General features: G+C 48.2%; 1 protein-coding gene across 1 annotated transcript; it reads right to left on the bottom strand.

The window, feature by feature from the left end:
• Window positions 1–17,573: 17,573 nt before the first annotated feature.
• LOC125947311 (kunitz-type serine protease inhibitor PILP-3-like) lies at window positions 17,574–57,156 on the bottom strand. Its single transcript, XM_049671755.1, has 3 exons — window positions 57,054–57,156; window positions 19,180–19,410; window positions 17,574–17,673 (listed from the first exon to the last, which is right to left on the bottom strand). Exons 1-3 carry the CDS (start codon window positions 57,130–57,132, stop codon window positions 17,654–17,656), a joined length of 330 nt encoding a protein of 109 aa, XP_049527712.1. The 5' UTR covers window positions 57,133–57,156; the 3' UTR covers window positions 17,574–17,653.
• Window positions 57,157–66,523: the final 9,367 nt, after the last annotated feature.

Below are 66,523 nucleotides of genomic sequence, written 5' to 3'. Positions count from 1 at the left end.
CAAAGAAGTCTCCCGCAAAATCAAGTTAAATAAAACTGCCGACGACTTCATTGCTAGAACAAGTGCCCGAATGAACACATTTTCCCTCAAGGTGAAACCATCCCATCAGACAACGAAATGTTGTCTTTAATAGGAAAGAGAAAGTTGCCAACTCACAAGTTAAAGCTAACCATTTGGCTAAGAAAACAAAGCAAAAAGTTATTTCCAGGAACGAAAACGGGGTGCATGACAGGGCAAGTAGGCTGAGGCCTTTTGGGTACACAACGACGCTTCGTTGCGCTATTTCTAAAGCTTCCCTGTCTATGCTGTGTTTTTTCCTTATTAATACTTATTTGTCATATGCTGCATTAGCTGCTCAAAAACGCAATCCACGCTCTTACTACTTCCTCTCGTGCCCTTTCCCATTGTTGAGATATCGTTGTCTTATTTATTTTTTTGTTAATATGACTGTATTTCTGCGCCTGATAATTTATTACTCTAAAATCATTTATTCCGCCGCCGGAAAATAAATGAAACCAGTGGCATAAGGCATGCTTTGACAAGTTAATAAAGTATTGCGTCATGGAGTCACGTTATTTTATGCTAATAATTGTAGTCATAAGTTGTGTACAGAAATTGTTATATATTGTGTATGTTTTATATATGTTATGTCTTATCTTTTCAACTGACGTTTAGTCAGGAAAATATTTCTTGACTGTGTCTTTGTATATTGAAACTTGCACAAATCGTTACATGGCTGTTTTCATTTATGTGTAGTTGTGCCACTTATAGGCACAAAACAGACATATCTCCCAAACGTGAATAACGTAATCGGCTTTCCGCATGGCTCATCCGAGAGACGCGAATCTCTTTGTGGTACGAGGGGACTCAGGTTATGAAATTGAACTATATATATATATATATATATATATATATATATATATATATATGACCAACCCGACCAGCTTAGGCAAGCTGGTCGGGCCCCAGCCCCTCCCCCCCCCCCCTCGGGAAAATGAAAACTTTCCGCCTATGCCTCAAGGCATAGCTCGCTGTGCTTTCGGGAAAATGTTTTCTACTCTTTAGAGAGACTTATATACGCCTTCAGCTAAAGACGTATATTAACTTTGATCGGCAAAGAGAACCTTGCATAGGTGTCAGGCAACATATAGCATTGTCGTACGTTTGAGGCGCTGAAAAAGCGACGGATAATACCGTCGAAATTTGGCTGTGTGGATAACGTTATTGACTTAGGCAGCGCGAAATAGCATAAGCGGAGGGGAAGAAAACACAGACACAGCGCAGACTTGACGATTTCGTGAAAAAAAAACAGCTAACATGCTGACAGTGACCAGCGTTGATGCGAATTTGTCCTACGATCAGCCGTTGACGAGACGACAGACTACACGCTCCGGTGTCAGGAAATTGGCTAAGTCGGTTATGACGACACTCGATGCAAAGAACCCGGGCGACCATCTATCTACCTGTATCATGGTAATCATCTGTTAATTTGGCGAACGTGGGCGACTACCCAGTGGCGCAACAGTCGGAACTTAAAAACCGACAACGCTTCGAATACAAGCAGCGGTTCTGTACCACTGATCCAATGATGATTGGATCCAGTGATTATGACAATCGGAGCAGCTATGCCAACCAGCAGACGTCAATGAAACTTTTGAGCAAAGCATGTAATCCCACCATTTCGAATGGGATCTACGGGGATGGTCCATCATGCTAGAGAAAAATGTCACTGGCCTCAAATGCGCATGACAACGGAGACAATGTGGCCAGTGGCACTGAGTGTCAATATTACAAGCGAGCTACCATATATGCAACCAGTTGCCTAAAGCATGTGGCTACCCACCAGCTCGTCTTTCCAACGAGTCCGCATCGATGTAATGGGAACGTTTCAACGTCTATTTAAAGCAAACTGCTGGATCATCAAATGCGCTGACAGAACAAGGCCCTACACTCCGCATTAACAGCCCAGGTGCCTCAGCTCACAGTGCATTCAATTATACTTCGTGATGATTACTTTCGCGTGATAATTGGCTACAGTGGCCGTCAATGCACAGCTGATGTTGTACAAGAGCTTCTCAGCTTGTGCGCCTCAATCCTGCGACACTCAGCGCCTTACTCTTAGATCACAGGCCTGACTGAGCGCACGGACTAACTTATCAGTTATCAACATGGTTGTAATGTACACTAGCTCCGACTAGAAGAACTGAGGCTAAGTGTTGCCGTCCGTCCTTCCTTAGTGCATATAACATCGTGCAACATGACCCCACTGGTTACAGTCCGTTTTTATTGCGATGAACAACATCAGGATACTTCAGCCGCTTTCTCTTCGGCGTGTCGATCTCTGTGTAACCAAAAATATGGGCCGATCCTGAAGGTAGTTCAGCATAAAATATGGGAACGAATCAGAAGGTTGTGGTGTGCGAAAATGTGAGCCTCAGCTCTTACACGGTGCCCTTCAATGAAAAATAAAGTATTTAGAATTCTTGTGGTGCGAACTGTGAACCTGCGTAGCACGGGTTCCTCTCGAACAAAACAGCGTGACGCTCTACAGCGTGGCACTTCGAATGACCGCGGGGAGAGGCAGCACGTCACAAATCTTGGAGGCCACGCGCAGACTCAGTGGGCGAGCCCGTAGAGGGCGCAGCATGCACACACAGAAGCAGGAGAAAGGAGCGTGGGTAGCTTACGCGTCTTATACATGGCGTGTTTCGGCGGTGGCAATGCGGTGTGTCACGACAATGCTTTACTGCTAATCGCCTTAACTTCGAGATTTATTGTAAGACAAATTGTTGGAATTATTTGGAATTGCGGAATTGTTCCGTCTTTACGTTCAACGGCTGCGGTACACACAAGACACTAGCTTTTCGTTTTGTAATGGAGACTCATGACTACCATTCTATCGCGGAAACACTTAGCGGGCGGAGGAAACCAGGTGCCTTGCTTGCTAAAGTACACTAGCTTCTCAAAGCAGAAGCTCGCTATTATAATCGACGCCGACACGCCACTCCTGGCGATCTAGTTCAATTATGAACTCCTATGCACAAACCTGGACTGTATCAAAAGCTGCTAGCTGAATACGTCTCACTGCTCATTCGGATCATCCTGTCGAAGTGAATTACAGAATATGGGTACCAACTGCCAGTGACAGACGCTCATACAAGGCAGAGATAACACTTTAGCTCACCGTCATTTATCAGGTCGTGGCCGAACTGGCTCGTCACTCGGATAGATTCACCCGCGAGAGGAGCAACGTCGCAGCAGTGTCGCAGATTTGTTAAGGAACGTCAGCAACAGGAGAGATGACAGACCGAAGAAGAGGAGAACGATGTTTTTGCAGTTGATGTTAGCCTCTTAATCTCTTCACTACCGAAAAAAGTTTAGGCAAGAAAATGGTCAACTTTACCTAAAACTTTATTTTAAGCTATTTCGGGAGTTCACACAAATTAAATTATTTATTTATTTATTAATCTGCTTAGTATTCTTCGCATACTTTGGCTGTTTTGAGCCTATCTATCTATCTCTATATATTTCTATCTATCTATTTATCAATCACCAAGGCACCAAGGCAAACAGTAGGTAAACTCTCCCAAGTAGCGAAGGGCCTAATTAAAAAACGGCGAAACATGAAAGTGTCAAACTCGAGAGACCAGATAGAATTCGTTGAACTGTCGAAACTGATCAACAAGACAAAATTAGGGATATCCGAAATTTTAACGTGGAAAAGATTGAGGAAGCAGTAAAATATGGACGCAGCGTGAAATCAGTGAGAAGAAAACTTGGCGTAGGACAAGACAAAATGTATGCATTGAAAGATAAGCATGGTAATATCATCAGCAATTTCGATGACATAGTAAAAGCAGCAGAAGAATTCTATACTGACCTGTACAGTGCCAAGAGCAGTCAAGCTACTTTCATTCGAAGTAGTGATGAACAGGATTTAGAGGCTCCTTCTATAACTAGCGCTGAAGTTAGAAGGGCCTTGAAAGACATGACCAGGGGAAAAGCTGCTGGAAAAGATGGAATAGCACTCGATTTAATCAAAGATGGAGGAGATATCATGCTTGAAAAGGTTGCGGCCCTTTATGCAAAATGCCTTATGACTTCAAGTGCACCAGAAAGCTGGAAGGACGTGAACACTGGACTGATCCATAAGAAGCGAGACGCTAAGGAATTGAAGACCCATTAACTTGCTTTCAGTATTATATTAAATATTCACCAAGATAATTTCCAATAAAATCAGGGCAACACTTGACTTCAGCCAACCAAGGGAACAGCCTGGCTTCAGGAAGGGATATTCTAAGATGGATCATATCCGTGTCATCAATTAAGTAATAGAGAAATCTGCGGAGTACAATCAACCTCTCTATATGGTTTTCATAGATTATGAAAAAAGTATTTGATTCAGTAGAGATACCAGCAGTCATAGAGAGGCATTGCGTATTCAAGAAGTACAGGAGGCATGCGTGAATATCTTGGCAAATATCTACAAGGATTGCACAGCAACGTTGGCTCTCCACAAAAAAAGTAGAAATTTACCTATCAAGAAAGAGGTCAGGCAAGGAGACACAGTCTCTCCAGTGCTACTGATTGCATGCTTAGAAGAAGTATTCAAGCTCTTAGACTGGGAAGGCTTAGGAGTGGGGTTCAACGGCGAATATCTCAGCAAGCTTCGGTTTGCAGATGACATTGTCCTATGCAACAACAATGGGGACGAATTACAGCAAATGATTGAGGACCTTAGCCGAGAAAGTGCAAGAGTGGGGATGAAGATGAATATGCAGACGACAAACATAATGTTCAACAGCCTGGCAAGGGAACCAGAATTCAGGATCAGAAGTCAGACTCTAGAGTCTGTAAAGGAGTACGTTTAACTATGTCAATTACGCACAAGGGACCCTGATCATGAGAAAGAAATTTGCAGAAGAATGAAATTGGGTTGGAGTGCATACAGCAGGCATTACAATATCCTGACTGGGAGCTTACCGCTTTTGTTGAAAAAAGGGTACCATCATTGCATTCTTCCGGTGCTAACATATGGGGCAGAAGCTTGGAGGTTAACAAAGAAGCTCGAGAACAAGTTAAGGATCACACAAATACGATGGAACAAAAAAATGTTAGGCCTAACGTTAAGAGACAGGAAGAGAGCGATGTGGATCAGAGAGCAAACGGGGATAGCCCATATTCTAGCTGACGCTAAGAGGACAAAATGGAGCTGGGCAGGCCATGTAATGCGTAGGATAGATAACCGGTGAACCATTAGAGTTACAGAATGGATACCAAGTGAAGGGAAGCACAGTAGAGGACGGTAGAAAACTAGGAGGGGTGATGAAGTTAGGAAATCTGCAGGCGCAATTTGGAATCAGCTAGCGTAAGACAGGGGTAATTGGAGATCGCAGGGAGAAGCATTCGTCCTGCAGTGGACATAAATATAGGCTGATGATTATCTATCTATCTATCTATCTATCTATCTATCTATCTATCTATCTATCTATCTATCTTCTTACGCCGACCCAGTTACCTAGGTAGTCCTCCAGCTTGGACCACTAAGTATGTGCTCGTGACCGGGATGCCGTCGTGGGCGTTCCATCACCAGCTTCTTTATTCCAGCTTCGTGATCTGACTCTCTTTGTTCCGTCGTCGTCACGCCTTTTATCCCGACCCAGTAGCACTAGTTGTGAAACAGCTTGGGCCACAGTTATCTGCTGGTGGTTGGGATGTCGTCGTCATTGCAGATTCGTAATCTGACTCTCGTCGGGAGTTAGGTAAGGAGATGGGACTGAGTGGAGAGGCTTTGAAAGCATGGGTGAGCTCAGAGCAGAAGGACATGAGAGATAAGCGAGCAAAGGAACGAGAAGAAACAAAGATAGCGGCACAGGAAGAACATGTACGAGAGTTAGCCCGCATGGTGGCTAAATGAGTGCTCCTCGCGGAGCGACGGCTGAAAATAGAGGCAGAGCGTACACAGGTGAGTGTTGTAAGCGATGAAACTGGTGGTGGCGATGGTTTTTGCAGTCCTCATAAGATGATTCCGCCCTATAACGAGGGTAGGGATTAACTAGACGCCTACATTCAAAGGTTTGAGAGAGTGGCTGCTAGTCAAGGTTGGACACGAGAGAAGTGGGCCTTGTCGTTAAGTCTGTGTGTGACCGGTGAAGCGTTGACGGCAGCAGGTCGGATGTCCGCGGAAGACGCCACGAATTATGTGAAGTTAAAACAGACTCTTCTGCAACGGTTCCGCTACACGGAAGAAGGGTATCGCGTGAAGTTTTGGGACGCGAAGCCTGAACATGCTGAGACGGCAAGACAGTTTGCAGGACGTCTTCTCGGCTACTTTGACCACTGGCAAGAGTTAGCCAAGACACCGAAGACGTATGAAGCGCTGAGAGATAGCATCGTGTCGGAACAGTTTTTACGACGCTGCGAGGCAAAGTTGGCCATCTTTCTCAAGGAAAGACGGTGTCGTGACCTTGAGACACTCGCAAAGACAGCCGACCCGTACCTGGAAGCGCAAGATATTAGACATCTTGCTAGAGGCAAGGAAGAAAAGGAAGGCGAGGGGAAGCTTCTAGCCCACAATAAAGCAGTGGCTACAAATGAAAGCAAAGAGAAACCGCTCTGCTTTCTTTGTAACAAACAGGGTCACCAAGCTTCCGACTGCTGGACTGCATCCAGAGCTCCAAAGGCATCACTATGCTGGATATGTAAGAAGGCACGTCATAGGGCAGATGCTTGCCCTACTAGCTCTAATAGGCGTGGTGAAGCGTCATGTTCTCTCTTAAAAGCGGAGCAAGTCGAAAGTGAAGAGAAAACACAACAGGAACGTGCCCAACCAAGTGCGGAAGACAATCACGACGTTCTTTACGTTGCTCAGAGTGGTACAACGTGTGCAGGTGTGTCGAAAAAATGCCGACGGTAATGGGTCAGCTTGAAGGGAAAAGGGTGACCATCCTGCGAGATACCGGCTGCGATACAGTCGTAGTAAAACGGTCCCCGGTTCCGAACTCGCAACTGATGCGTAGTACCCGTATAATACGCCTATTAGACCGGTCCGCAAAGAAATTGCCAGAGGCGGAGGTGTGCATTGACTCACCGATTTTCAAGGAACACGTTCGCGCAGTTTGCATGGAGAATCCTTTGTACGACGTTGTACTAGGAAACGTTGAAGGTGTCCTCCCGATGGACGATACCAGGGCTGCGATCGTGCAAACAGCTCGCTTTCCGCACGTTCGGATTGACTGCTACATCACAATGTGGGAAATCTGCGGTACCGCCGGCCGCTGACGAAATCACAATTCTGATCAATCCAGCGAAGGAACAGAATAGCGAGCTGTTTGCGCGATCGCACCCCAGGTACACGCAATTTGATTCAGAATTATCAATCCGCAGTGCGAAAGATTCACGTGAAGAAGGAATGACGGCTGCTGCAGGGACAAAGAAAGAACAGCAACAACTACCCGCAGAATTATCAATCCGCAGTGCGAAAGATTCACGTGAAGAAGGAATGACGGCTGCTGCAGGGACAAAGAAAGAACAGCAACAACTACCCGCACCACAAGTCAACCCGTTGAACATCAGCCCGGAGGAAATGCGGAAGTTGCAAAGCACGGACCCCACGCTAGAAGCTTGTTTCACAGCATTGGACAAAAGAAGCACGCCCAAGAAGCAAGCTGTAACCGAGTTTGTGTTGGTTCGAGGCATCCTTTTCCGCCGCTACCAGAGTGCAGAACGAAGGGACTTGGAACAACTTGTGGTTCCGAAGAAGCTCCAGGGTACAGTAATGAAGATCGCGCATGAAGGGTTGCTTGCTGGACATCAGGGACAAAAGAGGACAATAGATCGCGTCCTTGATGAATTTTATTGGTCGGGAGTACAGGCCGATGTTACACGTTTCGTCAAATCGTGTGACATATGCCAAGGAACTGTACCAAAGCACCTTGTAGGTCGCGTGCCGTTAGGGAATTTGCCCATCATCGGGACACCGATGACTTTTCAACGAGTCGCAGTCGATATTATTGGTCCTTTGTCACCAACGTCCGATAAAGGGAATAAATATGTACTGACCATGATTGACTTTGCCACAAGCTACCCTGATGCGATAGCATTACCAAGTATTGAAACACAGCGGGTAGCCGAAGGCCTACTAGAAATGTTCTCCCGTGTTGGTGTTCCACGTGAGATAGTGAGTGACCGTGGCAAGTCTTTCACGGCCAGCCTAATGCAGGAACTGGGACGACTACTGTCGTTTAGACAACTGCCCACAACGCCGTACCATCCCATGGCGAATGGTCTCGTGGAAAGGTTTAATGGAACGCTAAAACAAATGATCCGATGCATGTGTCAAGAATGCCCTAAAAACGGGATAGATACTTGGCCCCATTGCTTTTCGCCTACCGAAAGGTCCCGCACGCAAGCCTGGGGTTTTCGCCATTTGACCTCCTGTATGGAAGATTTGTGCGGGGACCGATGTCCATCCTTAAGGAATTATGGACAGGCGAGAATCTCGACCCCGAGACCAAGACGACGTACGGATATGTCGTAGAGCTCTAGGGAAGGTTACAGGACACCTGCAAGATGGCTCATGAAGAGCTCCAGAAAGCAAAAGATTCCCAAAAGAAGTACTATGATAGAAATTCAAGAGTCAGACAGCTTGTTGCACGTGATAAAGTGTTTCTGCTCCTTCCATCAGAGAAGAACAAGCTAATCTTGACATGGAAGGGTCCCTTCACGGTGGTCGAAAACCGGAACGATTATGACTATCTTATCGACCTCCGTTCGCCAGTGAGCCTAGTCCACATCAATCTGCTTAAGAAATATGAGGAAAGGGAAACGGAACCACCCAACCAGCAGTGCGCCGCAATTACCATCGAGTCGGATATTGTAGAAGAACATGAAATTCCATCTGAAGCTCTACACCAGAGAGAGACCCATAAAAATGTCGCCGTAGCGAGGGATTTGAGTTGCCAACAGATGGAACAGATTATAAGCTTTTGGAACAGTATCAAAGTTCCTTACTGAATATGGTTTCGCGGTGGACTAGATCAGAGAGGCAGACAACATAGGTGCTGACTATCTTAGCCGTGTATGACATAATCTTGGACAAATGTGTACAGCAGCACGCAAATCATGTTTGTGTATGTTGTCTAATTGCGTGCAATGTGGACAAGTTGTTCCCCAAACAACTTTCTTAAGTGGGGGGCTAATTGTAGTGCAGGGACATTAGTAGTGTTGTTTATGTGCGTGGACTCTTTGTGAGAACTCTCGAGACTTGTGCATGAAGAAAGAAGAAGCAAAAGAAGGCGAGCCAGGGGCAGCTTGCGCGCTTGACAGTGTCAAGAAAAGAACCAAGAGAAAAAGGAAGAAGAAGAGAGGCGGGTGCCGAACGGGCAGAGGGGGCTCGTGACTTGGAAGACGCAGGGCCAGTGCGCTGTTCCGGGAGCTCCTGCCATGGTGCCTGAGGCGGCCCTGAGGTCAACGCACCTGCCTGTCGGTGCAGACGCGGAGTGGCGCCTGGTGTGACGCCGTTTGGAGCAGGCCTGGCTGTTGCCTGCTCGTAGCCGCCTGTTGGAGCAGCTTCAGGCTGTATCCGGGTCGAGGCCTAACCGAGGCCTTTGCTCGAGGCCTAACCAAGGCCTTTGCTCGAGGCCTAACCGAGGCCTTTGCTCGAGGCCTAACCGAGGCCTTTGCTTTGAGGGCGTCTCTTGCTCGAGGTGGCCCGTGACGTTGTGGCGGTTGAAGCCACCCGCCTGACACCCTTTCGAGTGCTCTGGCCACGGTAATGCAGCCGTGGGCCATCGCCTGCCTCATCTGTTGACCAGTGCCGTCATCCTACCTTGGCTCGCCTCCCATGAGGGTCATCGTGCCTTTGGCTTGCCTGCAACGCGAACCGTCACGACAGCTCAGCCGATCTACCGCCGATCGACGAGACCATCAGGACTGAAGCTGTGAGGACGTACTTGTTTTTTTTCCTCTTGAACGCTGCGCGTAGGACCTCGTGTAGACGTGTTTGTTGTAAGGACTTTTGCTCTGTATTCTGTGTTTAGTGCTTGTCTTGTCTCAGTCCTATCATGTTAGATAAATGTTCGTTTACATCCGTTCGTGCGTCTCTGACGTTCATTACCGCCTGACTGCACACAGACATACGTGCCGAACTATTCCATCACAGTCGTACACAGTTACGAGCGTGGTACTGCGCGTCATAGCACATGTCAGTCACCCTGTCGCCTTAGTTCGCAGGTACTTCCTGCTTGTTAGATTTTATTTGCGCCCACTGTGCTGGATCATGTTGCTTTACGATGTGCGATCTACGATCTGTGTGGGTTTCTAAACCTCTCCCATGTCGCGTTTTTATATTTTGTTTTTTAGGGAGAAGAGCAAACACCTGAAACCGTTGTAAAAGAAACAGGGCGTAGATGAGGCGCAATGCTTTAATAGCTGTCGGATCACTCAAAGGACAATCTTCGTACAGGATTGGTGATTGGTGTGCCGGCACACGACTCTCATAACCACTCGGTGGCGATAGGGCTGTAAATGTTTGGGGCACGGCACCGAAGGATAGAAAACGTGGCCCCGTTGCCACTACCAAGCATTCTGGAATCAACTAGTGGTGCTATGCACCATCGGCTCTGCCGATATATGGTGGCCTATGTGTTCCAGTTCCATGCTGAATTTCTATGTGAATATATTGTAACAAGTTGTAAATACAAGCTTCAAGCCTCATCTGTGTCTGCTCCCATACATCCGAAGTCTCCAGTGAGCTTATCGCCGCCATCCTTGGCGGCAGTACTCTTCATTCACTTGCGTAGACCGTGTCCGGCGGTGCGTGTCGGACGCCCAAGTGGGGAAGCAACACCTGTACCTTCGACAGAGAGGGAGAAGAACCTGGACTTTACTAAGGCACTTGCGCTTGCGGAGGGCCTAGAAGAATGAGGACATATGCTGCACTTCCGTACGTCGCTTGTGCATGATGGTGGGGCTTATCTAACGTTATCTACGGTCGTTTTTGCTTGTGTAACGTCAGCAACAGCTTGGCTGTACATTCACTTTCACGGTGTGGAATGAAGGCAGATTTTTTTCAGCAAGCCCGAGGGGTGACCGTTCAAGGTGCCTTTAAAGCTCTGAAAGATGCCAGCAGATCTGGCGCACCTGAGTATGTCGGGTCTACTTATAATTAGAACACCATCCGAGGAATTGAAGTGCAACGTGAACATTTCCTAACGCTGTCAGTGCTTCGCACTTAAGGCGAAACGGCTATTAAACGAAGGTAACCACAGAGTTACACGAACACTGTCACTACAGAATGTATACCTACCCAGGTGAACATCATTTGCAAAAAGAAGCCAAGGCCATTTTAAATGTAGAATCACGGAACTAGACTTTTATGATGATTGTGTTCAACTGTCTAGAAATAACATGCGCCGTGAGGTTAGAAACTAGGAAAGTAATTAATAAAATAAGCGTATGCTAAGAGGTTTATTAGCAACAGACGCAAGTGGACGGGCAGCAGTCACAAGCGTTCGGCCAAGGACAGCAACCACGAGCTCATGCCGGTGGCGATGCTCCTGAGGCGCAGCCTACTCTTCTTAATTACAATCGCCCTCCGCAGAAAAAGGCGCCATCCTGGCGGCTTAAGGCGAAGACACCACTATTGGGTCGTAGTACGGCCTAATGCGGCAGACGTGGACAAGTTCGCGGCCGCGATGGCGCAGATCTGTCGGTAGTGTGAGAGGCTCCACGAGGTAATTGACGGAGGACGTTTGCTGCAGAACGCGGTAGGGACCAAGGCATTTTCGATAAGTTTTTGCTCAATGGCCGGATGTCGTAGCGGGTACCCGAAGGTGAGACCAGAGAGCCAGGGGAAAATGTTGGTGGAGAACGGTCGGCAGGTTGAAGGGATTGCTCCTGTCACTGGTCCTCGGTGGAAAAAAAAGAGCGGGCAAGCTGGCGGCATTCTTCAGCATGTAGAGTTGCTTCAGACAGCGGAGTACTTTCGGATGCATCAAGCTTATATGAAAGAATTGCATAGAATGTATAAGATGGTTCTCGTCCATATAGGCAAAAGTACGTGGAAAATCCAGTAGTTGCTTGGGACGCAATATTTTACGCCTACGTCACTAAAGGGCGAACTTGGTGCCAATTGGAATGATCATAGGCGACGTACATTGACAGCATATCATCCAGAGAGCGGTTGAAATGCTCTGTCATGCCGTTAGTTTGCGGATGGTACGCTGTACTTGTGCGGTGAAGGATTCGGCATTCGTCGCTTAGTGGCTTCAAAGCATCGGAAAGAAAGTCTCAGCCTCTATCGCTCAGACGTTCGCGAGGGGCACTGTGGCGCAGAACGAAATGGCGTAACAGAAACGATGCAACGTCGCGGGCGGTGGCACTGGGCAGAGCGGCTGTTTCAGCATAATGGGTCAAGTGATCCACTGCAAAAATATTCCAGCGGTTCCCTGCTGGAGTGGATGGTAGCGGCCCGTATATGTCAATACCAACACGATCAAAGGGTCGACTAGGGCAGGGAAGGGATTGGGACGGGTACTGCGGTGGGTCGTTGTACGTTGTACACATTATTCTGTGTGTATGTGTGAGGTATCGATAAGCAGGTTGCGTTGTGACTTGGTAAAGTGCCTTAGAGAACTCGTCCAACACGCACCAACTCGCCCAGCTCTCAGTTTTAATGTCTTAGAGAAATGTACATGGTAATTGTGAGCATGTGTAATTAGGAATGAAGTAGTTATATTGAAGTAAAAGCGTGCGGTGGTTCATTGAACCTAAACGACTAGATGTATGTGTATATGTGATGCATCAATAAGAAGGTTGTGGTTCGAGTATCTCGTGTCGGTAATGAGTGTGTATGGTAAGTAATAGGTTAAATACAGGTGGTATGTGACTGTTTGGATCCTTCATTCAGTTTGAATTGATGTGATTGTGAATATAGGGAATCATGTCACATGATTCAGTAAACATGAGTGTAGCAGTGATTAGCAGTGATGATTGCTCCTCGATACCGATTGCTCATTCATTCATAGGGTAGGATGTCGAAGACAATGATGTACCAGAGCAAAAAAATTGTAAGAGTGAAAAAGTTCAATCAATGCATATAAAGTAAACAGTGACCCGACCAGAAGCAAATGGTGGTGTGAAGTAAACAATGTAATTGCGTTGAGAACAAAGTGATTGTCTAAAAAAAAAGAAATTATTGTGCCATAAAAAGCAGGTTGCTGTCTACTTGGAGCGCATGAGAAGCATGTCGTGGTGAGAAACATCATAAGCAGATGGTACCCTTTAATACTACCACGTTCTATTCTTAAAGGCGAAACCTAAGCGTTACCCATGTTTAGTTTTACAGCTAAGGTGTATATGGCTAGGTTCTGGCGGGTCGCGTCCGCGGACAAAACGACGCGTAGAACGACAATGTGGGACGATCCTGGTGATAGTTCAGAAAGGGTCCAAGCTCAATGGCGCATACCGCTGTTGGCTCGGGGACCTGTAACGGGCCGTTGAACTGCCCTTGTCACACGTGGGACCCAAAGAGACAGAAAACAATGCGCATCAAGGGTAGTTCTGTCCGGACCAGTTCGGCGCGCGTCGGCATCTCTTGTTGCACTGATTCGGGCAATGCTTAGCGTTAAGTAAATGCCAACTACAGTCGAGTCTGACTTTTTCTCTATTTTACCATTTTACTGGCGACGAATCAAAAGTAGCAGTATACAAATGTGCTCTCTAATGAACGTGCGCTATGCAGGCAGTATGAAAGCATTTGTTTACAATATTGGCGACCTGATGTGTCGAATGCCTGGCATCCTGGAACGAGCAATACGGCTTGCTAAATGCAGCATGTGCAGCATCGTCAAGCGCAGTTAACATGCTTTGCGCGTGTTGGCTGAGCGCGCGCGTCGGACTTGCCTATCGGGGCTTGGTGCACACTTGTGTCCTGATAGTGCTCGCTATATGCAATATAGCATGTCCAATATGCAATATATGCATGTCCAATATGTGCTCGCTAAATGCAGCATGTGCAGCATCGTCAAGCGCAGTTAACATGCTTTGCACGTATTGGCTGAGCGCGCGCGTCGGACTTGCCTATCGGGGCTTGGTGCACACTTGTGTCCTGATAGTGCTCGCTATATGCAATATAGCATGTCCAATATGCAATATATGCATGTCCAATATGTGCTCGCTAAATGCAGCATGTGCAGCATCGTCAAGCGCAGTTAACATGCTTTGCGCGTGTTGGCTGAGCGCGCGCGTCGGACTTGCCTATCGGGGCTTGGTGCACACTTGTGTCCTGATAGTGCTCGCTATATGCAATATAGCATGTCCAATATGCAATATATGCATGACCAATATGTGCTCGCTAAATGCAGCATGTGCAGCATCGTCAAGCGCAGTTAACATGCTTTGCGCGTGTTGGCTGAGCGCGCGCGTCGGACTTGCCTATCGGGGCTTGGTGCACACTTGTGTCCTGATAGATGGGACAGGAAAGGCGTGTTCTGACTTCCTCTGCGCAGCATCGTGTACTGCACAGCCATCACTCGTGCTCGAGTTACGTGTTTGAGCACCCAAATGCCACTTGACGTGTCAGCATTCTTGCGACAGCTCAAATCACGTGCGCAGTAACGAGAAAGCACGCCGCGAAAGACACCCATCGACCAATAGATATTGAGCGAGTGATGCGCCAGGGTGTCTAGCCGCAACTGAGAGATTAGCAGTCGTCTGTGGTTCTGGAACTTGCGCCATATCCGAATCACTACCACTCACCGCCAGGTGCTCGCGTCGGCTGCTTTGGTGCAATTTAGAGGCGGTTAATGAGAAAATTAGACAATTACCAGCTCTGCGGTTATGCCAAGATTAATTTGATAGTATATGCTATGCATTTATCGTGTATTTAGCCGAAGTAAAATTTCGTTGCAGCTACCGTTTAAGATCCAAGAACTTTGAGTCGGTTCAATCACCAGGATCCCCTTTCCCCCTTACCTGGTTAAGCCACGCACGGCTAAGTGTAGGGGGGTCCTACGGCCATGTCCTTGGTCTGCGGTGTCACAACGCAATGAACATCTGTAGAGCGTAGATGCCCCTATGGGAGTACGTGGGAGGGATTTCATTGGCTCAACAGTGGTGCCAAGTGGGCATCTGGGCGCGGTAGTCCCGCACGCTGCGTTGTCGGAGAGATGTGATCAGTGTCCCGGTGTCTTCCGGCCGCTCAAGAGTGGATTTGTGCCTGGTGAGCCTACTTAAAAAAAAACCCTTCAGACCACACTGTTTGAACAAGAGCAAAGGCGCAGGATTGAAATCGAAAGTTGAAAATTAGCTGTCTGTGAAGTGTTATCCTTGTGTAATTATTTTAGCAATAAGTTATATCAATTTCATAGGGTCTAGCCCAGAGCGGGAGCCATTGACTAATTTCAGATCAAATATCTATCTCCTGCCTTGAAACGAATCGACGATGTCAATCGAGACGGTCTATTACGCGCAATTTAGCGAGAACGGTGTCTGCCTTCGAAGGAGAAGGCGACACATTGTGTTCTTAGGTGTTTTCTAATGAAAATATTTAAAGAGATGCAGGTGGACACAAACGTGTTCTTGAGTGCCATTACCTGGGACCAATGTGACCGCCTTTATTTTCTCTAACAAAGTGTTATCTGCCAATACATTTTTACATAGGCCATTATCAGTCACATGCTTGTTTAGAGACAAAGGGCGAATATAGACAACCAGTATCCTTAAGTCAATACCCACAATTGAGATTTCGTGAAAACCTGTTCGATTTCCTTGTTCGACAGCTGTAAGGTATAGGGGGGGGATTTATAGCCTAAGCTATCTGGAAATATGTAGCAATTATTCCAACCACTATTCATAAGCGCATGTAGGAATTACACGTAGTAGCAAAACAGCGACGTAGATATACCTACTAGAATCATTCCACAGCGCATATGTGAATGATAAGAGCGCAAAAATTGAAAATCTATGAACCTATCCAAAAAAGCAATCGTTGCAGCATGCTGAAAATTATAAACAATGTGAATGGTTATGAGATGTAGGAAGCGCTACAAGCGTTTGGAACGATTAGGTACATCAAAGGAAATTATCGCAGTTCTTTATTGGGAGACTAAAAAACCTAAAGTTGTATCTGGTTATAATGATCCTTATAAAAGATAAAAATACATGCTGTTATAATAAAGATGCTGGAAAGACGCGCGAATGAATAATGCCTTCATTTTTATTCGGTACTAAATGACGTTGTTTTATATACGGACCACAAAAATCAGCCCTAAATCGTTGGAGAATGGTAAAGTGCTGTCAAAATTCTCATGTACTTAGCAGAAAAGGCTTGATTAACAACGGAAAGAAAAAAACAACAAATTTATCGTTTCTAATTTCTATCCGAAACCTTCGCACAGATGCGCCAATGTGACATCACAAATCTCGAACTATTTTTTTTTTGGCTTTGAGCCATCTGTAATCCGAAAAAAGTAATCAAAACGTGCTTGGTTCAGTCCTCGGTCATTAGAGGTTGGAACATTGTCATCCCTGACTGATAAGCAGTGAACTCTCCCTGAATGAACAATTTCAGAATCGATGACGTCACTGCAAGCCGGTGCGGAAACTTCAGGCCGGCATCGCCCCCCACCTTTAGGTTTTGCGTTGTCTCCTTTTTTAGCCTCTTCTCTCGGTAGCGGGAACGTTCTGCTATTGCAGAAGCGTGTTTTATTATTACCAATGTGCTATTTATTTTTTAGTGTTCCTTTAAAGAGCATTGCCTAGTTTACTTCTTCTTTCTGGGGTTTTACGTGCCAAAACCAGTTCTGATTATGATGCACGCTGTGGTGGAGGGCTCCGGATTAATTTTAACCGCCTGGGGTTCCTTAACGTGCACTACAATGCAAGCACATGGACGTTTTGCATTTTGCCTCCTAGTTTAGTTACCTAGGTTATTCTTTGGTGTACCTAAGTACCCGAAACATGATCAGGTGTAAGGATGCATTTTTGACAAGTAGGTTCTTGTTTTGAAGTAAAGAAGTAAAAAAAAGGAGAAAAAAAAAAGAGAAATCTATAGTTTACTGCTCCCTCCTCTAGATTTTCTATTTTTTGTTGTCCGAGTTAATTCCACTGCATGCGCTTACAGATCATTAGGAGCAAGAGGAAGGCACTGTATCCCATCCATCGGTTTTAATAAACAGATTTTATCTCTTTCTCTCTCTCCTTGGTAGAGATGCGCTTCTACATCCGAGATCATTGAGCTCCCAAGCGGTCGCTATGTCGAGCATTTGGAACGACCTCCTGGTAGCGCGACCGCCTCTAAGCTAGATGTTATGCCTTCGCGATATCACTTCGATAACAAGTTTTGCTCTTAATGATTCGGGTATGACACTGTCGTAGGGGTGAATGGTATGTTAATGATATTGGACATTCTTAAAGGTTAGTCATCCGTATGTACAACACACGGATGGTTTTTTTTCCTTCTAAAAACTATGTGGAGGTTCCAATACTACAAAACGTTGTACTGTTCTGTCTTGATATACTGTAACAGACAGCTTTTATGGCAAAACTGTTCAATCAGTGAACTAAATGTAAGATGGCAAAACTTTTATTTCCATATCTCTAAGCTATGAAGAAATAAAGAAAGAAAGCAGCATTTCTTGGAGGTTTCCCCTCAAGAGGTTGATTTCACTTCTGCAAATAAAAAGTATGCGTAAGTAAAGTCCGCAGAGCACTTCGTAAGCACACACAAAGCACTAGCTGATCGACGTGACAGTCTAGGGTTAGCAAAAGCAGGTACTCTTGCGTTGTGCCAAGCTAAGCACTGCGTCGGGTCATTGGTATTTCACCGACCGCCACATTCTTTTGTTGTATATGTTTGGGAAGAGGCATCCGAGCATGTCTGGTTAACAAAACAAGCATGTATTAAGGCCGGTGTTTATGCAGTCTTCTAGGCACTGTATCTCTTTACCTCAATGTATTAGCGTTTGAAACTTTAGATTCACAACATTTTTCTTGTCTGTGAATACAGGTGGCACAGGCGAGTCTTTTCTTTTACATTCTTTTGATGCCTCACCATAATTTTTTTTGTCTATGAACTTGAAATTTCAAATGAAACAAAGTAAAACTAGTGGAGGAGGGAGAGTTCTAAAAAAATAACCAATTACAGCATCACTTTTTATTTGTGTGCGAAAAAATTACCCAAGCCTTTGTTTAGGCCAGATATGCCTAAATCAAGATCACTTTTCTAAAGAAACGCTTAATTTAAATGCATGAGCAAAAAGTTTCGTGCATATTACAAAGTTCAATTGCGGGCATATTTGTCGACCATGCAAAAAGGCACTTGAATTGCGAAAAACTTGCAAAAATAGCAGAACCTTTTTTAAAAGAAAACTTCACACATTGCTTTAAGCGCATTAGCGTATTTCTCACAGCCCTAGATAGAACAAGCTTCATTAAAACTTGATGGTTCCGGCGTTGATTGACTCATTCAGACCTTCAATATCTAGGGAAGATCACTTATTGACCTTGCTGTTGTGTTCATTTTTATTTTACATAGTTTTTATGAGTTTAACGCGAGCCGAAAGAAAACCTTGTTACTCTTCCAAGAGTTATTTGTTGCTTCTTTGTTATTATCTTGTGGAGCATGGCAGGCGCCGCGCTATATTCATTGTAAACACTGCTGAGATTTTCATTTTCTCACCTATCCTGCACAAATAATGGTTCTAAGAAAATGTATAACTCATGCAAACAATACATGTTGCTTCCAAATTAACTCTTCGCAAGGAAAGATATCTCTTCTGTCCTCCACAAAACAACCCACAAATGCATGAGGTATTATGTATGATGAAGCAATTATTGCTGGCCTCACAGAACCACCTGAATGTATTTTACGATCGATAAAATAAAAAAAAAAAATAAACAGACAATTTTGTGCGCTAACTTAAAGTGTACTATTTGTGGAAATAACAGTTTTTTTGCACGTTGTGTGATTAGATGTCACCATACATTTTTTCAAGAAACATAATTCCAAATTATTTAGAGTGCTTAAGTCGCCATGAATTCCATTGCTAGATAGTACACATTTTCTGGGTGAACGTGTATGATTTTCTTTTTGATCGATTATGTTATTGCTAGAAGAAGTTGTTCTATGTGTGTGATATACGATGCAACATGTTGTAAGGGTGAATATTGCCTTACCTTGAGGCTTGCATTTTTTCTCACAATCCTGCTTGGATCCAAAATTGTTGGTATTTCCGCTGCACCCAGCATACGAAAAGTGAAGACATTCACCAGTACGATTGTCGTAGTACCATTGATCACGACACTGGGGATTATGATCGGTCGGGCACGACATCCCTGGTCTAACTGGCTGCTCACACTGTGGTAGCTTCAGATCACCCGCTGGTGGTTTGCAATCATTGTTCACCACTGCCAAAAAAGGATGGTTACGTTAACAACTGAGTTAGTGTTATCATCATCGCAATCGATCATCATCACGCATCACAGTCATCTCCGCGAATCTCGGGTAGATTGGATCGCAAGCCACGAGCATTAGAACAAATTCTGGTTACCGGCCTGGCCACCTCGGCCACCGTGACGTTTTCCCACATTTTGTGGCACAAGCTATAATTCTTTAGTTACGTAATAGTTGGATAAAGGAAAATGTTTCTAGCGGATCTATGAAAAGAATAGTGAATTGGATTTTGATGGCGCAAGAAGGATTGGCTATGTTGCTCCAGATACAGGGCATTAATACTATAAAAAAATGAAAAGGTGTGCGTACATCAGAATATGAATTTAAAGTTCGCGCAGATAGCCAGTCATTGTAAACAATTCAATGGATTCTTATAAGAAACAAGTACATATGCTCCGAGATCAACGCCGAATGAAACGGCATACTATTGTTTTCTGGATATTACACAACATATGTAACTGACTACACTTTTTTAATGCAGGACTTGTAACTACGTGAAATGTGGTTCACCGCCGTAAATGGTTCTTCGGATCGATTGCATGAGGGTTGCTCTTCATATTAGGCGTTGAGTTTATGTCATTGTATTGTGTGTGTGTACGGTGTTACTGTCGGACTAGGGTGTGTGAAGCCACAAGAACTTGAAGCTACTCTTTGAGTAACTTCTATAAAATCCGCAATGCTTCGACAGGCACAGCCAATCTTAGGTATTTTTGTTCAAACCGAATAACGAGTGGTGTAATGGCGTGCTCCAGTCTTCGTCTTACACCGGACAATGATATTTTTACAGAACGTGAAAAATTGAAGTTGCTGACCAAGTTAAAGTTATAATTTGACATTTCTAAACCTTATACGAGTTCCTTGTTCACAATGCAGCAGGCATAGTGTCGTACTCTGCGTTGCGAGCAAGGAATCCGTATGGGTTCTGAAACGCCAGATAATAAATTTCGCCTGATTAGCTCGGCTTGAACTTTTTACTTGCGGTTTTATTGGCTCGACGAGCTTTCGTCCAATTCTTGACAATAATGTTGTCGCACATGTGCGTTGTTCTCGCTCGAATTCCTAGAACGATCATCACTTGGCCATTCTACGCGAACTTAACAGTATAAACTGTGGAGAGCGAATCTACCGTTATATATGCAGCTTCCTGACGAAGCGCACTGCAACGCTCCAATTAGGCAGCGAACAATCAGGTCAGATACGTTTAGGGAGCACTGGTACGCCCCAAGGGGCAGTACTCTCCCCCCTCCTCTTCAATTTGGCTATGCGACCTTTAGCTTTCGCTCTAAAGAAGATTCCCGACCTCCGATTCTCACTGTACGCGGACGATATTACGCTGTGGATGGCCGGAGGTTCGGACGGGCACATCCAAGACACCCTCCAAGCAGCCATTGACAAGATCGAACAAGTAGGTCACGACTTGAACCTTAGGTGCTCCCCCACCAAATCAGAGCTTCTCCTTCTGCCCCCCACGAGACGCTTCAGGACATCGCCCCCGAATATCGACCTCACAGTTGAAGGGCACTCCATACCCCAGGTAGACAGGATAAGGGTGCTAGGTCTTCACCTTGAAAGCAACCGAGCAAATCAGCGTACCTTGCAAGCACTACAAACAACAGTAGATAACACGCTACGCCTCATAGGAAGGATCTCCAATAAACACGGAGGGCTTCGAGAGAAGGAACTGATTCAGCTCATCCAAGCTTTTGTCCTAAGCAAAATCACCTTCGCACTACCATATCTCTCACTCTCTAGGAAGGAAGCGGACACTGTAAACTGCTTGAACCGCAAGATACACAAAGTCGCTCTTGGTGTTCCGATTAGAGCATCCACACAGAGGGCGATGGCCAGAGCCACAATCAATACCTTTGAAGAATTAACCGAAGCACATCTATCATCGCAATATCACAGACTCTCCACCACTGCAGCTGGGCGTGAGATCCTGAGACAACTTCACTACGCCCCACCACTCAACGAGAACAAGCGACATCAACTTCCTCCGAACATACACGGCCAATACCACATCCAACCCCTACCCAGAAACATGCATCCCGAATTTCACGTCGAACGCCGGAAACTTCGAGCCAAGGCGCTACAACGCAGCTATGGACAGGCGGAAGGAGTTTACTACGTGGACGCCGCAGCCTATAAAAATAAACATCGTTATGCTTTAGCGGTCGTAGACAAGCAGGGGAACACTGTTCGTTCAGCATCAGTCAGAACCACCTCAGCGGGCGACGCAGAAGAGGCCGCCATTGCACTCGCATCGGGGCTACCTGATTGCGATGTCATCATCAGTGACTCGAAGACTGCTATCCGGAACTTCAGTAGCGGCTACATTACAAACCTCGCGCACTCTCTACTAGTCGCTCACCCGCCAAAAATCTACATCGCTCTCATCTGGACTCCAGCACATCAAGGACTACCAGGCAACGAAATGGCTCATGCCGCTGCTCGAGGATTCACGGACCGAGTGGACGGAAATGTGGGCCTTACCCCAGAAGCCAATGACTCCCAACAACAGACCAATAAAGACGCACTCATCACATTCCATGAAATTTGCACACATTACAAACACCAACGCCTAACGTATCCACCTCTCTCTGTGTCGAGCACGCGCCAGCGAGAAATATTGTGGCGCCAACTACAAACTCGCACTTTTCTTACCCCACGCACTTTGCACTTATTCTTTCCCGACACATACCCGACACCCAAGTGTCGCTTCTGCCCTGTCCAGACAGCAGATCTCTCCCATATAATGTGGAAATGCCCCATCAAATATCCCCCCCGCAACCTCAAACCATTAATTAGTAGCGAGGAGCTGTGGGAGACTGCCCTGCGCAGCTCCGATCCCACCCTGCAGGACCGAGTCCTGAGGTGGGCTGAGGAGGTAGCGGAGGCCTACCACGACTGGTAGGCGGACGTGTGGCAGCACAAGGTGCTAAGACTGGAGCACACAGGCCTCCCTCTCTCCCCCCCGGCCCCTCCCCTTTCTTAAAAAAGGGAAATAAAAGTTCATTCATTCATTCATCATCAGTAACACTCTAAATGGTGTAATTCCTTCTTTCAAGAATTATGATCAACTCTGTCGTTATTTTTAATTTGTCTAGATTTTACGATCCACCCAGCCAACATCAGAGAAAATATTACATGGCATAACAATTTCAGGCCTTTTCTGATCATTAGTTGACTTTTCTGATCACTAGTCACTAAAACAAGCTAACTCTGCATATTGAGTAGGCATGGTTTATCAGTTCTTTCACGAGGATAAGCGATACATTTGTTCGAACTAGATATGTCTGCGATGAGATATGTCCGTGATATTCCGCGCTTCGATGAGGTATGTCCGCGTTTCGATGTGCGCGGAACGCAAAAACGCCCATGTATCATGTGTTGGGCTCACGTAAATGAAGCCCAGGTGGCTGAGTAAACCGCGGTCCCGACTGAGAAAGGCGCGCAATTTCAATGTGTCGGAACTTTTACGCTCAGGAGTACTCGGCTTCGTGAAAAGTGTCCACAAATGTGGAGACTAGTAGCGAAAAGGTTGGGATAAACCTCCTTACGGTCCCGCAACGATGTTACATACGTATTTCAAGAAAGCTCTCCGACATGTCGTAAGCGTTCCAGATGGGATGCACCCTCACATAACGTGTTTTCGTAGGTATCATGTTTTAGCATTTTTCCAATTATGCGACCACTGGCGGTTAGTCTGATGGAAAACGAGTCTCGATATCAGTATCATGAAAATCTTGTCGCTAAAGCAGTTCTGGCATTTTACTTAATTTTACTTGACAAAGCACAATGCGATTATCAGGCAAGCCTTGGTTGAGGACTATGATTATTCTTACCGCCTATTTTCTTTACGTGCGCTGAAATCCAAGCGTATGAGCGTTCTTGTATTTCGTCCCCAATTAGATGCGGCCGCAGCGGCCGGGTTCGAGCCTGCGGTGACAAGCTTAGCGGCGTAACGCTATAGTCACTGGGCTACCTCGGCAGGTAAAATCCTGCCGCTGCGTGACATGACACGGCATCCAGAAAGCACTTACAGCCTTCGAAAGGCCACGTCGTCTGTTATTTTTTGTACGACGAAACGCACATGCAAGTTTTAAAAATTCATTCACCCGACGTCTGAGTAAATTAACTTTTTTAGGTGTAGATACAGTCGAACTTGGATATATCGAATATGAAGGGGATCACAAAAAAGTTGTGTATATAGGTAATTCGATACATAAAATAAACAGCTTATACATACATTTTCAAGGGGATTTTACTGCCTGTTCGTCATATACAATAATTCGTTATATGTGCGTTTGATATATCCGGGTTCGACTGTAGAGTTGTTGTTAAGGAAAGGTAGTAAAAATAAATTTTATTGCTTAGAACTGTCCGAGTCATGCATGATATAACTATATATATATATATATATATATATATATATATATATATCAGCTGGCTCCCAAGTGCCCCAGCTGATGAGCGGCGATCATCCTGCATCGTCACAAGCGAACGGAGACCTGCCACGAACGCAGCGCCCCCACAGCCCTATAAAAAGGGCAGCCTGGCATCATCTCCCTGGGATTTGCGGCCACGAATAGCATATGCATAACTTGTACCCTTTGCCGTTATAGGTAGGCACCTTTTCTTCCTTGAACTTTTTTCAGCCTTCTTGGCCGCCAGTCCCCACTGTTGTGCCTTCACTGTTTTACAAATGGGTATTGACGTGTGCACGCACCGAGCACGCATTGGTTCTTTTTTTTTTGCTTGTCGAACGCATCATTGCTCCCGTAATGACCGTTTCAGTGCAGAAGCTGGCTTTCTACGCGAGATCTGCCCTAGGCCTTCCTCACTTTTGCTGTTTGTGTGCCTTGCGATGTCCTTGCTTTGTTCGGGCGACGTAGAAGCAAATCCTGGCCCTAAGATTGACGACGTATTGACACTGCTAAAAGAGTATCATGCTGAAACCACAACATCGTTAACAGAAACCAATAGGCAAATGAACGATATCAATGCCCGTGTGTACTCCATTCAACAAAGTTTAACGACTGTATTGGGACTGAAGAACGGCTTTGACACCGTAACCGAAAATGTACAGGAATGTAAGGTGAATATCCGTAAAACAAACAATGAACTAATAGATGTAGTGGAAGACATGAATAACCGTATGCGATGAAATAATTTTATTATAAAAGGTCTTCCTTAAGCTGTGCAGTAGGGATACGTGGAATCTGAGCGCTTTGTTAAGCAGTTTTTAAATGTTCATCTTGGTATTCAGGCTGGCGACATAAAACGAGCCCACCGCCTAGGCCAGCGCCGTGCTAATACCCATCGACCGATTATTGTTAAATTTCTTAACTTCAAGTCCAAAACAGAAGTTATGAGCAATGCATTCAAGTTAAAAAACCTCGAATCACCCAAAGTCTGATTGGACGAGGATTACTCTACCAAAGTGCTACATGAAAGGAAAAAGCTGCGCGATTTCGCCAAGGAGCACCGCAGGGAAAATGAGCGGTTTACCGTGCGGTACAACAAACTGCACATGAAGAGCGGTATTTATCGCTACGATTCGGTCTCCGATCATGTCATACGTATTTATTCCCGACCAGAGCGGACCACGAAATGACACCATGAAAAACAAGGCAACGAAACCACCACAACAGCTCCGATTTCCTTGCTCGTGGCCAACTTCCGCAGTATATTTCATAAACTTGACATTTTAAAAACAATCATGCACACCTGTTTCACCGATATCCTTATCGGAACGGTAACCTGGCTTTCCGAAGACATCGCCAGTAATGAGCTTACGTTCTCACCGAATTTTGTGCTTTTCCATCGAGATATATGATCGGGACTAGGGGAGGCGGAGTGCTCATCGCCGTAAAACAGCGGTTTCAGCCGTCGCCTATAGCCATTGAATCACTTCTTGAATTAATCTGGATATCTGTTCATTTTTGCCTCGTCCATTGTGTCATTGGTGCCTGTTACCGGCCGCCAGATAGTCGATCTGAATTTATTGACCTTTTCAACGATGCTACTGATCAAATCACGAAGAAGTTTCCTCGATGTTTTTTAATTATATGCGGTGATTTTAACTATCCAGGCATAGATTGGATCACGTCATCGATTAACAGCCAGAGCAACCGCGCGGAACATCTTCGCTTTCTTCAGTGCCTTCACTATCATCACCTCACCCAGATAGTTCACAAACCCACTCGCGGTAATCATACACTAGATCTCATCCTGACAAACAATGTGGATCTGGCATATACTCAAATCCTGGAAGAAATTAGTGAACACAGGGCCGTGCATTGTTCATTCACGCTACCACGTCTCGACAAAAGAAAAATAACAAAACAAATACTCAACTATGCGCAGGTGGATATGGAAAAAATGAATTGCATGTTAGAACGATTCTAAGTTGAGTTTCAGTCAAGTTTCGCAAGCCGTACAACTAACGACAACTGGTGTTTATTTCGCAATCACCTAAAACATATAGAAGATTCATGTGTGCCTAAACTTTCTATAACATCACGTGTAAGTGATCCATGGTTTACCCGCGATGGGAAGAGGCTCCTAAACAGGAAGAAAAGGGCGTATGGGAAAGCGAGTCAGCGAAATGTGCCTGAAGACTGGCAAAATTACAATGAAATCTCGAAACAAACCGAAAATACAGTTATCGAAGCAAAAAACAGATATTTCAATTGTACTCTACCCAACTTCTTAAAAACTGATCCAAAAAAGTTCTCGAACGTAGTAAACCCTAAACAAAATCAGTTGGTGCCGTCCATGTTAGGTACAGAAGGCCGCGTGCTAACACTAGATCAGTGTGCCGAGCAATTTAATAGGTACTTCGCCGGGGTATACACAGATGAAGATCCTATTAATATTTCCCTTATACTCCCGCAGCTAACCATCCCATTTCGCTTTCCCCCTATTATCGTTAGTGCTCATGGCGTAAAATGCGCTATTGATCGTTTGCCTTTCAAGACCAGCCCAGGGCCCGATGGCATCAGCGCTAAACTTTCAAAACTAAGCAGTCATTTCTCATCAGTTGTACTTTCCTTAATATTCCAACAATCACTTGATTCTGGATGTGTACCGGAATACTGGAAGATAGCTATGTTCTGCCAATACCTAAAAGTGGTGACAACACTGTGTTCAGTAACTACCGGCCTATTTCGTTAACCTCAATTAGTTGCAAACTGCTTGAGCATATTCTCTACTCACACACTATGGCGCATCTCAATCAAAACAATTTACTAGTTAACAACCAGCACGGTTTTCGCCCCAAGCTTTCATGCCAAACGCAGCTTTACGAGTTGGTAACAGACCTTCATAATTCCCTGCACCTGTCTCACTCTGTCGATGGTATCTTTATTTAATTTTCGAAGGCGTTCGACCGTGTACCTCATAAAAGACGAACACTGAAAATACTGAAACCTCGAACTTGATAGAAAAACAACACGATGGCTTGAAGAATTTCTAACCAATCGCTTTCAGGTGGTCAAATTGAATGACAATATCTCCAGTTCAACCCCTGTCAAGTCGGGTGTCCCTCAAGGTACAGTAATAGGTCCGCTTTTACGTTTGATATATATTAATGACATAGCATTAAATGTTAATTCAACAGTTCGCCTTTTTGCCGATGACTGTGTGATTTACAGAGAGATAACTAGCCCTAACGACGTTATAACACTGCAATCTGACCTTAATAAACTAACAGAATGGTTCTGCAAATGGCAGATGCAAATTAACACAGAAAAGACCGATCACCTGAACTTCGCTTCCGTACCAAAGTCTGAAACAAATACTCATAAATTAAACAATAGCATAGTAAACTCGGTTACTTCGGTTAAATACATCGGTGTCTACATAAATTCTAGCTTAACATGGACTGACCGTATAGAATATATCACAACTAAAGCGCAAAAGAAGCTTGGATTTCTGAAGCGACGCTTGTATCTGGCCGACAGGGACACCAGGCTTCAAGCGTACACTTTCCTCGTGCGTCCCTCCCTGGAATATGCATCAGTCATTTGGCATCCCTACCAGATCACCCTTACCAATCTACTCGAAGCCGTCCAGAATAAAGCAGCGCGATTCATCATGTCATCCTACTCCCGATTTCTTTGAAGCAAACACTCAACACGCCGCCACTCGCAATGCGCAGAAAATTCGCCAGATTATGCTTTTTTCACAGACTGTATCACAGCAACACGTCATTTGCCCGGTCACACATTTTACCGCCACCTCATACTTCACATCGCATCGATCATGCCTATAAAGTTAACTCTATCTTCGCCCGGACGGAAAAGTAGAATAATTCGCCGTTAACCTTATCAATAAAAGAATGGAATGAGTTACCCTCCAGAATTGCCACGATAACACAGTCTTCTCTATTTCATTCAGCATTACTAACGTATTTACAATCCTAACACTTTTAGTAACTATTTTTCTCTCCCAGAGCACTTACTCGCTTTCGATATTTTGTTCTTGCTTCGTTGAGTGTGAACTTTGTAAGAATATTTACCTTGTTAATACGTTTCACGACTTGTTGTACCCCAAAGTGCTGTATTTACCACCTGCGATGCTCCTTCATTTGTAAAAATTGTGTTCTGCTTTAAGTTCCCCCCTATGTAATGCCCCTGTGGGCCCTTAGGGTATATAAATAAATAAATAAATAAATAAATAAATAAATAAATAAATAAATAAATAAATAAATAAATAAATAAATAAATAAATAAATAAATAAATGATGTTACCGAGCAGTGGGGCATGGTGTGTCCATGAACAACGAAGACGATTAGTTAGGAGAGCGCGTGGCTGGTTCGAGCAGCCATCTTGTGTATCCAGCGTTGCTGCAATTGTGTAAATACCTGTAAATACATCGTCGCTTCACTATTTCTGCCCCGTGGCTTTTTGGTGGAGGTGCTGGATATTCCCAAGAGACCACGGAGCTCCGCCGTGGTCCTGCGCGGGACCTGCGCTAGCGGCGACAACCCGAACCATTGTCGTGATGTATACGAAAGATCCAGGAACATTCTGCGGAACCGATAACGTCGACGTGGAAGATTGGATCACCATGTATGAGTGTTTGAGTACACACAACAAGTGGGATGCAACTGTAATGCTGGCGAACTTGATGTTCTGCTTGCAAGGCATGGCGAAGGTGTGGTTTGACAACCACGAAGATGAGCTTACGGACTGGGAAACGTGCAAGCAGAAGCTGAAGGACTTGTTTGACTGTCCACTTGGGAGGATGAACGCCGCGAAGAAGGATCTAGCGACTCGTGCACAAACTTCCACGGAATCGTACGTCACTTACATCCAGGACGTGCTAGCTCTGTGCCGCAAGGCTGACAGTGATATGTGTGAGTCGAACAAGGTCGAGCACGTTTTGAAGGGCATCGCTGATGATGCTTTGAATCTGCTAATGTGTAGGAATTGTGCGACAGTCGACGATAATATCAAGGAGTTCCAACGCTTTGAGCTGGCAAAGAGCCGCCGCATTGCAACTTTTTCAACGTCGTTCACCCGCTTACCGAACACAGCTGCTACTTCCTCATGCGAGAACACTAGAATGCAGCGACCATCGACGTCGGAAGACGTGACACGAATTGTGCGGCGCGAAATTGAAGCAATGTCACCTGCCAACCCTTTTCCACGTGTCAGTGATCCCAACAGCTTGCCATGGTACCACTTGTTCAAGCAATGGTCCGTGAAGAACTCGAACGTCTCGGAGATCATTCCGTTTGTTCTATTGCACGCTCACGACTCTCAGGATGGACCTCCTCCTTCGCCTAGCCAGTGGATCGCTCCAGGCTATCGAAGCCCGGCCGAGTGGCGAACTGCAGATGATCGACCGATCTGCTTTGCCTGACTTCGATTCGGTCACATTGCCCGCCATTGCCGCAGCCGAGTCGGATCCTCACTTCCACGAACACCATATGGCTAGTACCGTTCCGGACCGAGCCGACGCCGTTTTTAGCCTCCATTTGACCAGTAACCGCCTAACACCGGCCCTACTGTTACATGGAACAGCTCCGCACCATCATTCCGCCGTCACCAGTCTCGTTCGCCACCATCTCGTCGGCCGTCATCCCTATCGTCTCAGGCTCGTCGCCCGCCGTCCTCCATGAACCTCCGACGCTCTTCCCCGGAAACCTAACTGCTGCAGCTCCCGGAGATGATGCTGCATTGCCGACTCGACAAAGCCTGAATGATGTTATAGTCGATGGCATAAACATTCCGGCGTTGATCGACACTGGTGCGCAACTTTCTGTGATGAGTGCCCGATTGTGCCGCCGTCTGAACAAAGTCCTCACACCTGCTGCATCGCGAACCCTGCACGTCACCGATGGAGGAACGCCAACCATGCTCGGAATGTGCACTTCTCGCGTCAGCATCGCAGGGCACCTTACCACTGTTTTGTTTGCTGTTTTGCAACGTTGCCATCACGATATTATAATAGGATTGTACTTCTTATCATCTCATGCCGCCCTCTTTGACTGCGCGTCCGGTGTGATTGAGCTTCAACTGCCCCAGAGCTGCGACATCCCACAAGAGACCCAACCGCGCTTATGTTCCCTCGAGGACATCCGCCTACCACAGCAATCCACCCAGTACGTTAGTCTGACCTCATTTCCACCTGTTCCTGTCTATTTGGTGACTCCACGTGCTCACGTAATGCTTGAAAGGAAAGTCGCGGTGCCGCACACCCTACTCACTGTTGCAGACAACCGGTCACCGCTCCCTCTCCTCAACTTTAACTACTGCGCGCAGGTGCTCCCGAGAGGCATGTCACTGGCCGATATCTCGCCTATTGGTGATTGCGAGATATCCGTGTTGGACACAGAAGGTCCACCATCCTCCTTAGACGAGTTCGATCAACCCAACCCTGCAGTGGACGACCTAAGCAAGATGATCGCAACTGACCTTCTCCTCACGCAGGCTACTGAGATACGCCGCGTCTTAGAGGCTTATCGTGACATTTTTTTTATTTTGGTGGTGGTCCTTTAGGCCAGACGCCAGTGGTCACTCACTGTATACATACCGGTGACACCAATCTCATTCGCCGACGGCTGTATCATGTGTCACATGCCGAACGTCAAGTTATACAGCTTGAGGTGGACAAAATGCTGACTAAAGGCATCATCGAACATTCATCTAGTCCGTGGGCTTCCCCAGTTGTCCTTGTTAAGAAGAAGGATGACAGCTGGCGCTTTTGCGTCGATTACCGACATCTGAATGAGATCACGCGCAAAGACGTCTACCCTCTGCCACGTATTGATGACGCCTTGGACTGTCTGCATAGAGCCCAGTACTTCTCGTCCAGAGACCTATATATATATATATATATATATATATATATATATATATATTGTAGCGAAGAAGACAGACGCTAGTGGGTTCAGCGCTACTGGTTCAAAACGCTAGTGGGTCGAGCGCTCTTGATCGGCAATGGCTCTCGTGCTTGAAAGCTGTTACTGCGCTGACCGTTGACATTGCGCTGCTCCAAGCTCTGCCGAATAAACACCTTTAGAATTGGTGGAGGTGCTGGGTAACCTCAGACAATCATCTTGGAACTCCGATCCCGTACCCTACCATCTACGATGCCCCAAGACGCCTCCGAGCAAACGCCTCATCCCGCACCAACTGGGTGTCCCGGGGTACCTCGTCACCGCGACCCTCCTATCTACACAGGAGCGGACGACACTGACGTGGATGAATGGCTCACGGCGTATGACAGGGTAAGCGCCAATAACAAGTGGGACGAAGCGGACAAACTGCGCTACGTTCTGTTATACATCGCTGGTGTGGCCAGCCTGTGGTATAATAACCATGAAGCAGAGTTCCAGACATGGTCCGAATTTAAGGCTTCGCTCGCCGATGTATTTGGTCGCCCTGCTGTTCGCAAGATGCGTGCCGAGCAGCGTTTGCGAGAATGAGCTCAATAGCCAGGTGAAACATTCCCCATCTACATTGAAGATGTCCGGGACCTATGCCGGAAAGTCAATTCGACCATGGCGGAGTCTGATCGAATCCAAAACATCCTGAAGGGCATTGAAGACGACGCTTTTAACATCTTGCTAGCCAAAAATCCTCGCTCTGTGGCCGAAATTATTACGCTGTGCCAGAGCTACGAAGAACTCCGCAGGCTGCGATCACTGACCCGTCGATCACTACCGCGTGACGAACACCTCGCTGGTTTGGCTGCCATGCCCGACCAGACAACTTTGCTCGTAGAAATGAAGGCGTTCGTCCGCGAGGAAGTTGCCCGGCAACTCTCATTGATGGAGTTCGCACAGCCGCAGCCGGTGCAGGCGCCAACGCCGAGTTTTGCGCCTCCGCTTCGCCGCGTCATAGCGCAAGAACTGCACGAGGTTTGGCCGGAGCACCACCAGCATGTTCCGGCGGCTGCGCCTCACAGCTACGCTGAAGTCATGGCCAGGCCCCGACAGATCCCGACGGCTGTACGAGTCAGCTACGCAGAAGTCGTCACCCAGCCCCAACAACTCCCTCAACGGGGACCTCTCACGTACGCCGAAGTCCTCGCAATGCCTCGACAACAGCCTGCCTTTCAATCACTTCATCAGCCGCCCCGTCCAACGCGCCCTCCCACATGGATGGGGCCTACCGCAACGACTCGGTGGCGCACAGCGGCCAACCGGCCAATATGTTTTGCGTGCGGCTACGCAGGCCACGTCGCACGCCACTGTAGTCGCGTACAGTCGCCTAGCGCTCCGCCATATGTGCCAAGTCGTATGGTGGATTCACCGCGTCCATATTACGATGATGAACCTCGTGCTTCGTCCCCACCTTTCCGCCGGTCTGCCAACAGCCGCCGCTCACCCTCTCCACTTCGACGCTCCCCATCACCGATGCGGCCTCGTCCCGAAGTTCGGGAAGAGGAAAACTAGTCGTCGCAGTCCATGAGGCAAGGGCTGCGACGCCATCGAAACGCGGAAGTCCTCAACGTAGCCCGACCAATGTGATAGACAGGTTAGTTGATGGTGTGCGCATATATGCCCTCGTAGGCACCGGAGCCGCTGTATAAGTTATGGACGCAAAGCTTTGTCGCTTCCTTCAAAAGGTCACGACGCCCCTTGCTGGATTTTCCCTCCGCACAGCAGGCGCACAGCGTATTCACCCGATAGCGGCGTGCACCGCTCGTGTTCTCATCGAGGACGTTGTATACGCCGTCGAATTTATTGTAATATCATCGTGCTCCCACGAAGTTATCCTGGGGTGGGACTTTCTCGCCCGCCACAATGCTGTCATTCATTGCGCACGGGCCGAACTAGAACTGTCGCCGATGTCAGATATGACGCTTGCCGACAATGCTTTGGTGAACAAGCTACTCGTCAGGCACGACACCAACGTACCTCCGAACTCGTCAGAGATTGTCGCTATGCATTGCAGCAGCCTCTCTGACGCCGTCGCACTACTTTCTCCATCCGGCCGCTTTTATAATCGAAAAGGTCTGCTGCTACCTTTTGCGACAGTGAACGTCAAACAGGGCTCCACAGCTATTTTTTGTCTGTAACCCCTTGTCATACCCTGTGATGCTGCTTCAAGGCGAATGTCTTGGCTGTGTGGAAGCGATCGACGCCGTACAAATTACGGATGCTCCCGAAGACACGTCCTGCGCCAGTTACAGCACGCTCGGTTCTCTCTCTACGTCCGACCCTTTGCCTACAGCCACAGGTGTGTTCGATTCATCTATTGCCGATGGCCTCACCCCAGCTCAGCGTTCTCAGCTGCTGCGCATCTTAGAAAAATTTCGTTCTTCTTTTGATGTCGGGCAACCTTCCCTGGGCCGGACGTCTGCTGTCACGCACCATATTGACACTGGCTCCCAATCGCCATTGCAGCAACGCCCATATCGCGTCTCTGCCGCAGAATGTCGCGTGATTAATGAGCAAGTCGACGAAATGCTTCACCGCGAAGTGATCCGACCCTCAAACAGTCCATGGGCGTCTCCTGTCGTCCTTCTGACGAAAAAGGATGGCTCTGTACGGTTCTGTGTGGACTATCGGCGCCTGAACAAGATGCACTCGAAAAGATGTATACCCGCTACCGCGAATCGATGACGCTATCGATAGCCTACAAGGAGCGGAATTCTTTTCATCTCTAGATTTACGCTTCGGCTATTGGCAAGTGCCCACGGCTGACGCCGATAGGCCGAAGACAGCCTTTGTCACACCCGACGGCTTATACGAATTTAACGTCATGCCCTTTGGACTTTGTAATGCGCGAGCAACCTTTGAACGCATGATGGACATAGTTCCGCGTGGCTTGAAGTGGCACACGTGTTTATGTTACCTAGACGACGTTGTTGTCTTTGCCCCTGACTTCACCATGCACCTTCAACGCCTCCGGCATGTTTTGACGTGCCTAACAAACGCTGGCCTACAACTGAACCTAAAGAAGTGCCGATTTGCAGCGCGGCAGCTCACGATACTGGGTTACCTCGTCTCGAAGGATGGAATCCTCCCCGATCCAGCCAAACTTCGTGCCGTCACCGAATTTCCGAAACCGACGTCCGTCAAAGAACTGCGCAGTTTCGTAGGCTTGTGTTCATACTTCAGGCACTTCATTCGTAATTTCGCCACCGTCATATCGCCCCTGACGAAGCTCCTTGGAAGCAACGGACCCCTCCATTCGTGGTCATCCGAGTGCGACGAAGCGTTCGCAAAGCTCCGTCGTTTGCTGACGTCTCCTCCCATTTTGCGCTACTACGATCCAACGGCACCTATTCAGGTACACACGGATGCCAGCGGTGTTGGCCTCGGCGCTGTCCTAGCGCAACGCAAACAAGGCTTTCCTGAATATGTTGTGGCATATGCAAGCCGTACGCTTTCTAAGGCCGAGACAAATTACACCGTCACAGAAAAAGAATGCCTGGCGATCATCTGGGCACTTACTAAGTTCCGGCCCTATTTGTATGGTCGCCAATTTGATGTAGTCACGGACCACCATGCATTATGCTGGCTGTCGTCACTGAAGGATCTCTCAGGCCGTCTCGCCCGCTGGGCACTTCGCTTGCAGGATTACGATATCCGCGTACTGTACCGCAACGGACGCTAGCATGCTGACGCTGACGCCCTCTCACGTTCGCCGTTGCCTGACGACAATGCATGCTGCTCATTATCCCAGCTTGACGTTTCTTCCATCAACATTGCAACCATCGCTTCCGAGCTGCGCAAGGACCCCTGGATTGCCTCCATCATATAGACTTCCGTTGCTGATCCGTCATCGCAGCCAACCACTCGTGCGTTGCGCCGTCAAGCTCGCCATTTCGTCATTCGCGGCGACCTGTTTCACCGACGCAATTATACCTCTGACGGCCGCCAGTGGTTATTAGTAGTACCTCAAAGCGTCCGTTCTGAGATCTGCACATCGTTCCACTCTGATCCACAGTGTGCACACTCGGGACTTTTCAAAACGTATCAGCGCCTCCGACAACGCTACAACTGGCGAGGATTTGTACAACTACGTTCGAAAGTTAATTCGCTCATGCCCCGACTGCCAGCGCCGGAAATCTTCACCCCAGCTCTCGCCAGCTGGTCTGCAGCCTCTACCCTGCCCTAACCGACCGTTCGGCCGCGTTGAAATCGATCTGTATGGACCACTTCCTTTGACATCAGCTGGTAACCGCTGGGCCATTGTTGCAGTCAATCACCTCACACGATACGCCGAAACGGCCGCCCTTCCGGCAGCTACAGCGCGCGACGTTGCCACATTCCTGCTTCGCCGATTCATTCTGCGACATGGGCCACCTCAAGAACTGCTCAGCGATCGCGGACGCGTCTTCCTGTCGGACATAGTTGAAGCCATACTCAAGGAGTGCCACGTTGTTCATCGCACAACTACAGCGTACCACCCTCAAACAAATGGCCTCACGGAACGCTTCAACCGTACGCTCGGTGATATGCTTTCAATGTACGTCGCCTCTGACCACCCGAACTGGGACGCCATTCTACCCTTCGTCACCTACGCGTATAATACCGCTACGCAGACCACCACTGGGTTTTCACCCTATTTCTTACTGTATGGTCGGCACCCTTCGCACACCATCGACACAATTCTGCCGTACCGGCCGGATGCATCCGAGTTCGTGCCTATTTCTGCCACGGTCAGACATGCAGAAGAGTGCCGTGACCTCACTCGGGCCTTTACTACTGAAGATCAAGAGCGCCAGAGGAGCACTCGCGGTGACGTCACTTTCCCGGTCACCTTCAATCCGGGAGCGCTCGTGTGGCTCTCCCTGCCCCTGGCCTCTCATCAAAACTGGTTCCGAAGTATAAAGGCCCTTACTGTGTCATCGAACGCGCATCTCCGGTGAACTGTGTAATAGAACCAGTAGAGCCTTCTTCAGACATGCGCCGCAGTGGACGAGACATTGTCCATGTCGACCGTCTAAAGCCTTATTACGACCCGCTCATCGTGACGAACTGTTAGGTCGCCGGACAGCTCCTTTATCGCTCCCGGGGGTGACTTTAGCGAAGAAGAGAGACGCTAGTGGGTTCAGCACTACTGATTCAAAACGCTAGTGGGTTGAGCGCTCTTGATCGGCAACGGCTCTCGTGCTTGAAAGCTGTTACTGCGCTGACCGTTGACATTGCGCTGCTCCAAGCTCTGCCGAATAAACACCTTTAAAATATATATATATATATATATATATATATTGTGTTCGGATGGCTTGGGTAAAACAACTGTGACCGCTCATCACATCGAAACCGATGGATCCCGCGTCATTCGTCGCCGCCCTTAACGTGTATCGTCTGCTGAACGGAAAGTTATAGAAGACCAAGTCACCGACATGCTCGCACGGAACGTTATAAGGCCTTCAGCAAGCCCTTGGTCGTCTCCTGTTGTCCTAGTTAAAAAAAGGACGGTTCGGTACGCTTTTGCGTCGATTAGGGCACTGAACAAAATTACCCGTAAGTACGTATATCCTATGCCCCGTATTGACGATGCTTTGGATACCTTACAAGGTGCCGAATACTTTTCGAGCCTCGACTTGCGTTCTGGATATTGGCAGATCCCGATGCATGAACCCGACAAAGACGGCGTTTGCAACACTTGATGGCCTTTTCGAATTCAACGTAATGCCTTTTGGTCTGTGCAATGCGCCAGCCACATTTGAACGAATGATCGACACCGTACTACGCGGCCTCAAATGGAAAACTTGCCTATGTTACCTGGACGACATTGTCATCTTTTCGTCCAGCTTCTCTCAGCACCTAGAACGGTTAGACGACGTTCTCACGTGTCTAGTCAAGGCCGGTTTCCAGCTCAATACTAAGAAGTGTCGATTTGCGAGCCGCAGCATCAAAGTATTAGGTCACGTGGTCAGCAAGCACGGCATAGAGCCAGATCCCGACAAGGTCGCTGCTGTACAGCATTTCTCAACACCAACCACACCTAAAGACCTTCGCAGCTTTCTCGGATTAGCGTCCTACTTCCGCCGCTTTGTCCTTGGCTTCGTGACTATCGCAGCTCCACTTCATAAAGTCGTGACCACGACCATATATATATATATATATACATCCTTTGCCTGGACGGATGAATGTGAAGCCGCCTTTCAGACCCTCAAGCGATGCCTCACATCAGGACCAGTGCTACGTCACTTTGATCCCACAGCCTCTACTATTCTCCACACTGACTTAAGTGGGCATGTAATAGGCGCTGTCCTGCTGCAGCGGAACCACGCGTCTAAAGAGCAAGTCGTGGCCTACGCGAGTCGTACTCTTTTTCCTGCTGAGCGAAACTATACTATCACCGAACAAGAATGCCTCGCCATCGTATGGTCCATACAAAAGTTTCGCCCCTATTTATATGGCCGCCAATTCACAATTTAGACTGACCACCATGCTCTGTGTTGGTTGTCCTCGCTGAAGAATCTGTCCGGACGCCTCAGCCGTTGGGTTCTGCGTTTGCAGGAGTATGACTACACTGTCACATATAGGTCTGGCAGGCAACATCAAGATGCTGACGCTTTATTTCGTTGCCCGCTGTCGCCAAATGCCCCTGTCTCATGTTCCCTCCGTTCGGCACCACCCAGCTAACCAAACACAACCATGGCCCCGGTACGGTTCGTGACCTCGGTCGACATTCTGTCCCCAGAAGACCTCGCCTCCCTCCAACGTGCAGATACGTACTGCCGCACAATTATCGACCGGCTCACTGGCTTATCCCGTCCTCCCAACAGCCGCTTGAGACGACAACTGGCACGGTTTAAACTTCATGATGGCTCATTATTGCGGCAAATTTACCACCCTACCGGTCACCGATGGGTCCCAGTCGTCCCTCGCTCACTTCGACTGCAAATTTTACAAGCTTTTCACGACGACGCAACGGCTGGCCACTTACGATTTCATACCTACGACCGCATTAAGACTGGCTGTTTCTGGCCTGGCCTGTCTACTAGTGTTGCCAAGTACGTCAGTTCGTGTGCGTCATGCCAACATCGAAAACGTTTGACCTCTCTTCCCGCCGACCCTATACAACCATTGCCGTGCCCGTCCGTTGCCTTTGAATTCGTGGGCATCGACTTATACAGACTCCTTCCGCTTACACCCGCGGGTCACCGCTGGATTGTCACCGCCGTGGACCATCTCACTCGCTACGCTGAGACGGCAGCTCTTCCTTCTGGTGCGGCCTCTGAGGTCGCCGAGTTTATCCTGCAAGCCATTGTCTTGCGCCACGGTGCGCCTCGTGTTCTTCTAAGTTACCGTGGCAAGACATTTCTTTCCCATGTTCTTGCTGAAGTCCTGCAAGTCTCAAACACCATTCATAAGACCACCTCTGCGTACCATCCCCAGATCAGTTGGTCTTACCGAGCATTTCCATCGAAATCTGTCCGACATGATCTCCATGTATGTGAAACCCGACCACACAAACTGGGACACTATACTTCCTTTCGTCACGTTTGCATATAATACTGCCGTTCAACGCACCACAAACTACAGCCCCTTTTTCCTAGCGTACGGCCATGCACCGTCTTTTGTTTTGGACACCACCTTTCTGTCTACGCCTTCTGTTCCATCCACATCTCTACCAGAGGAGTTCGCCGCCCGCGTCGCCCACTGCCGCGAAATTGCGCGCGTCCACACCGCGACCATTCAGGACAAGAAGAAAGTCCGTTGTGATGCGACCCGTCGTGTCATTTCGTTCCGACCAGGCGACCAAGTGCTCCTGTGGACACCTGTTTGAGTGCCAAAGGGCTCTGTGAAAAAAATTCCCAGGTATCGCGGCCCATATACCGTGCTTGAAAGAACATCTGCCGTGAACTATCGCGTCGCTCCTGTTAGCTCGGTTACTGACCGCCGTTGTCGCAGCACTGAAATTGTTCACGTCTCTCGCCTGAAGCCGTATCTTCGGCGTTCCGACCGTTTCTGACTCGCTGCCTTACCGGCCGCTTTTGTGAGGGGGGGGGGGGGGGGGAGTTAGTTTGAGCGCTAACTGTGCAGTTCATCATCGTCTTCATGTGTACATAACCATCCTCATAATCATCATCATTTCGTCGGGTTGGTGTGCGTGGGCTCTCTCGCGCTGTGTGACAATTGAAGAGCTCTGCTTTCGCCCCGGGCGTCGTCGCACAATATATATATATATATATATATATATATATATATATATATATATATATATATATATATAAGAAAGCAACATAGCACGGGAGAAACAGGCAGCTGCCCTCACTCCCACTAAACGTAAAACCATAAATGCTCCAACTGAAACCGGAGAAACGAGACCCAAGCTGGTTAAGACGCTCCAAGAGCGACTGGGGGAATTTGGGCAGGAAACCGAAGCAAGACTCGAACAGATGGAAACTACACTCGAACAATTGGAAACGAGACTCGAGCAAAAAATCGAGACCAAGATAGAGGAGCTCGGGAAGGCAGTATTACAAGTACAACATGATACAACGTATTTGACATGATAACATGTCAAATGGCTGAACTTGAGGCAAAAATACCAATATGGGGATCGCAAACAAGTGGGTGGAGACCCGTTAAAACGGCCATATCAAGCCGTATAGTAGAACCCCGACACCCACTGAGGGATAGGAAAACCTGTAACGCCACCATGGACAGACGAGACAGATATACCATTTGGCATTAGAAATGCAGAGGATACGATAGAAAAATGCACATTCTACTGCAACATATTAGACATAAAGAAGGCCCGGATATCATAACGGAACACGCGGTCTGGCAAAATGATCAGGATACAAGCCATTTGGCAGTGCCGAAAGGGACACGAAGGCACTAACGACCTTAGTAAAGCGAAATCACGCGGTCGTGCAGCACAACACGGAAGTTAAAAAATTGATAACATTCTGTTAGAACTCATGCCCACGCGGAAAACGAAAGATGCTTCGTATTAAACGTTTAGAGTAACCCAAAATACAGACAACACAAATTCCGAGCGCTATTTCGAAGAACCCTAGCCACAGCGGGCACTCGAGCGCTAGTCATCGGCGGTGATTTTAACGCTCAGCACGCGTCATGGGGCTATAAATTTGAAGCACATGAAAGGTAGGAATCTCTGGCTGGACGCGCAACAAGAAGGTTTAACCCTCGTAACCGACCCCTTGGCTCCCACGAGAAGAGGTACAAGCGTTTACGCGGACACCACGCCAAATTTAACATTCACCCAAAACATAAGGGACACGCAGTGGACAAACACGCAACACGACTTGGGGAGCGATCACAATATAGTAGAAATAACGGTAAGGGCGGGGCCACGCAAGAATAAGGGCAAACAACTTACATTGGTCGATTGGGACCAATTTAAGACAATAAGAGAGGGTGCTTACGAGACAACACAAGATATTGAGGAATGGACCGAATAGTTGAAGAAAGACATGGCGGCAGCCACGCAAAAGGTTCCGCCGGAAGCACAGTTAGAAAACGCGGACAATAGATTCCTACAGATGTGGGAAGCTAAAGACGGAATACAAAGAAGGCGGACAAAGCAAAGACACAACATGACACTTAAAAGAGGGATAGCCAGATTAAACAGGGACATAGAACAACATGCCCAACAATTAAGCAGACAACAGTGGGAAGAAAAATGTAACGACATTGACAATCAGCTAGGAATGACAAAAACATAGAACATCCTGAGATACTTACTAGACCCGGATGAAACTAAGTGTGCACAGAAACAAAATATAACTAGATTAATACAAGCATACGCGGGATCGGAACAGGGCTTCCCTAAGGAAATCGAGAAAAGATACATCTCACAGGCGACACCTGTCACACACTCAGACTACACCGGAAAGGTAAACGACGAATTAGACCAAGAAATCGGTGAGGCAGAAGTCAGAGCAGCCCTACAGAAACTCAACACTACGTCGGCACTCGGACTAGACAGCATAACAAACAAAACGCTAAGAAATTTAGACGATAAGTCTATAACCAAGCTAACAGAATACATTAACGGATGCTGGGAACCCGGGCGAATTCCGCAGCAATGGAAGACGACACAAAACGTGTTAATACCCAAACCAGGAAAACGTCTGTAGATGGAAAACTTGAGACCCATATCTCTCACGTCCTGCTTGAGAAAACTCATGGAGAACGTTATTCTACCGTGGATAACTAATTACCTCGAAGACGGGGACGTGCTTCCACCCACGATAGTGGGCTTCAGGAGAAATCTCTCTACGCAGGACGCCATGCTGCAACTCAATGTACGACTACGTTCGCAACTTCCTAACGGTAGGAAGGCAAAGATCTTGATAGGAGACCTAGGCCGGTATTTTGTAGCGATTCCCTATGACTTTTTCTATACTAGTCTTATCATCCACCGCTCACGGCCGGCTGATCCCGCTAATAACGCGAGCGCACCGTCGCTGTGACCACTGACAAAGCGCGATAAGCGCGAAAAGGCATTAGCACCGGAAAGGCATCGCTACAAAATACCGGCACTATTTTCGAACGAGATCGCGATAGGTAGCGCAGGAACGCCACAAGATTCGATAATATCCCCGATGTTATTTAATCTAGCACTAATCGGGCTATCGGCTAAGTTGCAGGAAATCGAGGGACTCGATCATACCTTATACGTGAATGACATCGCCTTATGGTAAGGAAAGGAAAGGACGGACAAATAGAACAGACGCTTCAAACAGTGATCGAAACAATCAAACGATACCTAGAAGGGACAGGGTTAGCTTGCTCGGCAGAGAAATCGGAACTGTTATGGTACAGACCGACTCGCAGAGGTCGCAAGCCAAGCAACTACAAAAGAGATTGCGATTATGACGAGTAAATACAATTAATTTGAAAGGGTCTGAAGGCGAGCTCGTTGGTATACATTCATGGTGTAAAAAACAGCGTTAAATAAAAACAGCGCTGTTCTTCCTTCTGTCTGTGTGTTAAAACTTTTTTTTAATACCATAACTACAATTAAGAACAGCCGACGGAAAGGCCATACCCAAGGTCGACAAAATCAGGGTACTGGGGGATGCTCATTGAGGCCAAGGGCAATAACGGACAAACCCTAAGAAGATTGGAGGGAACGGTATCGCAAACTACGACTCTAATTAAGAAAATAACCGCCAGACACAGGTGGATGAAAGCGAACACAATTAGGCTAATACAGGCCTTCGTTATAAGCAGAATCGTATATGTAGCGCCGTACCTAAAATGGTACTCCGCGGAAAAGATCAAATTAGAATGACTCATTAGAAAAAAAATCACAGCATATCCACGGGGTGAATGATGATGAGTGGGCGAAGCTCCGGAGGGAATCATCGGATCTCCCGCTTAAGGGGACGCTAGCACAAACGCGTTAGAAACGTGCAGTACTCTCTAGTAAGGGGGAGCGGCCACAGCGTCTTACGCAGCCATTTACACATGCCGGAACGTGCACCGCGTTTGCCGACGCCATCACATGACTGCTGAGAGAGTATACCCCCGTATTCATAAACGCTCCTCGACTTGAACTTGACTTGCCACCGCCTTGGGCAGCGCGTTCGAAACGCGTTGAAGGTAAGGCGGAGAGGCCACAGCGTCTTACACCAGCTTCTTACACGGGCCGTAACGCGCTAGCACAAACGCGTTAGAAACGCGCTAGAAACGCGGCCTTTCGTTAATGTTGAGTATTTATTGCCATCGTGGTGCGTGTGTCTATGTGCGCTTCGTGGCGTAGTGGGCTAACGACGCGCGCTCGGAAGCGAGGGGTCCCTGGTTCGATTCCGCGCTACGGACACAACTTCGGAATATTTTAACACGAAAGTGTTTTATGCCGGGGTCCACCAAGACTTCAGTGACGTATTTCCGTCACGGAAATACGTCAGCTTACAATGTACACGAACATAATACAAAGAAAGAAACCAGAAGAAAAAGTTCCACAAACATGCAAAATTTGGGAATCGAACCCACGACCTCTCGGTCCGCGACGATAGATTGCCGAGCGTTTAACCCATCGCGCCACAAACGCATTTGCAGAGAGCTACACAGACGCGCCTTATATATCTAACACTCCTCCGTGTACCCGCGCTCTTGCTCGGGGCGGTGCCGCCGCCTACGAGCAGAAAAGAGAAGTACTGCATTATGACACTAACGCGCACCGACAGTGAACGCTTCGGTGGTGTCAGCACTACGACTATAGTGCCTAGAATATACTTACTAGTGTGCCGACCGCCGGGCGTTTCTAATGGGAGACGCTGGCACCGCCGGTGATGCCTTCCGCCGGAGGCCACCAGACGGCGACACTGTTTGGGACCGTGCTAACCGAGCGGCGCATCGCGCGTCGCTTGCGCTTCGGATGCACTTTGGATGCGCGTTCGTAAGCGCTTGTCATCATAAATGCTCATGGTCATCGACGTTGGTAGTCGTGATGGAGGAGACGTGCCACCAGGCGTCAGCATGGTTGCATCAACGCCTAAGGGCGCTTTAGCCACAAAACACCAATAGACATTATATATCAATGTGCAATAAACATTACACTACTTCTGTGAAGACACGTTTCACTTTCGTGTTCTATACCGATTCCTATATAAGAGGGATCAACCACATTTTTTTTTCTAATTTTTCTCAGACTGGTTACACACTACTACTACTACGACGGGGACGGAACGGGTGCCGCTATAAGGAGATTCGCTCCTAAAATATACAAACAAGCCATAGGATTACCGTTGTGTACCAGCACGGACAGACTGAAAATTAGGTCTACAAGATACAATCGACGAGCTCAGAAGCGCAACAAACAGCATAATACGAACGCCTTTCTAACACTAAAGCAGGCAGATACATCCTAGAAAGACTAGGCATAGGATACGACACACAGCACGGGATGAAGATGGACATCCCAAAGGAGATGAAGGAAACGAAGATAATACCCCCATGCCAAAAAACATGCACCGCGAACACAACAAAAACAGAAGAGAGAGTAGGGCGAAAGAAATACAAAAGAAATTTGGCAACGATAAGGACATATATAGTTTTCGTGGATGCGGCAAGATAGAAGCCTAGACCTGGGTTTACGGCAGCCGTAAGCGATGCCGAGAAACACTGTAAAACGTGTATCACGACGCGCATCTCAAACAACGAGACAGCGGAACAGGTAACTATAGCGCTCGCAGTAGTCCAAACTAATGTAGCCGTGATAGTCAGCGGTTCCTAGAAAGCAATAATGAACTTTGCCAACGGCCGAATCTCCCCGGAGGCACTACGAATCCTGCTTGCAGGAAGCCAATCATGCAAAAGAAAGACATACATAACATGGACACCCGTTCGCACCCTCGCTTTACCGGAGGACATCAATAACAGGTCGGCAGACGACGCGGCTCGAGGGCTTACAGAGCGAGCCGTGGTCGTGGGCAACGCCCTGGCATCCTCCGGACCCAACGGCGAGGCAGATAAGGGGGAATGGGAAGATAGAATTACCAGGTATAACGACATCTCATCCAAAACTGAACACCTCATCCAAAACTGAACAAAAACAGTATGTCGAATGGCGGCAGTTACAAACTAGAACGTATCCGAATCCTGCGCTCTCGCACATTATATACCCGGATATATGCCCGACGGACAAATGCAAGAAATGCGAATTCAGAGCCACTCTGGAACATATGTTATGGGGATGTCGAGGGATAAATAATTGTAACGGGGACGCAGCTTCTATCGAAAGCCCCCGCGCGCTCTGGGAGACCGCGTTGCTCAGCCCCGTCCTCCACGATCAACTGTCCAGCGGGCCGAGGATGCCGCCAGGATCTGGCCGTCACCTAGGCGGGACCTTTAGCCCGTCCCAACAACTCGCAGGACTTACAATAAAGTTATTTATCCTCTTAATTTAGAATAGATAATTGAGAGACCGGGTATTACTTGCAGTAGGCGTGACCACACTGCGGCTCGGGAGCCACGTCGGCTTCTCACGGCTCCAAGTGTGGCACGCGACTCTCTTGCATTTGTACCGTCCCTCTCCCCTCCCCCTCCCTACCTTTTTTGTTGCTCAAGAAGACAAGCGCACGCAGGGAGCCAAATTTCAAGGTGCTTGCTTTACGAACGGGGAAGCACAATGCAAAAGTACAGCGAGCATTCACCTTGACCACCAGGTTTGTCGGACGAAATAACAATAACTTGCCCCTTTTCACTGCGGCTTTCGACTAAAAAGATAATTTTTTATGTTTTGTTTTGCACGCGCTTGTATTGCACACACTTGTATTGCCTCACAAGTGTCGGTGCCGTCAGCCGTTGTAGGTGTGACCGCAAAAGAACCGTCTCGCGCAAGTGAAGGAAAACGGCGGGAAAGGTTAAGAATAGAGTGTACTAGAATACGGTCGAGTGGGACGAGCAGCTGGGGCGCCGCACGCTTTGCAGTGAGGCGCCCGATGTAGAAAAATACTGGGGCGGGGCTGCGATCGAAGTGGACTGGGCCGCATCAAGGTCGCGCCGTTGCAAACTGCTGGCGCGACAGCTCGACAGGGTCATTCGTACTACTTTGCGCGCTGATATTAGCGTTCAGACGGCTCAAATGGTGTTCATAATCTTTAATCTTTCTTCTCACATTCGCCTTTTCGCTGACGATTGTGTCATTTATCGCCCAATCCTCACTAGTACCGACAACCACGCATTGCAAGATGATCTTTACAAAGTTACCACTTGGTGCAACATGTACCTAATGTCACTGAACACTACAAAGACTTTAATAGTGCCTTTTCATCGACGGAAACTTCACCATACCCCCAAGTACGTTCTCTGCAATTCGGAAATATCTTCTGTGGAGTCATGCAAGTACCTTGGCATTACACTTTCAAATAGCCTTTCTTGGTCCTCTCATATTGCGAACATCACTAACGATGCCAATCGCGCACTTGGTTACTTCCGCCGCAACTTGCACTTTGTACCCCCACCTTAAAATTACTAACTTATATAACTTTTGTCAGACCTAAGCTAGAATACGCATGCCCTGTCTGGGACCCACACCAAACCTCCCTTTCTAACACTCTAGAAGCAGTTCAAAATCGTGCAGCCCGTTTTCTTTATTCTGATTATTCATACCGCACTAGTGTCTCTCAACTAAAATTAAAAGCAGGAATTTCCAGTCTAGATATAAGGCGTCATGATTTTAGACTGTGTTTTTATCACAAATTTTATCATTCTCCTCCTAGTACTTCAGCCATCATTCCAGTGCACCGTCAATCTTACCGATTACATCACGAAAAATCTGTGTACCCTCCGCCAGCCCGGACCACTGCGCACCTACATTCGTTCTTTGTGAAGACTGCCCGGGACTGGAATGACCTTTCCGCTGACGTCGTGCACCACTCCAATCCACATCATTTCAAGGCTGCCACTGAGCCCACATTTTGCTGAAGCGATCACCCATCCCTCATGTAATACACCACACCGGGGCCTTTGAGGTAATAATAATAATAATAATAATAATAATAATAATAATAATAATAATAATAATAATAATAATAATAATAATAATAATAATAATAATAATAATTGCATATCATTTGTATTTATGCCTTAAGAATTCCTTGCTTTCTCTTCTGTATTTTTATTTTTTACTGCCACTCGGTGATGCGCTTGCATTGCAGCCGCAGTGTCGGCTTTCATTCCACTATGTTATTGTACGGTTCCCTTTGGACAACAAATATTTTTCTCGTTCTGCAAGCAGCATGTATCTCTCGTGTGTATTGTTGCGCATATAGTTTTCCGCCAGTAGGTCTTGCGAAATGCCGACGGAGAAACAAATGTAACCTTCCTGCTTGCAGCTTCAAACAAGTATACATGTAGCATATCTGCCCCATCCGGCGCCTTGTACTCAGATTAATGGGAAGCATTGCTATAGATAAAAATAGTAAACTGCAGCGCAACATTCCATTCAAGTTTCCGCCTTCCTCACGTAACAGAATGCGGAGTAATTGGTACGGGGTCATTTATTGCGGTAGGACCTCGAGCGCCGAAAACAGTTTTAGTTAGTCATTCTATTGACACGTATACTGTTTATCTTTCACGGGCGACCGCTTTTCACCGGCTAACAAATGTTAAACGTTATCGCTAGGCACAGGACGCGCCTGCATGTATAGGAAGATTCTCGAACGTTATCGATGCTTCTATTCGTTGTCTGTTGTCACCAACGCTCATGTAATCTGATTGTATGAGCAGTGCGAATTGTCTAGAACTTTCTGGAAGACACGCGGGTACCAGGGATTAATCTGGAACCTTCGATGACACATGTATAAAAGTCGACGCGTTTCGTCGCTGTTCAGATTTTCTACGATCGCCGATTGTGTTCACCGCTATCGTTTACCTTCGAGTGCAACTTGCTTTTGTGGGCGCAGGTTCGCCCAATAAAGCCCGTTTCGTCATTCACAGTTTTGCGACTGTTTTCTTCGCCGTCACTACTACGTGACACTATATGCTCATCTTTGGCCGTATAAGCCGTACGAGGATATGTTTTTCCCTGCCAATACTTCAAAAAAAGAAAAGAAAAAAAGAAGGAAAGAAAGAAAGCTGGCGTGGTAGCCTAATTAGTGGCTATATAGTGGATACGTGGTTGGGCGGCTAAACTGCATGGAAGTCGCGGGCACAATCCAGGTCGCGGAATTCGACGGGACCGAAATGGAAAAATAATCGTGTACTTCTATTTAGGTGCGCGTTAAAGAAGCCCATGTGGTGAAAACTAAACCTCGTACTCATATCGTGGTTTTGCCACGTAGACCCAAGAATTTATTCAAATTAAGAAAGAGAGAGAAAAGCATGTGGCTGCGTTCTTCGGCTTTTTTCTAGGAATGTAAACAAAATAGTTTTAAATTATTCTCGAGTCTGATTACCGAGAAATACATGTTACGCTTATCCTATATTTCATACATAAATGCTATGCCGTTCGTTGAAGATAAATGACCTGTTGCGTTCGTTGAAGATAAGTGTGGTACCACATGGGGCACTCAGTTTTAATATGTTGCAAACATGGTGAGACTGTCAAAAAACGTTTCCCTTGCCTGAATCAAGTTAGCAGATTTACAGGCTGCCCCCAAACGGGGGCGTTTATATTGAATGGCAGCTAGGAACTTGTTAAGCAGGACTTATTAACACCCGCGCGCAACATTGTTAACCTCTGCTCAACATCCACGACTCCCGGCAGCACAATCATTCGGAATAACAGTCCTCACTTGCATTGGTCACTCACCTTAGAGACTTCAATGGTGCTGTTATGCGTTACATTTGAACGTCGTATGAGCGTCGTTCAGTATATCAATAACAATTGCGTAAATATATATACATACATCATCATCATCATCAGTCTATATTTTATGTCCACTGGAGGACGAAGGCCTCTCCCTGCGATCTCCAATTACCCCTGTCTTGTGCTAGCGAATTCCAACTTGCGGCTGAAAATTTCCTAACTTCATCACCCCATCTGGTTTTCTGCCGACCTCGACTGCGCTTCCCTTCTCTTGGTATCCATTCTGTAACCCTAATGGCCCATCAATTATCCATCCTACGATTACATGGCGTGCCTAGCTCCATTTTCTCCGCTTAATGTCAACTATATATATATATATATATACATACTGTAAGGAAGAAGAAGTACGCCGTGCAGAGCTCCGCAGCTGGATTGCCAGCGCTACTGAAGTGGGGCTAGGGCTCGACGCTGTTCCTGGTGCGTGGTCGGCGTCTTTCTTGTCGTATTGAGCCGCAAAGTTTTTCGGCAATCACAGATATGGCGGCACCTGTGTCAATGAGGGCAAGCACAGAGACACCTTCAACAGCGACATCAATAACGTTGGGCGGCGAAAGAAGAGGGCTTGAGCGTTGCGACGATGACGCAGTTCTTGCCTCGGGAACAGCGCCACTTAGTTTTCCGTGTCAGCGGTAGAGGGACGTCGACGCATCGGGGAGAGCGAGCGACGACGAGGAGAAGGAGAACGGCGGTCAGAAACTGGCCGATGGCTTGGGCGGGGAAGGGGTAAATCGTGGTCTGGAGCGTAAGACAATGGATGGTCGTACGATGCTGTGCGTGGGTCGTCGCGTGGATGAAGTGGACGGCGGCGGCACAGGCGTGCAACGTGTCCGGGAATACCACACGAATAGCAGATGGGCCGATTGTCCACTGTGCGCCAAGGATTTACTCGATGCACCGGAGGTCGTGGGGGCGTGGAGGTAAAAACAGGGCTAGGCATCGGAGATGGAGCCCGGAACGTCGGTGGGCGTGGTCGTGCGACGGCGTCGGCGTAAGTCAATGGGGTGGTGAGTTGAGGCGCCCGCTCCAGAGGAAGAACCTCGGACACTTGTTCTTCTATAACGTGTCGTAGGGTCGGACTAAGGGACGAACTTCACTCCAGCGGGTTGTTGGAGATAAGGGAGAGCTGGCGAGCAACTTCTTCCCTGACGAATGCCTTGATCTGCGAGAGGAGGGTGGAATCTGGAAAAGGAGAGGTCAAGCCGGACAACGATTCCTGATGGGGATTAGGGCGGCGGGTGAGGAGGCGTTGACGGCGTAGCTCGTCATAGCTTTGGCATAGTTCAATGACTTGGGCAACCGTAGAGGGGTTCTTTGAAATCAGCATTTGAAACGCGTCCTCGTCGATGCCCTTCAGTATTTGTTTGATTTTATTGCCCTCAGGCATAGATGCATCGACGCGTTTGCAGAGATCTATGACATCTTCAATGTAGCTGGTAAAGGTCTCACCAGGCTGCTGAGCGCGCGACTGCAGACGCTGTTCGGCACGAAGCTTTTGAACAGCAGGACGGCCGAAGACCTCGCTGAACTTTGTCTTGAACACGGTCCAGCTTGGGACTTCGCTTTCGTGGTTTCGAAACCACAAGTGGGCAATTCCGGTGAGGTAAAATGGGACAGTGGTCAATTTCGTGATGTCATCCCATTTGTTGTTGCGACTCACGCGTTCGTATGATGACAGCCAGTCATCAACGTCGTGGTCATCACTGCCGCTAAAGATGGGAGGGTCCCGCTGAAGGAGTGTGCCGGGGCATACGGAGGACTGGGGAGCAGCTGGTGGTAAGCTCGTGGCGCTTGCGGAGGTCATGGTAGCAGGGAGAATCCGGCTGCGCAATTCCAGGATGACAGAAGACCCACCAAACCTCCACCAAATATGACAAAGAAGTCTGGCACGGCTGTGGACGACACGAAGGACGCCGACAGGAAGACACAACTGCGTAGGCTTAGCCAGGCGCACCAGGAACAGCGTCGAGCCCGAGCCCCACTTCAGTAGCGCTGGCAATCCGGCTGCGGAGCTCTGCACGGCGCACTTCTTCTTCCTTACAATACTTAATATACAACTTTATATATATATATATATATATATATATATATATATATATATATATATATATATAAGATGGTTCTGCCTGCGATGAATATTATTTTTGCGAATGAGAGTTTTCTGCGCAGTATTCACTAATAAGTGGGTTTGTTACTGCAAACACGTGCGCTTATTCCGGTCGGGAGTTCTCACTTTTTCAATTAGTACTGTATTTAGAATATGTGTGATTTTTTTCCTTACACAAATATCGTGAATATATAAGTCTATGTAACCTTTGATTTAATTACCTAGAAATACATTCGCCATTTTTCGCGCCACGCAGTTGATAAACCTGGTTTATTTCACTATAATATTGTTTTCTTCGATCATTGTCCCTGATCAATATCTACCAATAAGAAGCGCGCATAAAATGACACGATATCAATAATAAAATGTTCTTACGTAGCTTGTTGCAGAGATACCAGTTAATTTTAGAAGACAGCGGTAAAAACAGCAGTTCACTTAGCTAAAACTACATTTGGTACCAGCCGTCAAGAGTCATGGGCGCACCAACGCAACTAAAACATAAAAAGATGTACTGCACAGACGTTCTGCGAGAAAAACAGGGCTTCCGCCAGTGTCCGCGTAACGAACGCGCGCTCGCTAGCAGACGACGCGCTTGACAACGAAAGCAAAATTGAAGACGTCGCGCTGTATAATCCATGCCTCAAATATATATGCTTGGCAAAATGGTGTAAACATATTTTGCAGTTGAAATAAGACACTATTTTAAGAGCGTATTATGCGCAATCGGCCTCGGCGCCCGCAGCGAAAGTACGTTGAATATGCCGCGGAGTGCGTCTCCGCTCCAATCCAGTTCGCTCGCATCGCCCTCGCATAATTTTTCCACACGCGGCGCCTCAGCGGGAGAGCGCCGTTCGGCCCACTCGACCATTGTCTAGTACACTCTAGTTAAGAATACACCGCTGGGGAAACATATGAGGCGCGCGCCCGTAACAAGTGACGGGACCACCCAATCAGGAGTGGGCACGCGCTGGGGGAAGGGTAAGCGAAGGATGGGCCTCGCGAGCGTTACGTACGTCGGGTCTCCTTTTCAGTGGCGGCTTCAGACTACTCGAGGCCTCGACTGAAGCAGCTTCTACTGGCGATCCACCGCGACCCGAGGGTGGCAGATGGCAAGGGACCCAAGCTGCTCCCCGAGCCTCTTCTCTTTCCTCTTTACCTCCTGCTCCCCCTCTCCCCTACGACGCTGCGCCGTGCTCCCTGATGGGCTGCAGAATTAGGCAGTCTATCTTATTCCTAATAAACAACAGTAGTAGTTTTCAGTGCACGATAGGCCATGGCCGCTGGCTCGGCAAACGGATGGGAAAGCAAAGCGTTGTTCGGTCGGCGGCGGAACAGGCCGCTTTCGACGAGAAATGGCATGTACACACTAGCGGCAAAGCGCGCGCGGTGCGCCACCGGTGGCAAAACGCAGCTGCAGCAGAGCGGCCACACCAACCGGCGGCGCGCCGCTGCGGCAGTCACGTGACAGCATAGACTCTTCTCCCCTTCTCGAACTATCCATCAGCTCCGTCCGGGAGTAGACCCCTTTCTCTCCCACTTTGCTCTCCCTGTTGGCGCTGAGCCGCGCTCCCTCAAAGGCTGCAGAAGATAGCGTCCACCTTTCCCTGTCCACACGAACCACTTATGGCCGTACACACTAGCGGCAAAACGCGCGCGGCGCGCCGCCGGCAGCAAAACGCAGCAGCGGCAGGGCGGCCACACCAACCGGCGGCGCGCCGCTGCGGCAATCACGTGACATGCTAGACTCCTCTCCCCTTCTCGAACTATCCGGGAGCAGACGCGTGCAGATGATAGTGCGAAACAAGAAACAAGCGGTCGGGCGGGTCCGCATGGCACCATTTCCCGCGCGTGCGTCACGGAAGCGGGCCGCCCTCATTGGTCTCCTTCATCCGCTGCACGCGCAAACCGCAAAAAATCGGTCCAGGAGCGATCCATGCCGCGGCAAGATAAACCCGTTTCGAGGCTGCTTTCGCGGCGCGCGTCTTGCCACCGGCGGCGCGCCCCGCGCGTTTTGCCGCTAGTGTGTATGTGCCATTACTACTATTCCGGGAGCAGACGCGTGCAGACGACCGTGCGAAACGAGTTTTCGGCTTACATGGGACGCGAGTAAGAAACGAGCGGTCGGGCGTGTCCGCATGATACTAGTTTCCCGCGCGCACGTCACGGAAGCGGGCCGTTCTCATTGGTCTCCTTCATCTGCGGCAAGCGGCAAACCGCAAAATATCGGTCCAGGAGCGATCCCTGCCGCGGCCAGAAAAACCCGTTTCGCGGCTGCTTTTGCGGCACGCGTCTTGCCGCCGGCGGCGCACGGCGCGCGTTTTGCCGCTAGTGTGTACGTGCCAAAACGCCGTCAACGTCACCGAGAGCAGGCCCGCGCTCGCCGTGCGGATCCTGCGTTCGAGGCAGCCCAAGCCCAGGCTCGGTTACAGCGGCAGGCAGCGGATCCCACGTTAAAGGGCCGTTTATTGACCCTTTTCGCGAATCAGTTTGTTTTAGAGAAACGAGATGACGCTCATGGCGGCGCGCCATACCTCTCCTCAGCGACCGCGCACGAATACGAACCCACTACCGCTTCTACCTTACTTCTGTGCGATCAGCTGTCGGAAATGCAACTGAGTTTTTGCTAACACACTGTGCTCCAATCATGCTAGATTGAATCACGTGGATTGAAGACGTGTGCAGTAGTTGGCTGCAAAAATAGTGACTGGCATGTTAAGGAATAGAATGACTCTGTGTGGCGAAGTTCGCGGACCGCTGCTGAAACTGTCCCAACATGTTACCGGCACTTCGTGATGTACGGCTTTCCTCGAGGATACAGAAATTTGCTCATCCGCCAGCCTTGTATCGCTAACCTTCAAAGAAAGGTGTCACAAAAGAGCGCGTAATCCTAGCGCGCGCCGCGGGTCACGCAAGCCAGCTAAAGAAACATGCCGGCCCCGCGGCAACTTCAACAGAGGGGGAGAGCGCATACGCCTGAAACAATGACCCGAACAACGGCGCAGAAGTCTGGAAGAGCCTCGGCGAAGCGACGTTAAACAGAGAGAGTGAGAGAGCACACGCGTGCGTCGGGACACCTTCCCACCCGGCAAGTCGAGAGAGATAACTACAGCGTGAGCGTGCGTCAACAGCATGAGTCATCACCCCCCCCTCGACGATGCGGCGGTGGTCGAAGGTACGAGAAAAGACGAGAAGGTTCCCAAGCTTTGGCCGTGCTACGGAATCAATCACAACTCCAATCGAATGTCCGAGAAGGACCGTCGACGGCTATATAAACGCCGTGCGAGCATCGTCAGTTCGGAATCCAGTGTGGAGTTCAAAGAGTTAGGAGTTCAGTCCGCACCGGTGAAGTAATGTAACGTGAAGACCGAGCGTCTGCGGAAGAAGGGGATTCCCCGGCGAGCTAGTCAACGAGTTCATCGAGCGTCTGCATTTCCGGAAGAAGTTCTTTCTTCGAGATTTGCCCGAGCTACGCCGAGATCGTCTCACTCCAAGACCAACCAGATCGGTGAATACGATTGGACACTTCGTGTTCCTATTCCTTTTGTACTTTACGTGTTGGACTCTTAGTGCTTGTCGTTAATTATTTTCTTGTGTTTGTTAATACCCATCTGATTTGTATTGTGTTATGTGTAGCCTAAGTGTGCAAGTGTGTGTGTGTAACTGCCTTGTGTGAAGAATATATTTTGTTGTGTTTTGACAACTCTGGGCTCTGACTCGGTCTTTGGACAGCAACCGGCGTTCGCTGGCGCACCAGAGGGCCCATTCTTAATTGTCCTTGCTTTCGTGGGATTATTTTCGGAAGCTGATAAGTCGGCTTTGGAATTTGGTCCGGCGTTTGCGCCTCGTTCACGGGGTCTGTGACAAAAGGGCTTCATCCCCAGAACGTCGGCATGAGTGAGTTCCACTCGTTAAACAACGACAAAGGGAGTAGCGCCGATTCCTGTGATAGTAAGTTTCGCGCAAGTTATCTATACACATCTGTCCCAAATGGCAGTAAAACTTACGCCCACTCTATCACCGACGTATCAAGAATAAGTGAATGGGTGCACACTTGAATATATGCGCACTGTATACGCACAATAAATGACGGACTACACCTATGGCGCACGAATGGTCGAAGCTGAATGTTTCGTGACGGTCCACAAGAATAAGCGAGTTACTAGCTGTAATATATATTTGCTACAAGGTATTACAATGTACAAAACTGCTATGTTTCAAGCCTTATGCGCATCAAGAACAAATCTTTCGGAACTGAGCACACCCGCGAAAGATTAGGCAGAAAATAATCATATAGTGGCCACACCGAGGAACTTCACTGAGTCAGAAACTGACAAGCCACTGTTCCAAAATATTTGCCGAATAAAGAACAAAGAGCAAAACGCACTAATCCTGACTGAATTCATAATCGGAAAGCTTGGATAGATTGGAATACATATTTAGCCCCGCATTTAGAACAAGTACCATATACGCTGCTTGCGCCGTTTGGATATAGCTTAATCAGCTCCGAAAGCACTTTTGCATATTCTCTGAAGCTGTGATCAAAGCTTCGTGTCGTCCACCAAGTCACCGTGTACATCTCCGAAAACATAAGTTTTCTAAGCCGTGCCGGCGTCATACACTTCCATTGTAAACAAGCAGGCAACGGAGGCAGTTGAGGCAATCAATGGACGCGTCACCACGTGATCAAACATGGCAGCGCCCACGGGATCGCCGCGAAAAGGGTCAAATGTCCGACGTAACGCGAGCGCACGCTACGTCACGTTGGCGAAAACGACCCCCTCTATACTCGAGCGCACAGGCGCAGCCAACGTAACCAGCGGCTTCAGACGCGTGCCAACGGGCCCGGGGCTGAATTGGCTCCTAACCCATTCGCGTGTTGGTCGCGCCGACTGCGCCGGCCCACAATGCATTTCGCGCGAAGAAATAAAGGCGCCCACGCCGCTTCGCTGACGTTTAAAAAAAGCTGCGCGCGAGCTTGGGATCATTCTGCGCTTCATCCCAGCCACGGCGGCCGCATTTCGATGGGGGCGAAAGGCGAAAACACCCGTGTACTTAGATTTAGGTGCACGTTAAAGAAACCCAGGTGGTCCAAATTTCCGGAGTCCCCCACTACGGCGTGCCTCATCATCAGAACTGGTTTTGGCACGTAAAACCCCATAATTAAATTTTTTTTTTGCGCCGAAGATAACAGCTGACGGCGCGCGCGTCGGAGTATGAAGGAGATGGCGTTTCGGCTGGCGCAGCGCAACCGGCGTAGCGTGAATGACCGCAAACGACGCTGGCCCGCGCGCCGATATATAGCGTCGGACTATAAACGAGCCTTTAGAGCCCGTCGTATCTAAGCTCAGCGTCAACGAAGGACAGCGAACCCCGAGGCCAGGGAGCGCGTCGCCAAATTTTGAGTGTACGATAAGCTTCGCGTGTCCCTTTTTTCCCGGCAGGGGAAGGGATGCACCATTTTTAGTCGGAAAAAAAATTATTCTGAAACAGCACATATAATTGTGGTCAATAATGATTTTAATTAATGTATCCTTTTTCATCAGAGCTAAGGTCCATATGTTCAAATTCTTTTCTTGTCGTATGTGCCCCTGTGCAATCTCAAGATGGTTTTTGTCAGTATTGCTTTTTTTTTAACTGCGGATTACTTTAGGGGCCCGGGCTGTCGGCGTCTACTGTGCGATGTGCCATGTCGTCATGGTGAGAAAACACAAGCGCAAAACAGGGCCAAAACATGCCAATACTAGCGCAAAACTGGGTAAATATTAACTAACTGGATTCCGAATATTATAAAATACAGGAATCCTCATGAATTAATCGAATTAATTAACAGAAATTCGTTACAATCGCTTCTATCACCTGCAAAGCTTTGGGTCCATGGGCGTGGGGGTTTGGCTCCATCTGCGTAGCGGGAATACTCACCAGTTGTGCCCTTAGCACAGGTGTCAAAACGAATGATGGATTGCTAAGCACAATATAAACACAGGATAAAACAAGATAAACACGCGGAAAACACAAGGGAAACACCGGCGAATCACGTTACAGCACTTTCCCAGCTTTCACGTTGAGTGGAGTTGCATTACCACCGAGTTTACCATTGCATTAGCGCTGAGTTTGTTATATGAATATGTCTGCACTGTGATGCTTAAAAAATTATGGGATTTTACGTGCCATGATCGCGATCTGATTATAAGGAACGCCGTAGTAGGGGACGCCGTAATAATTACGACCACCTGTGGTTCTTTAACGTACACCCAATGCACCGTGCACGGGCGTTTTTTGTATTCCGCCCCATCGAAATGCGGTCGAAGAGGTCAGGAACCGATCCCGCGCACTGGGGCTTCACAGCACCACACCAAAACAAATACGCCACGACGGCGGATGTTATGACGCTTACTACATGAGCCGCAGTTTTTCACAGCTATGTTATATTTGTAAACTTGGGACGCTGTCTGTAAACATTTTCCTGAAAGGGTATAGTGACTCCATCAAGCTGTCAAATCACATGCGTCTTGTTTCTGCTCCTCCCATTTGTTTTTGTTTGGTTAAAATGCACACATAAACAGAATAATTTCCATTGAACTCTGGGCAAACAATGGCGCGATGTCTACCGATTTCAGGCAGGAAGCTCAGGAGACGTATTGCTCTTCGCTCCTCCTATTTGAAATAAGACGCGGCTATTAGGTCATGTGATTAACTGCTTTAATTTTTTGCTTGTGCAGGAGCACGCGATGTTTATTCAAGGAAAATTGAAAGTGAGATAAAATAGCTTACGCTCTCTCCAGTCGGTTCCACTGATTAGGTAGTTGCTTGCAACGAGCGTGACGAGTGTGAGGAATGCAAAATAAGCCATTCTTGAATCCTTCTTGGTTAGCGTGACTGTAAAGACATAATATATTCTTGATTTTAAATCTACGAATACCGTATACGCTTCTATTCATGACAAAGACATACACGCAACAGTAAAGGTCTTCAGTCAATGGGAGTGTATCATGGAGTCAGATCACCATCATCTTCAGCCTATCTTTATGAGCGGTGCAGGATGAACGCCTCTCCCAGTGACCTCCAATTACCCCTGTCCTGCGCTGGCTGATTCTAATTTTCGCCTGTAAATTTCCGAATTTCATCAGCCCACCTTGTTGTCTGCCGTTCTCGAGTGCGCTTGCCTTCCCTTGTCACCCATTCTTTAACTCTAATGACCCACTGGTTATCTGCCTCAGGCAATACATGGCCTACCCAGCTCCATTTCTTTTTATTAATGTCAATTAGAATATCGACCGTCGCCGTTTGCTCTATGATCCACACAACTTTTTTTTCCTTTGTCTCACCCTTGCGTCGAACGTTTTATTGCGACAGCAATTATATGGACACTTCAACCGGATTTCTGCCGTCGCCGTCGTCATCGCCGTCGCCTTGAGGTTCCGTATAAAGTCCAAGGGCGATAAAATCGCCGCCGCGCGCCGCGTGCGTGAGTGAAAGCACGCGGGGGAGTCGCGCTATCACGGAGAGTGAGCGCACGGCGGAAAGCAAACGCGACCGTCGCGCGAAGGGCCGTGCGGGTATGGGAGGGAGGGAGGCGGGGCGACGCTGTGCTGCGGCACAAAATGCGTATCTTGCAACCGGGCGCAAGGAGAGCTGGCCACGTAATCTCCCATGCTAAAGCAAGAAAGCGGGAAGGCAGCGCGGGAGGGAGGGGGGGGGCAGCTTCTACTCTACCCGGCTGTGGCAGTCGCCCGCACCGTCACTTGTCTCCACACGGCTCTGACCTTTGTATGCACTGTGCATTCGCCGCTCAGTTTCCATTGAAATGATAGACCGCACGAACCTTCGCCCGCTGCGGCGGCTGCGCTTGCAGCCAGCGTTTTGACAGTCGTTGTCTGCGGTCAGTCAGTGTGATCTATTTATGTTTGCTTGTGCGCTCTGACACCACGCTAGTTAATTCAGTTAGTAAGCGAATGTGTCCAAGTTTATGCAGCCGATAAAATTACTATCCCTACTCCGAATAGCTCTCTACTAATTTGCTATCGCAATTGGTGCTTCGCCTTTCGGACGAAACTGCGACATTTTTTTCGTTCCATGACTATTTGCGCGGTGCCTAATTTGTTTTCAGTATACCACTAGGAGTCCGATATGCCACCAGCAAAGCAGGAGTACGACTATCATACACTCAGATAGTTGAGGTGGTTGTTCATTATGTCAATACGTGTTTATAAGCCCACATGGAAATATCTGGCATAACTTGTTGTGAAGAAAAGTACATGATGTATTTTATTGCGATAGAAATAATATGGACACTCCAAGCGCATTCTTGCCGTCGTCGTCAACGTGATGTTCCGTTTTAAGTCCAACGGCGACAAAACCGTCGCCGCGCGACGTACGCTGTGTGTGCGAGTGAACGCGTGCGAGGGTGAGCCGCCAACCGCAGCTTCATCTCACGCACGCGTGAGAGGAAGGTGGCCGGAAGAGAGCGGACTTCGTTACTCGCGATGCACGGGGATGAGACGACGGAGACAGTAGGGGTGGGGGGTGCGTTCTGCTTCTGCGGCTGCTGCTGACGGAGCTGCCGCGCGGACACCATATCTTGAAAGCGATCTGCTATGTGGCCGAAGTGTGCGCGTGCGGTGGCCTCATCTTCAAAGCGATCTGCGATGAGTACGAAGTGCATGCGCCGAGTGCCGGTAGCTTAGTATGCGCTGTGCCTTCGACGGTCGTGTTGAAGCGAGGCGAGAGACAGCGTGAAAGCCAATTTGCTCGATGCTGCTGGCGCGCGTTCTTACTCCAGCGTTTTGACGAGTTTCCGCGGTCATCCAGCGAGATGTGTTCATGTATACCTGTACGCGCGTGACACCGTGCTTGTTTATTTAGTTCAGTGAAGATTTATAACTTTATACGGCCGATAAAGCTACCTTCCTTAATTCGGATAGCTGTCTACTAATTTACTATCGCGATCAATGCTTCGCCTTTCGGGTGAAACTGCGACATTTTTCTTTATAAAATAACCTAGCTATCAATTCGCTTCTAGTTGCGCGCCATCTATAAAGTAATTAGGCAATATTTCATAACTAATACACACACAGAGAGAGAGAGGCGTTTAATGATACAAAATGCAGAGAGGTCGGCCTGAGCTACATTCCTCTCGCCAGCTAGTATGCGCTGGGGCAAAGAGAAGAGGTAAAGACATAGGGAAGAAACTCATGTATGCTGCAAAGTACTTTTCTTCTGACAATGCAAGAAGAAAACACAGTGATACGTTGTGACGAAACTGGGCTGCGACAATATAGAACATTGCAGTAGCTCTTTAATGACGTTGTGGCTGACAAGCTATGGCGTTCTGCTGCTGAGCACAATGTCTCGGGTTCGATTACCGGCCTCGGCTGGCGTATTTGGGGTGGGCGAAATGTAAAACCGTGTACTCACCTAAATTTAGGTGCAAGTTAAAGCGCCACTCACAAGGTCCCATCGAAGATTTCCATCATAAACTGAAAGTTCTCAAGTGCCGTCTAGTCAGTATTTTATCGTAACAATTATACAGATTGGTTCATTCTTTAAAAAATAGGAAAAATTGAAATCTCGCGTCGCCATGCTGCCAAAAGGTGAGCATCTGGGACCAAAACACTCCTACCACGCAACAGGGTTTCAACTAAGTGCCGTAAATAAGTACGAACCCTCTTGCCTTTGCTAACCGAAAGTTATTTAAATTTGGTTGATTTTGAAATTTTTTTTAATGCTGACCACTGAGTCACGCTGGTGTCACTCAGTGTGATAACCGCCGCGTTCTCTGCCAGGGACTCGTGCGCGAGGGTCCAGACGATGTAGATTTCCGGTGGGTTGTCGATCTTTGTTGGGATGTGTAGTGCAGCCTTCGAACGCGGATTAAGAGAGCGTGAGTATTACGGCTAATCTCGATGTCTGCCTCTTCCGCCTCTTCCGTGCCGTTTGCTCCGATCGTCGCCGCCGTCAGCTCCTCTCCCTCGCAGTTGAGCACGCTGATCGAATGCGGTTATTCCTTTTGTTTTTTCGTATGCTTCTTGAATATTTATTAATAGACCGGCTTAACTGGTAGCCGCCCTTTTAACACGAAAGTGTTTTATGCCGGGGTCCACCAAGACTTCACTGACGTATTTCCGTCACGGATATGACGTTCTTACAATGTACACGAACATAATACAAAGAAAGAAACCAGAAGAAAAAGTTCCACAAACATGCAAAATTTGGAAATCGAACCCACGACCTCTCGGTCCGCGACGATAGATCGCCGAGCGTTTAACCCATTGCGCCACAAACGCATTTGCAGAGAGCTACACAGACGCGCCTTATATATCTAACACTCCTCCGTGTACCCGCGCTCTTGGTCGGGGCGGTGCCGCCGCCTACGAGCAGAAAAGAGAAGTACTGCATTATGACACTAACGCGCACCGACAGTGAACGCTTCGGTGGTCTCAGCACTACGACGCCTCGATGCCAGCATTCGAAGGGACGCTGGCATCAAGAAGCACTACCAACGCCACCTAGGTGGCGTTCACCGTACTCAGCACAGCGGAGCGTGGCCTCCGCAATTAGCTCTGAAAATGTTTCTGAAGTTGATCGCGGAGGCTGCAATTACGACGCGCTGTACGCGCTGATTTGACTCGGTGACGATTCAGTTACGTGCTTTGTCTTGCGCGTTGTATTAGTGTGTCAGTTACGTGCTTCGTCTTTCGCGTTGTGCTAGCGTGTGCAGCGTATTGCAGCTTCCATATGCACGACGGTTGCTCATGGTCATCGACGTTGATAGTCGTGATGGAGGAGACGTGCCACCAGGCGTCAGCGTGGGTGCATCAACGCCTAAGGGCGCTTTAGCCACAAAACACCAATAGACATTATATATCAATGTGCAATAAACATTACACTACTTCTGTGAAGACACGTTTCACTTTCGTGTTCTATACCGATTCCTATATAAGAGGGATCAACCACATTTTTATTAATGTCAATTAGAATATCGACCGTCGCCGTTTGCTCTATGATCCACACAACTTTTTTTCCTTTGTCTCACCCTTGCGTCGAACGTTTTATTGCGACAGCAATTATATGGACACTTCAACCAGATTTCTGCCGTCGCCGTCGTCATCGGCGTCGCCTTGAGGTTCCGTATAAAGTCCAAGGGCGATAAATTCGCCGCCGCGTGCGTGAGTGAAAGCACGCGGGGGAGGCGCGCTATCACGGAGAGTGAGCGCACGGCGGAAAGCAAACGCAACCGTCGCGCGAAAGGCCGTGCGTGTATGGGAGGGAGGGAGGCGGGGCGACGCTGTGCTGCGGCACCAAATGCCTATCTTGCAACCGGGCGCAAGGAGAGCTGGCCACGTAATCTCCCATGCTAAAGCAAGAAAGCGGGAAGGCAGCGCGGGAGGGAGGGGGGGGGCAGCTTCTACTCTACCCGGCTGTGGCAGTCGCCCGCACCGTCACTTGTCTCCACACGGCTCTGACCTTTGTATGCACTGTGCATTCGCCGCTCAGTTTCCATTGAAATGATAGACCGCACGAACCTTCGCCCGCTGCGGCGGCAGCGCTTGCAGCCAGCGTTTTGACAGTCGTTGTCTACGGCCATTCAGTGTGATCTATTTATGTTTGCTTGTGCGCTCTGACACCACGCTAGTTAATTCAGTTAGTAAGCGAATGTGTTTATGCAGCCGATAAAATTACTATCCCTACTCCGAATAGCTCTCTACTAATTTGCTATCGCAATTGGTGCTTCGCCTTTCGGACGAAACTGCGACATTTTTTTTCAACAGTTGCTGCCATTCTATTCGAATTACCATTGGTAACGCAGAACAGCCGTCTCCACATACAAGCGCGTCACATGAGAAGGTGAGCTAGTGAGGAACGTTGAAATAAAAATGTGGTTGATCCCTCTTATATAGGAATCGGTATAGAACACGAAAGTGAAACGTGTCTTCACAGAAGTAGTGTAATGTTTATTGCACATTGATATATAATGTCTATTGGTGTTTTGTGGCTAAAGCGCCCTTAGGCGTTGATGCACCCACGCTGACGCCTGGTGGCACGTCTCCTCCATCACGACTACCAACGTCGATGACCATGAGCAACCGTCGTGCATATGGAAGCTGCACTACGCTGCACACGCTAGCACAACGCGAAAGACGAAGCACGTAACTGACACACTAATACAACGCGCAAGACAAAGCACGTAACTGAATCGTCACCGAGTCAAATCAGCGCGTACAGCGCGTCGTAATTGCAGCCTCCGCGATCAACTTCAGAAACATTTTCAGAGCTAATTGCGGAGGCCACGCTCCGCTGTGCTGAGTACGGTGAACGCCACCTAGGTGGCGTTGGTAGTGCTTCTTGATGCCAGCGTCCCTTCGAATGCTGGCATCGAGGCGTCGTAGTGCTGAGACCACCGAAGCGTTCACTGTCGGTGCGCGTTAGTGTCATAATGCAGTACTTCTCTTTTCTGCTCGTAGGCGGCGGCACCGCCCCGAGCAAGAGCGCGGGTACACGGAGTGTTAGATATATAAGGCGCGTCTGTGTAGCTCTCTGCAAATGCGTTTTTGGCGCAATGGGTTAAACGCTCGGCGATCTATCGTCGCGGACCGAGAGGTCGTGGGTTCGGTTTCCAAATTTTGCATGTTTGTGGAACTTTTTCTTCTGGTTTCTTTCTTTGTATTATGTTCGTGTACATTGTAAGCTGACGTATTTCCGTGACGGAAATACGTCAGTGAAGTCTTGGTGGACCCCGGCATAAAACACCTTCGTGTTAAAATAAAGGCATTGCGAAATGTCAACACGTTTGTTTTTAATTTGCAAATGGAGCGGGTGGAGCGGCTCAAGAGTAGCTCCAATTTAAGCACCACGCACAACAGGGTCTTCGCGGCAGTCTTCTCGCCTCGCTTGGACGAGAACGATCTGAACTGCCCGTCCGGCGTATAGACGCCGAGCTGCGGCTTGTAAGGCTTTCTGCACAGCAGTCTGCAGAGCCCGATGATCCCTGGTTGTAGCCGCGCACGTAGCTCTACGATTCGCTTCTTCAGCAGCGGTTCGTACCTTGCGAGGAGACGCCATAACGTGTGCCGAAGAGGTATCCAGAATACGTGGCGCACATCTCACGTCCCGTGACCCGCGGTGTGGTACGTTGTTGTTGTTATTGTTGTTTATGATGATGATGATGATGATGATGATCATGATTGTTTATTGGAATCTTCAAAACAGGCTGGTGACAAATAGTCACCTAGCCTGCTTCAATTGACCAGGTCCAGTTACATGCAGCATGCAACTGATATGCAACTTGCATGTCGGGCACGCTGCGTTTGTAGGCACCTTAACTAGATGGCGCCACCATAATGGCGGAGGTTCGGGATCGCGTTGATTATACGCCTAGTCTGAATGTCATCTCGTCGAGGCGCCTGCGCGCCTGCCTAGGGCGCGTTTATAGGGAATTTTTTCCGCTGCCCGCCAACAAGCGCTTGCGCGGATCAACATTTCTTCGTCGGCTCTCGCGCGCGTCGGACGCTGGGATCATGTGCTCTCTCCGAGCGGTGTCAGTGGCCACAGGCCGCGGTTCTACTGTTTCTGCTGAAGACTACAAGGTTATTCTGCCTCAACTGCCAACTGGAAATATGTCATTGAAAACTGTTTTTCTGCATTGTGATGTGTCTGCCAGGCCATATCGAATCAACGACTTCGAGGAAGAATGTGAGCGACTACAAGTAGTCAAGGATGTCGTGTCGATAGGTGCCTACCAGATGAATCATGTCTGGGCATCGACGACACATTCAATGGCCACGAAGCAAGTGCTCGTAGAAGCAAGGGAACTGCGCATCAAAGGTAAAAGATGCCTTGTCATCGATCCCAACGACAGTCAGGTGAGAGTCAAGCTTCATTGGCTTCCTTACCATATCAGCGACGATGCCATACGAAAAGCACTGGAACCGTTTGGAAAAATTGAGGAAGTGAGCAGGGAGACGTGGCTGACCGGGAAATTCAAGGGAGCCCAAGCCTCATCAAGGTCGGTGATTTTGAAACTGAAGCACGGATTTACTGTCGAAATGCTCCCGCATCAGATTCGTATACAGGGCAGCAATACTCTTGTAATTGTGCCTGGAAGACCACCGCTGTGTCTAAGATGCAGGAGATCGGGCCATATAAGAAAGGATTGTCGTATTCCGCGGTGTTCTGAATGCCGCAAGTTTGGCCACGAAGCCGATGACTGCAGGAAAAAATACGCGATTATGACACGGGAAGATGGCGACAACGACGATACAGAGGCGCTCATGGACGAAGAGGAAGCTGTAGAAACATTGCAGCCTCGTAACATTAACCTTTCCTCGTGGGTGCCTGGACCTGAAACACCAGCCACGAAAAAAGGAACTGAGAACGTCGATTCTCCAGTGAAGGATGCGGCAGCAGTTTCGCCTGCTGTGTCTCTAACAACAGATAAAACTTCGGTGGAGCCGGAACCAGAGTGCAGTGGAGTGTTTGAAGCTCCGTGCCCTTCAGTGCCAGTGGTTTCGGCCACGGCGGCTGGGCGGCTTCCACCCAGAAGCAGAAGCAGAACGCCCGGGGACGCCAGTGGCGTCTGAATACGCGGTCCCTCCGATGGATACAGACTCGGTGGACCTGGGAGCAGAACGCCTCAAGACGCCAGCAGCGTCTGAAGCCACGGACCTAAAGACGGATGCGGGGACGCCGGAGGCGTACCTATCCATGGAGTCAGAGCCAGAGGAGGCAAGCACTACGGCTGAGAGGATTCCTGTTCGGACGAAGATCAAGGCACGTCAGGGAGGACCGCGGAGATGAACAGCATGGTGCCAAAAGCAAGATCTAACGCGGCGATGAAGAGGAACCGTGTTAACGTGGCTCCTCGGAAACCGTCCGTGGAGAAACGTCACAAGTGTACCTTGTGACCTATGAATATCACGCCTCAAAGGTATGTTGATCGGCCGGAGCAACGAGAGTTTTTTTTTTCAATATGGCTTACTAAAAGCTAGCAACCTTTAACTGCGTGAGCTTGGTCGCACGCAGGAGGAAGCAATGGTTTCTAAATCTACTCTTACAAGAAAACATTGACATTGCATTTATTCAGGAGACGATACTTTCATCTAGTGTGCATTTGGAAGGGATGAACCATTTCGTTCGCAAGCGTTACTCGTTTCATTTTTCATCTGCCTGTGGATACAGTGGAGGGACGGCCATTTTGGTAAAGAAACAATCAGCGGTACTCGTATACCCCGAATGGGACAAGGACTGAAACAGCCATATATGCAGTGTGGAATTGGTCTACCGGAATGAACTATACAAGCTCATTTCGATTCATGCTCCGAATGACGCATCGCTGCGAAAAGAATTCTTTTCAGGCTGTCCCGGTCTCGCGGCAGTAAGAGACAAGCACAAGGGACGCGGCATTACCTCACTGGAGGCATGGACCACGCCGCCCCCTCAGGCCGATGCCCGACGAACTATCAACTCCTTATGGGAGTTTGTGCGCGAGGCCGGCTTGACCGGCAGGTTATGAATGTGTAGTGTTTTCTTGTTTTTTTGTGTGTTTTTTTTCCTTGTGAACCCCGCCATTGACCCTTACCCCTGCTTAGGCCATTGAGCCATTCTTTTCATTAAAGTTCTCTCTCTCTCTCTCTCAGGCCTGAGACATCTTGATTCACCACGCTGTACCATACTTGCCGGAGACATCAACTGTGTTTTACGTGCCTCCGATTGCTCGAAAAAGCGACTTCCGGATACTAGCCTACCAGAGCTCCGACAGCTTTTGCACGACTATGACTTGCAGGATGTAACCGCACTTGCGCCAGGAAATAATGACGGTTTTACACATTGGCAAGGCGACTGTCACTCAAGGCTTGATCGGTGTTACGTGTATAGCGATCTCTCAGCGTACCACGTGCGTTATAAGGTGGAGCCCGTAGCATTCTCAGATCATGCATTTGTCACAGCCACATTCGAAGAAAAGGAAAGAACAACAAGGAGGCGCAAGGAATGGCAGTTGTGGAAGCTGAATGAGAGTTTGCTGGATGATAAAGAGATATGCGACAGCATTAGGAGTCTAATCAAGGAAAAAACGAATGGAGGACACGTAGATGCCATATTGTGGGAAGACTTAAAAGAAGAATGTAAGATGTTTCTACTTACAAAAGGTCAGAAAAAAGCAGCTCTCAAGAAGAGCGAAAAGCTGAGCTTGATTCGAACTCTGGAAAATCTAATTGAAGCCGACAACTGTCACCCGGGTACCTTTA

This window comes from Dermacentor silvarum, chromosome 8 (assembly GCF_013339745.2).
Source record: "Dermacentor silvarum isolate Dsil-2018 chromosome 8, BIME_Dsil_1.4, whole genome shotgun sequence".
Taxonomy (NCBI): domain Eukaryota; kingdom Metazoa; phylum Arthropoda; class Arachnida; order Ixodida; family Ixodidae; genus Dermacentor; species Dermacentor silvarum.
This window is presented reverse-complemented; position numbering and strand designations above follow the sequence as displayed.

What these genes read in the sequence shown, in the direction of transcription:
- LOC125947311 (XM_049671755.1), bottom strand. Translation starts at nt 57,132, where the DNA reads ATGGCTTATTTTGCATTCCTCACACTCGTCACGCTCGTTGCAAGCAAC. An exon ending in TGGAACCGACTGGAGAGAGC is followed by an intron (nt 19,411 to 57,053) that starts GTAAGCTATTTT and finishes CTTTTTTGGCAG; the next exon opens with TGGTGAACAATGATTGCAAA. An exon ending in GAAAAAATGCAAGCCTCAAG is followed by an intron (nt 17,674 to 19,179) that starts GTAAGGCAATAT and finishes TTTTATTTGCAG; the next exon opens with AAGTGAAATCAACCTCTTGA.